This window comes from Pagrus major, chromosome 1 (assembly GCF_040436345.1).
Source record: "Pagrus major chromosome 1, Pma_NU_1.0".
NCBI lineage: Eukaryota > Metazoa > Chordata > Actinopteri > Spariformes > Sparidae > Pagrus > Pagrus major.
This window is the reverse complement of record NC_133215.1, coordinates 31001899-31073792: the sequence shown is the minus strand read 5'-3', so window position 1 is coordinate 31073792 and position 71894 is coordinate 31001899. Positions and strand designations below refer to the sequence as shown.

The following is a 71894-nucleotide window of genomic DNA, read 5'->3' as shown; positions in this document are numbered from 1 at the left end:
CACCAGTTATCATATTCAAACAATGTGTAGTGGATAGAAATGTGCAAATATTTACATTTTCCTTTGCAGATATTCTGTATATCTGTGCTACATTTGGCCTCAAAATCTGCATACAGAATTGCAGTCCTCACATGGTCCATTGAGCCTTTGTCAAAAACCAAGGTGAATCGTGCTTTCATCATTGAAAGAATATTCAACAGTGTGTTCATTTCTGAGCTGCAGAGAGACCAAATCCATTGTACAGGCTTTCATTTCCTCACTTTATTTATGTAACTGTCTCCTCACTGGAATAAATCAGAGAAAGTTCACAAACTCCAAAATGTGCAAAATGCAACAGGTGGACTTGTAACAAAAATGTAAAAAGCCACCATATTACACCCCTCTAATGTCTTTACATTGGCTACCAGTTTATTCCAAAAATCAAACTGAAGAATTTTCTTAGTACTCTCTTCTCTTCATAGTCTGGCCCCAGACTGTATCTCTGAATCACTGTGCCTGTTGGCTAGTCCGATGTTATGATATTGCTGTTATTCTGGAACAACATACCTGACAAACTCAGACAAAATCAGCTTCTTCTTTTAGAGACATAATATGTAATGTTTTTGCCTTAAAATGTCTAAAAGTAACGTTTGTTATATATTTTCATTGAGCTGTGTACTTCTCTTATCCCAAATGTTTAAACAATGTTAAAATCCAGAGACTTTATTCTTTATAAACTTGATTCAAGGTAACGGTGCTTTCATTTAGTCGCCTGTCTCTATAACTTCTGGGAGAGAGTCAGAGAGTGAGGAAGGAAGTCTGCGAATGTGTCTAAACCTAACGTAAATAAAACTTAAATCAAATTACAAATTACTTAATCTGTGAGTCTGAGTCATGTAGATTTTCAGTGGCAGTGTTGGTTGTTTAACGAAGAGGACGACATCTCCATGATCCCTCGCTACTGAAGTCCTTTTGTTTCTTTTTGATAAAGAGACCTCATAGTAGCAGAAATTACTTATGTGCGTTAAATGGCTTCTGAAAATGTGTTTTTTTCGAAAAGCCTTTTTACACCTGTAATTTGTCTGCATATGTGTTTTTCCTAGTATACTATTATTTACAGTAAGACAAATATTCTGACAAGCTGTAAAAATGTACTAAGACACAAACCACTTTCTTTGCTTGACTCTATCTCATACAGTATCTTCCTGTCAGGCTGTTATAATCCTCTTGAACCAGCAGTGATGCTCACATTTTCACCTGACACTTCTTCTGACCTGTGACCTCATGTCTGGTTTGCAGGGCAACTCGCTGCTCTTCCTGCCAAATGTTCTGAAGGTGTATCTGGAGAACGGGCAGACCAAGGCCTTTAAATTTGAACCAAACACCACAGTCAAGGTACTACGCAATGATGCAGTTGACCACATTAATATCCATTCCTATTTATCACCAACTTCATGTTGTCTTCATACTGGACACATAACAATTGTAATGGAGTTTGGGGGTGCTGAGATGATGTTGAGGTTCATGAAGTGTTTATGTGATGAAGGTACTCTCTGTGATTCTTAATCAAGTCGAAAAAATAAAGCCAATTTTCATGCTAATTTCCTTATCGATCAAAAATTTGTCAGGGAGACAACTCCATAATGTGAATTAATGTGATGCAGGGTCAAACCTGCAATAAGCTCGTTATTTAATATCCATATTGGGTTCAATTTATTGGCTAATTTTAAAACTACAGCTAATGTGATTACGTCACTTCCTCAGTTTTAGTCAATATTAGATTTCCTGTACATCAGCTCTCTAAATTAGCCAACTACTCAGCCTTTCCCTTCCTTCGTTGAGACCTACAAACCTCAGCTCAGCTCACCTCAGCAACCTTGTTCCCTGATGTTATAAAATATTGTCTCTCAAGATGTAATTTTCTCTGTGCATCAGGACATTGTGATGACACTGAAGGAAAAACTTTCTCTGAGCCAGATTGAACATTTCTCCCTGGTGCTGGAGCAGCAGCACAGCATTAGTAAACTACTGCTGCTACATGATGAGGAGAAGATACAGCAGGTACACACACACACACACTAATAACAATTATTGTACATGTCTCCTAAATTGTATATCTATGCACCGTTTGGAAGTGGGTTTAACCTGTGATAGCACTAAAGTTTTAAAAATCTATACTTGATACAATGTGTGTGTGTGTGTGTGTGTGTGTGTGTGTGTGTGTGTGTGTGTGTGTGTGTGTGTGTGTGTGTGTGTGCAGGTGGTGCAGAAGAAAGAGGCCCACGACTACAGATGTCTGTTTCGTGTTTGTTTCATGCCCAAAACCCTCCAGACCATGCTGCAGGAGGATCCCACTGCCTTTGTGTACCTCTACCAGCAGGTGAACTGATGAACCTCAGACCCACAGATCAACTCCTGCTGCTGGAGTTAACTCCTCATGTTACTAATCATTTTTGTTACTTGTAAAAATCTTGGGATTTCCATTTTATCCATAGCCTAATCTTTCAAATTTTGTTTTCTAATTTTAATGTTTTGGAAAAATAATGTAATCAGCTGCTTTGCAAACTCTCTAGCAACGTCAACAGTAGAAGGGGTTCTTATCAAGTCTCTTTACAAATGAGGGGATTCTGAATCAAATTAAGGAGCAACATTTTTTAACAAGTACAGCTGGTGCTGCCCATTTCTTAATGATGTAAATTAGAAGACTGAAAGCTTGAAAGCTTGTTTTGAACTTAAGTTTCTCATCAAACCCCAGCCTAGTTTTATTCCTGCCCTGTAGTTCCTTCATTCAAATAAGGAGACTAGAGACCATCTTGTGATGGGATCCCACCAGCCGCGACCCCAACTCAACATGTTCCTGTTCCGATTTACGACTACTCAGTAATCATTACTACAGTATTACATTAGTACCCAGTACTCATGGATAGGAGCATGCCCATCTTCAAACCTGGCTTTACATTTTGATCTCAACTGTACACCTGATAAGTTTAGTGGCTGCATCTTGCACGGTAGTTATGCTATCACTCTGACAAAAATCTGTCCACAGACAGACATATGAACACCTGGCAAAACACTCAAAATCACTTCAGTGTTAGTTCCTGCTACAATAGGTGTCTCAAGGACCACATTTTGCCATGATGACACACACTCGTACACATTGACAAAATGAAAACATTACAGAAGCTGTTGTGACACAATCAGGACTTTTGTCTCTTAACAAGCAAAACGTGAATGGTAAATACACCATGTTGCGTGCATGAAAGAAAAACTTTCTGCTCAGTGTTGACTTTTTTGCTCATCCATATGAAGGAAAGCCAGAACATCTTCCAACAGTAAGTTCTTGTTACTTTATAAACTAAGTTGCCTCCTGTTGTTATGTGTATTTGTGTTCAGTTCATTAGCAAAAAAATAAGTGCTGCAAATGAGACATTCAAGTCGTTTAAAACCATAAACTCGCCTGAAATTTGTACAAATCATAACAAACAAACTCCAGACTCCATTTCTCCAATGAAATGTTTACAGATTTGTATTTTTTTTCATCATCTATACTGTTTTTCATTGTGTGTGTGTGTGTGTGTGTGTGTGTGTGTGTGTGTGTGTGTGTGTGTGTGTGTGTGTGTGTGTGTGTGTGTGTGTGTGTGTGTGTGTGTGTGACTGCGTGTTAGGGGGTGAATGATGTGCTGCAAGAGCGCTTTGCAATAGAGATGAGGTGTAACACCGCCTTGAGACTGGCTGCACTGCACATCCAGGAGAGATTGGCAAGTTTTGGACAATCACCAAAGACCAACTTGAAGATCATCACGTGAGACATATGCACACATTTTGAATGATCTTTATATCCACTGAATTAAACTATGATAAAAACAAGAAAAAACAAACAGTCCCACAGTTACACAAGTTGTGCAATACAACTGCAGTCTTGTAGTCCTTTAAATGAGCGTCAAGGATGCATTTCACGATTTGAAAGCCATTCTGCAATCTGCAAGGAAAATTGGTTTGGGATCAAGGGAATACTATTCTATTCATGTGTACTGTAAATTCACACATCGTAAATACAGTAAAGCTCTCTAACAGTGTTGTGCACACAAACAGACCCTCTCAGTGTGGGTTTCTGTGTTTGCTCCAGGAAGACGTGGGGAATAGAGAACTTTGTGTCATCCACTTTGTTGAGGAACATGCGAGAGAAAGATCTGAGGAAGGCCATCGCCTACCACATGAAGAAGAGCCAATCACAGCACGATCCCAAGCAGAAGGGCCTGTCAGTCGACCAGGCACGGATCAACTACCTGGAGGAACTGAGTGATCTTAAGTCATTTGGAGGGAAATCCTTCAGTGCCACCATGATGGTAGGATTTTTAAGACTGCTAACTGTACATTTATATTCATTCTTTACTGAGATTTGGTTGATTGAAGTTTCAATATTTTGTCTGTTAAATGGCCCCTCCCCTGCACCCCACCCTTCAGCTCCAGGACAGGGAGTCGATGGTGACGTTGTTGGTGGGGGCGCGCTACGGCGTGAGTCAGGTGGTCAACCACAAACTGAGCATCCTGTCCACCCTCACAGAGTTCACCAGCATCACACGCATCGAGCTGCTGCCTGAGTCCGACAAGGTCAGCCTGGTCAAAATATACCTGCAGGACATCAAGGTAAGACCAGGAAAACACACACACATCACACACCTGGAGCACCCAATAATGTAATAATTTCCTGAAAATGCATGCACTGAAAAAAAAACTGAAGAAGCATCAAAAAACGCTAAATTCCATAAATCTATTAAATATGTAAATGAAGACTATCTTGAAAAAATCATAACACATACATATGCACATACAAAGTTTACAGTAGGTGTGTGTAGCACCAAATAATGTACAGTATTTATATTTCCAACCAGATGGACAATGTAATAAAATCCAATTGTGTAATAATAACTTGACCCATAATGTACTTTATATGTTCTGACTGATTTTGTAATACCATTTTTATTGACTATGTAATATCTTTCCAGTATATCTTTTGTTTTGTATTTTCAAAACTGATGATGTAATAATTAAGTTGTTAACAGAAGAAGATGCATTAAACTTAAGTCCCTATCAATAGGAAATTAACCCATCCATACCCATGCTGAGGGTTCGTTTTTCAAGGATCGCCCATTAGTCCAGACGTCATCATAGATGAGACTGTAAAGCTGTAGAAGATGGCTAATGATACCCAAGCAAGCAATGGCAAGCAAACAGAAATGTGTTTTTTTATTTTCTATTGGAGTCAACAGTGATTCTTATTGAACAAAGTCTCTCCTTTGCCTCACCTGATCATCTTTATGACATGATTGAGCAAACATTTACGACTGTTTATGTATGTTTATGTCAGGTGCCATGTTGTGTGTATAAGTTTTATGAATATTTATGTATATTGCCTCAAAGGTGCAACATGTAAAAACTGGCCATCTGTTGAATTCTTACTCAAAACAAACAAGGGTAGCACATCACCAGAGCAACCGCTAACTGCTGCTAACTCGAGCGCCCGTTAGCTAGTTACCTCAGTTAGCAATGCATCGAGTTGTCTGGCCTGGGAGCTCAGCGCACCAATGAGGTGTTTGTGTTTAAGCCACTAGCACAGGAGCTTTGGACTGAGACAGGCCTGGGTTAGCTGGTTAGCACACTAACTTTGCAACACAATACATAAACCTCATAACATCAAAACTGTTTTTTCTTCACATTCTGTTATTTTTAGTGTAATTTTTGAGTGTCTCCAACTGAAATTGTTATATTTTGCACCTTTAAAATGAAGCAGTACCTATAGTTGTTTTGTTGGGTGTGGTTGTTGTCATGAGGCAGTGTTTTATTGAAAATCAGTGGCACAGACAGTGAAGAGGAAGGTTTAGGGAAATGGTGGTCTTCCAAGGAGGTAGTCCATCACCCAGTCGATAAAACCAGTATCTGTATGGGGCTCAAAGTCTGCACGTTAACCGAGTAGTCATTATTTTATTTCAAATCCGATATATAAGCCCATAACATTCTTCTTCTTAACACAAAATGAGGACATTTTATTACCTTACTGGCCAAGTTAATACCTATTGAGTTTTATTACATTTCTGATCAAGTTGAATGCAGTTTACATTAAAGGTACAATAAATAATAATTAAAAGGTATTATTCATTTTCAGGAAATGTTTACTGTACATTATTGGCTGCTACACACACCTAACATACAGGGCAAAGACAGAATACTGTAAACCTCGTCAAAAAGCACTTTAACTGTGAAGTAACTAAATCAGCATTGCAAACACTGCTACACAGCAGGGTTATGTTAGGTTGCGTACTAATTTTCATTATTTGTTCACTCTTTGTTGGCAGTTTTTTTCTCCATTTACAATGTGTTATGATTTATTTTACATATTTCATAGAGTTACGTAATTTAGCAATTTTGATGCTCCTGCAGTTTTGACACAAGAGATTTGAGGTCTGGAAGCTTCTGAACTCAACTGCTGACTGCTAGACCTTTTTAATAGCTTAAGAATACTGCTAAATAGAATTCAACGTAACATGACCCACGACTGTAGCTGTGTTTTTAAATGTGATTAATGACTTAAAAAGTCTTTCTGACCTGTTTGCATTATTTTGTGTACCCCCTCCTGTATACAATGTGCAGATGTCAGCTTGAAAAGAAGAACTGCCTTTTCATCAATATTATGAGCCCTGTGGATACAAAATTACTGTAGCTTAAGTGTTTTTCCACTGTCTTACCATTACCTGTCTTTCCTTGTCTCATCCCATACCATCTTGTTTCCTCTCTCATACGAAGCCCATCACGTTGCTATTGGAGTCTGTCGCAGCCAAAGATATGTCCTGCCTAATAGCAGGGTACTGTCGACTGTTTGTTGACCCCAACCTCAACATCTTTCCCTGGATTGATGACTCCAAGAAGCATCGAGTGTCTGCTGAGGAAGGTGTAGAAACATTTACAGCAATGTACAGTCATAAAATAGTCCATACATCAATAAAGGCACACACCAGTTTGTTGTGAATATTAAATTACTTTTGTCTTGTTTTCATGTCGGTGTATGTTCACAGGTTATGTGTCACGGTGTGGCAGCGACTCAGACAACTCCTCAGACCTGGACATGGATCCGCCGGGAGCCAAGGTATCTCATGACGACAAGCCTTGCCCTCGTGTCAGATCTTCATCAGACCCAGACGGTAGGAAAAGAAAAGACAAAGACAGAAGGAGAAACAAAGATGCCAAAGAAAAAGGAGACAAACCCTGGGGAGATAAGAAGCAAAAAGAAGAAAAGGATGCTGACACTGAAAAGGAAAAGTGTCCGCTCGGTAAGAAAAGAGAGGGTAACAATGAAGACGTAGAGCACAAGGAAGATACAGCGAGTGCTCAGGATGGTCAGCGAACACAGATTGAGATAACAAACAAAAACTCAGGGGGACAAAAGGAAAAAGAGGGAGAAGAAGGTAAAAAAAGAGGTGGAGAAGAGGTGCGAGCAGCAGATGAGCAACCATCCATATCAGAGGCATCAGATTCTTGTCAGTCTGACTCTCGTGTCCTCACCAGCCCCTCCAGCGACTCCCTTGACGCTCTGGAGGAAGACGACTTACTTTCATGTTCTTCTTCCTCCATTCACCCCAGTGCTCTATCACAAACCCATACCAACATCCACCCTTCCCTGCAGCTTCATCACTACTCTCATCGGAGCATTCAGCCCCACCTCCTCGCCCCTCCAGCTGCTCACTCCCATCCCTTTATCCACCTTGCAAATCATGAGAGAGGAGGAGGGGGCTGCAGGAGGTCAGGTGACGGAGCTGATCCCCAACTCCTCACACCCATCTCCCCCTCTCAAAGCCTTGAACATGTCCTAAAGTGTCCAGGTAACCCCTGCTCTGATGACAACTCCCTGTGCTTTGCTGAGCTCTCCCGCCTCGTGGACTTCCTGCCGAGCCCTCCGGAGGCCAGCGAGGAAGATGAAGATGAAGAAGAGGAGTTGAGGAGGAGGAGGGGGAAGATGTTGAAAGAAATGGATGAGTCGGTGAGAAGAGCGGGTGAAGGTGGAAGTGTAAGTGGGGAGGGTGGCTTTAAAGAACATCCACTATCCCCGTCCTCCCCCTCCTCCAACACGGAGTTTGTGTTCAACTTCGACCAAAGCGACGCTCGCTGCTACTACAAACTCTGCTCCAGCATCACCCCCGACAGTGCTCGCAGCCTTCCCCAACCCCTTTCACCTAATGAGGGACAAAATGGGGAGGAGGTAAAGGGAGAGCTGGCGAAGGCGGTTAACCTGGAGCCTGTCCCCATCCTTCAGCCACCGCCCGGCTTTGGAGACAGCAGCTCTGATGAGGAGTTCTACGACGCCAGAGATCGCTTCACCTCACCTGAAGACCCAACCTCGGGGGCGTTGCCAAGAGGTGATGTGGTTTTTATTGTGGGGCTCATCACATACATTTTAAAGCCCTCTAAAGTGATGAAAGCACAGGCTGTTAATTCTACCTTTGCTGCCATCTAGTGATTAAAGTTATTACTCGACACAAGGGATCCAACGTTATAGAGCAATGTTATGTAACTAGCAGGAAAGAAGGAGACCACGTTTCTGACCACACCTACTCTAGCAGTGATGCTCAGTGTGGTCCACTAACTATTAAGTCAGTCCAGTGCTGTAAAGTAACCAAAAGCATATAAACAAGCATTGTGCTTATGTACAATTTCAAGATACTTTTACTTCACTGGAGTATTTCCAATTTGTAATACTTTAATACTACCTCCGCTACATGTTAGAAGAATGTATTGTGCTTTTTACTTCACAGCATTAATTTTGACAGCTATAGTTTACCAGATACTTTCCAGATAAAATACAGTTCAATAAAGATTAAACCAGTTGTTCTCAACCTTTGTTAGACACTTCCCAGATGGTTTCATTTAAATAATTGTCCAAGATCTCACAAATGAGAGAAAAGTACCAAAATGAATATAATTAGTTTCAGCTTTAGTTTCTCTTCTCTCGTGCCCCATTAATCATCTCACAACTGGATTGAACTTAACTGTATCTAAGGTATATTAAAGTAGATGTACCTCCACCAGCTACAAATGTAAAATGCTACAGACATATTTATGTCACAATATTAATTATCTACTAATGTACACATAAATGACAGGAGATATTTTTTATTTTACTTGTAATACTTTGCTGCTGAGAGTAGTAGTATATATACTTTAACATCTACTTTAACTATTTTAGTGACCTATCCCCAAATAACACCCTGAGTGTCTACAGTGACACACAGCTCACTGTTTGATAAATTAAGTAGTTCATTAAATCACAAAAAGATTCTTTTAATTACAGTTCCACTCACATTTGACATACGGTAAACCTCCAAGCAGAAATAAAGTAAAATGAAACTAGAGTTTTGTTTGTCATTTAGTTAATTTGGTTTACCCACAGTATGTCTATTCCCTGCTTCTGTGTACTGTTTGCAAAACTCAAGAGGAACTTGTTTGTTTTATTTTGAAACATAAAAAGTACATTTTTATATACATTCTGTTTGGCTGAGACTTTTTTTTATTATCTTGCAGATATTTGCACAGAGATGAAACTGGACTTCCTCAGCACACTCAGCCTCAGTGACATCAGAGTCTCTGTGACTGATGCAGACAAAGATGCAATAGCAGAAGAAGACAGAAAAGGAGACGACGAGGAAGGAGGAGGTATAGAAACATTGTTCCAGCTCAGAAAACGATCGCGAAAGCGCCGTTCCTTCATGGAAACTGATTACACCTCGAGGGTGTCATATCCAGAGCCAGATCCAGAATCAAGGCAGGACCTGTTCTCTAATACACTCCATAAGAAACTTTTGGCAGAAGCCAATGATGCACAGATGCTGAGTTCAGATCCTGAACCTTCTGAGCAAACCCAGAATCCCAGTCCTACTGTCTCCTCTCTGACTCACTCTGAAGGGGAACCTGCTCAGCTCGAGTCAAAGCCCATCCTGTCCAAACACCGCTTGCGTGGACCTGGCTCTCCTTGTGGTTTTGGGTCTCGTGAGCAGACTAGAGACACACAGCCTTCCTCCAGGACAAGGAAACAGGACATGGAGATGGAACCAGATGCAATGGAATCCAAATCGGTAACAGATCTGGTGAAGGCAGCATCTCCTACAATCACTGTTGTCCGCTGCCGGGTGGATCCAGATGGGAAGGAGTGTGCTGATCGAAGGGGAGATGGAAAGGAGGAAGGGGAGGGACAGGAGGAGAGCAGTGAGGAGGGAGAGGAGGAGACAACAGGTGTGTCGGGGAATGGGCCGTTCACTAGTCATATGTTCTTGCCAGAAATCACTGAGGAGCGGGATGAGGATAAGAAAGAGGGGGTAAGAGGGTCCTCGCCCGGTTCAAAGAGACCACTCATCGGCGCTGAGGGGCAGCCAGAGGCCAACACACTGCCTACATGTTTGATAGATGTGAATAAAAAGGGTAGTAATGGCCTTTTAGGAGCCCATCTGATTACCATAGAGCAAAATTCATATGTAGCGGAACACATCCTTGAAGGTGTCTGTGAAAAGTCAAATCCTCCATCATACTCACCACCACCTGCTCCACCCTCATCCCCTCTACCTCCACTACCAGTTGTCCACAAATCAGAAAGTGACTGTTTGGTGAGGGAAGAAGTGGGAAGGGAAAACACAGGAACCTCAACCCAAATATCTTTATCCAATTCTGAGGAGATGCCACTTTGTCAACAAAATCACACAAACAAATCACAGTTACGTTTAGATGTCACAACCGGTGTCTCTGAGGATGAAGCCACCGGTGTTGTAAGTGATGAAGTAAGTGACAGCACCAATTCGGACAATGTTTTTGATGATGATGAGGTGAGTAATTCCTTAAATCTTAATTCAAGTGACAAGAAATATGACTGGAGCATAACTACAAAGCATAGCATCAGTGCTAATTCAACTCCAGCAGGTAAAGGTGATTGTCAAATGACTACTCATACCAACACTGAAGCTCAGACAAGAATTCATCCAGTTAACTCTGATTATACTCGTGCTATAAACTCCATAACTGCAAAGCTTGGAGCTGCAACAAGTGTCACGTCTCCCACATTTAATTCAGGTACCAGACTGAAAAGTGATTCAGATCAAAATGTAGACAAACCACAAAGTGATTCATCCATGCAACGTGCTGAAGCTAAAGATAGTTTAGCTAGTCCTAGTCTAGCAAAAGCTAACACAGCCACAGTCCACAATCTCTCCAAAGACCCTCCCTCTCCAACTCACTTCCTCTTCCAGACATGTTCTCCTACCATTATGGGTCGCTTATCTGCCACCACACTTAGGGAGAAGATCCAAAAGTTGCCCTTGTATTTATCAAGATCCCAGGAAAATCTCAACCAAGCTGTGGTAGGGAATGTAGCCCAGAGTCCTGCCGCGGACAGCAGTCCCTTGCAAGACAATGTCGAGATCACAATCACAGACGTTAATGACGTCACACAAACAATAGACCTTGAAACAGGCACGACTGCAGAATACGTGGAGTCAGATGATTCGGATGCAACCCTTACAGGATCAGAGGTGGATGGGGAGTTTTTTGTAGAAACAACCTCAGCGAAGAGTTTACATTCAGTGCCAGAGGTGAAGGAAGTAAGTTCTCCGTTGCCTGTCCAAACTGAGCCCAAATCCCAACACCACAATCAGCTTCTGTACACGTTTCCTATCAAGAACACGCCAGGACCAATCACAGAGCCTCCAGTCTCCATTGTGAACAGCCTTCAAAGAGACACTTCAGACCAAAAGATAGACACTCCTGGCCCTATAAAAGATTCTTCACCTTCTGTTCCCCCTCCGATAGTGGTGACAACACAGAATCTAAATGGGCCAGGACTTTCTTTTCCCAGTCAGTCACAGAAAGTAAGACGGACCAGCAGCGACAGGCCTTTGATAGGTCTTTGTAGGTCTTCTGGGCAGAATTCAGACTCAGCGAAATCCCTTTCCTCAGGCTGCAGGGTGTTTACCATCTGTGAGGATCCATCCCAGACAAAGACCCTAACTGAGGTGGCGACTACCCCACCCTTGAAGCCTGATTTCGGCTGCAGTTCTGTGCTAGCGTCTGGATGTGAGTCAGTTATGGAAGGGATGCAGATTCCACTGGATGCTTGCGGTTGCCCAGCAGTCTATACCAACTGCTTCAGCGGCGGGGACAGCTTTGATGAGGAGCTGACAGTCTACGAGTTCTCCTGTCGCACACAGAGCAGCGGATTGACTCAGACTTCTGGAGCAGGTCTTCCTCTCATGACCTCTGCCCCTGTTCCCTCCTTTCTCTCCACCTCCTCCACCCACTCTCCGTCCTTCCCACGCTCCATCCTTTTTTCTTCCTCTACCTCTGAACTTAGCCCTCTCCTCTCACCACTGTCTGAAGCCTCGGACAGTTTCCTATCTCAAACGCACAAGGACACCATCAGTCGGCTAGGCCAGCAGTGCTACCCAGAACCCCCCACAGGTTTCCAAGTACTGCGTGTCGACGTGGATCAGCTCCTTTCCATTTTGGAAAGTAGTGGTGCTGACCGATCAGGCCATGGAGGTCGCCACCCAAGGGACACCTGCCCTGCTCACTTTACAGAGAACAAGCGGGTGCTGCAGATAGAGGCACGACGGCTGATGTCAGGCTGCCAGAAGGTGGTGGGGATTGGACAGAGCCCTGAGGAAATGCTTCACTCCCTGGCTGACAGTTTCCGGACCCTGGTGGAGTTGGCTGGTATATGCCTCTGGTTCTCTGGGTGCGACAGATGTGACCGGAGGAATGCCGAGGCAGTTGCAGGTCTGGCAGATGTGGCCCGCTCATTCAGGGACTTCTGCCTGGCAGCGGAGCGAGCCAGCAGCAAGCGCAGCTGCCAGGACCTGAGCACCAAGCTGTTAGCCAAACAATGCACAGCACTCACCGCCTCTGTCTTCTGCCTCACTCAGCTGTTCCGCACCCTCACTGCACTCTGAGTGGATTACAACCTATGAAGTGTTAGACCTTCAAGCAACCTATGGTGTTTGACCTCACATAGGTGAGGTCACCAGTGAGCCCACAGCTGCTGCAGATGTGGACAGTGTGACCCAGAACAGCCATGTTTAGGATGGGCAGTAGAGTGTGAGGTGAGGTTACCTCAGAAATACACTGGTGTCACTGAACTCCATGACCCCTCAAATGATCACAACAAACTCAACATCATAGAGCCAGTTTGAGATTGGTGAGGTGCATGTGGTTACTGACTATTTGCTGTGCACGTCCTGGAGCCCACAAACAAACAGTCAGCCAACAATCGACCGACTTTAAGTGGTGCAAGCTGCAAGAGCAGAACCTGCTTGCATTCCAGTATTGAGGAACTGCTGTACTTGAATGTATTCTATGTTAACTTCTATGTTTATTTATTTATCAATAATTTAATTAGTGAGTTACTACAGTGAGCAAGTAAGGAATGTAAAGACAAGGAAGGAAGATATTTGGAAATGTTTACAGACAAAGCTTTAGTCAGAGGAATAGTGGTGTGTGAGAGCAGTGGGCCTTTTACACGCATACATAAGCACACAACCTCAAATACACAGAGTGAATCAGTATTTGATTGCATTAATACACAGGCCTTTTGTGTGACTGACTGAACATGTGAAGATAAGGAACACTGAAGTTTACTGATGCTTGTATATCTTTACATTGGCCAGGCTGTCAGTGCGGACTTCTTTGAATGTTACTGTTTACAAAAACCAAAAACTCGAGTGAGAAATGATTTCATCAAATCATAGAAATCAAGCCTGAAGCTGTGTTTGCCATTTTATAATTCTAGTAGCAGAATGCTGATGTATGCGCATTATGTGACTTTATGAAACAGTTTGGATGAGGCACATTCAGTTTGTTGTCATTTTGCACAGACATTTGGTATGATTTGTTTAAGTGTAATACATTTGTTAACACTCTCTTTCTCCACCTCCAGTTAAAACACTGATCCCTCCGGAGCATGGTTATGTGGCTGTCAACCACCAGTCTTTTACATATATTTACTAATTTTTATATTTACTACCAACATGTTCATTGAGAACAGGAATCTCCATTCATCATGTTATATAGTTAGTTTAAAGAATCTTAATTTTCCAGCAATCCACAGGCTTTTCAACATCATAAAAACCTACACACCTCTCTCTGAGCTCTGGGGACAGTCAGGAAGGACTTAGTCTACCATGTCCCTTACACTAAGTGCATTATTACTACAGATCTCCCATATATTTGTATGACCACAAACAGTGGCAAACCAGTGAGTCGAAACGGGCACAGATAGCCCAAGCAGTTCAGTGTGTATCACTGTTTGCTATCTGTATGCTTTTCAGCTTATGATTAACACGTTGAGTGGGAGGTTCTCAGAACATCTGTCGAACTCACCCAATCATTGGTTGACAGCCCATCGTTGGAGTTCCTTGAACTCAACACATTTGTCACAAAATCATGTCAAACACTGATTTACGCTAAAGTTATAATTGTGGATAAGCTGTCGTATTACAGCATTTTCACTTGGAATGTTTCTAAAAATAAAAAGGACTGATCCACACTGGACCTGCATGTTCACTGGAGAAATTAAAGTTATCAGAAATAATTTCACCACTGCAGTGCTGGGAACACAATTTAATGCAAACAGTGTTTCTATATATATATTTATAATTTCAGTTGAAACACTTTATTTGTTAACTCGTCCTGTTTTGTTCCCCGTGGTTGCAAAAGAATATAATTTCCTGTATTTTATTCCCAATATGCAGCTGAGAAGAACTGAATTACATTAACCTTGATCTCCATGAGAAAATTGCCCCAAACAAATATTGGAAAACTTTTTTTTAACTCATCATCTGTGCTCACAAAGCATGCTGTAATAAGCCATAAAATGCATTGTTGTTTTATCAGGGATTTTATCTGTGAATGACTGAATGATGACGTCTGCTCTTGCTTTGTAATGCTTAACTCCCACCATTAAAAACAATGTCAAGATTTTCTTTTTATGACTCCTTTGTTGCTCATCCACTTGTACCTTCTCTCCTCAGTCACCTTGACAGCCACGTCAACAGGTTAATTTATAAACCCTTTTTTATTTCCCAGCACAGGCAGAAAGTATTTTAGTCTCAGACAGAACTAGGGAAAAAGAATGTGATTTAGCAAGTATTGTATTTAGAAAAGTGGTATTCGCCAAACCAGAATTAGCCTAGCACTCCAAATATGAATGAGACTATTTACACAGAATTGTATTTTTACTGAAACATTATCTGTATATTAACTGACTGAGAAAAGTCAATTAGACACTAACTTATACGCTGTTCTACCCAGTATTTCTTCTATAAAATGATGCATGCAACCTATAACGTTTTGTGGATGGTGTGGATGATTAAAGTCAGACTCCTAACTATCATTTTAAAAACATTTATAATGTTGATAAGTAGTAATTATCTTGTATACGGTATAAAATATATATAAAATGCTGGGCTTGATCCAGTAGAACAAAGCTTCTCACACAGGGAGAACCCCACTGAAGTTGGTGCATATGTAATAAGATCAATTATTAAAACACCCATCCCATCACATTTCTCCAACTTATGTGACACTGCAGTGAAAAATCATAATTCTCTTCACTCTTGGCACTATGAATAAATCTCAAGCAGGTAAGGAGGGATCAATTTGTCTTAAAAAGTGCATTAAATTATTGTGCCACTAGAGGGCAGGAACATTTTAAAACAAGCAGCAATGGTGGTGTGTCCTGTGTAAATGCCCTAACCAGAAAAGATTTGTTTCTTTATGCAAACAACTTAGCTGGGCAAATTCATCTGCCAATGAATATCATGTGATATAAATGAAAGCTCCAGAAAAGCTTATAAATAGACCTTGAAATTGTCAAAGTCATGGATGGCTGATGGATTTGAACACAGAACCTCTCTGTGAGGCTGCACTGCTCACCACTAAGCCATTGGGCCTCCAACTGTAGCTGATGTTGCATGTGCAGGCAATGACTATATGGGTGGGTATAACCAGCAGGCGATATGAGGCAGGGAGGCTGTCATCAACCTTGATAGTAGTGAGTGCAAGCACCCAGCCCTCCAGCTATAAGTGAACCAATTGCTAAGTACACTGGTGACAGTGTTGTGCACCAAATATATTATTTTAAATTAAGTATAAAATACACCTCTGTGAGGACTTGAATGCAACACAATTTCGGAAGTCCAAAAACACAATTTATAGACACAGATAGATGCTGGTTTCTCTTGACAGTTATTGAATGCTGTCCCAGAGCATCTCCCACTGTACAGACACCGGAAGTTCTCTCTGTTCCTGACGACACACGTCAGACCCATACGTCACATCCGGTTTCAGTTCGATGCGTGAGGGGAAGTTTGTTGATGTATTGCCGCCCACAGCTGCAGTGAACTATCGGGTCTGGTGAACACCTCCTATAACTGCAAATAACGTTTATCAGACGCCAAACATAGTGAAGCTGTTGAGAGACATGTAGATAGACATGTAGAGATAAGACCAGGCTGTCTGTTTAAAGCGCGTCCTCTTCGAACATGGACGGTCCTGCACCAGTTGGAGCGGCTCCTCCTGTCCAGAGCTCCTGCCCGAAGCGCTTCAGCGGCTGTGTCCGGTCAGACTACCGGAATGAGTTAGTACAGCTGGTGAAACTAGCAGGACCAGTGGTAAGACTAAAGAGAGCACCTTTCCTGTTGTCCAGGGCTGAAAGGAACGAATTACAAATGCCACAGACCGCAGACAGCCGTTACCACAGCCTCTTATTGCGGTTGTTATAGCGACTTCACTACACTGTCAGAAAATAGTCACACACAACAAGCAGGCGGGTACTGGTGTGACGTGTGGATGTTGAAGGGGTTTGCATTAGGTCATTAAACAACACAGTATCAGTCAGAGCCAGGCACTGAACAGCACATAAGATGTGACTGCAGCATCTGGAGAAAGCTCTGGGCTGTCAGTGATCTGTGCACTTTATTTATTTATCAAATCCTGAAGCTAGATTACATTTATCATGTGTTCATTTCAAACAATGACAGGCATCGCTTTCCCTTTCCTTTAGGCATTTATGTACTTATTAGATTGTCACCTTGTTGAATAATACAAGTAGACACAAATCTTTTACCAATTGAATGCCTCATGAAAATGCTATTATTGATGTATTTCAAACTCTGAGGTTAATAAGGATAAAGGATAATACAAGTTGAGTTATTTATTTTTTCCCTTTTTAATGTGTACTTCTGTCATTAACCTTCATTCAGATATTACACATACCCATTTCTGAGGAAAATAAACTAATCTTAACATAATGCTAGTGAAAGAGGATGCTGTGTTTTCATTCAGGCAAACATGAAAATCACAAACCGTTGTAGCTAACATTGTCAGCGTATCCTTAACCAGAATTTATGTAAGGATAACTATGTCAGCCAAGCTGTTTATGGTGAGTGAGAAGTAAAAGTGATGAGCTGATGTTAAGATGTCTTCTGTTTCTGGTGTACCCATAAAACTTGAAGAAATGTGGAGGACAGAAACTGACTAAATCAAAATTAAATAAATAGACTACTGAATAAATGAATATGCCAATAGATGCACAAAAACTAAAATCAAAAATACATGTGGCATTTATTTGTCAAATGCAACATAAATGTATTTGTATTTGCTTTAATTTGCTTCTGTTTTCTTTTTGCATTAATTCTCCTATTTATTTATTCTCCCATTGAATTTTCCATCGTATGTGTTTTTGTTTATTGATCTATTTCTTTGTGTTATTTTTGCCCTTTGTATTTTTCGCCAAATTCACCATGTATTTTCTCATTTTCTTTTCACATTCCTGCATGCATTTCTGTTCCGTTATGAAAATGAGGGGGCTGTCCTTCAAAGTATGTCATTGGGTTAACTTTTCACAAATTGGTTGACTGTCACTCACCAGAAAGAAATACTTCAAAAATACATTAATTTAAAAATGAGCTGATTAAAATCTAAATTAAATGGGAGAGTAAATAAATTATTAATACATAGTTACATAAATACAGAAGCAAGTTAAAGCAAATATCAATTGATGTCACACAAAAATTAATCAATGCCTCCATTAATTTTTTATATTATTTTTGGTGCATTTAATGGCACATTTATTTATGGAGTCAGTTATTTATTTGTTTTTGATTTTGACGGTTTTAATCCTCCATAGGGATCCACAGGATCTAGACAGGAGTTAATACTGCACAAAGCATGTGAGGTTACAGAAAACATCACCAGCCTGATTGATTTCTCTATCAGAAGTCCAGATGCTATTATAATGGTAGTGTTTCTTACATATTACACAGAGGAATCCAAAAGAAGGCCTCAATGCATCACACAATTACAAATCCACATGAGCAGGATGTAGCAGGGAATCTAACATAGTAATCATGTCGGCATAAACTGATTGCTTCAGTCAGATGAGATTAAAAATTCAACACAAATACATCAGAGCAGCTTTAGTACATTCAAACTAACATGTTACCAGATAAAAATTTGAACCGAATGCCGACTGGATATTAGATTAAATCTGCTTAAGGCCAGCTCCAGGTTTTAGGCTTTGACGCACTGTGGTTTAAAGTTTCTTTGACAACTTACTTTCAATTACTCTGTCGATACAACATGTCTGATTTTTGTTTTTTCCACTGTTCTTTCCAGATTATTTCCCAGTTGATGGCCTTCATGATCAGTATCGTCAGCATGATGTTCTGTGGTCACTTGGGGAAAACAGAACTAGCAGGGGTATCTTTGGCAGCTGCGGTGAGGAGACATGCTTTTGAGCCCAATCTTTGTTTATACTGGCATCCCAGACTATTTGCTGTTATTGCCCACTCTAATCTTGCCTATAATTTTTTTTTATTAATTTGGTCATGTTTCTGTCAATTGCAGGTGGTTAATGTCACCGGTATTTCCATTGGCATCGGTTTGTCATCAACTTGTGATACCCTCATGTCTCAGGTATTTCTCGCCAGATGTTCTTCTATCCCCTTAGAAACAGCTCAGCGCTGAGCTTTTGTATCAAGTTTGTTTTCTTGCCCTATTCAAACCTTTGCTTAGTAGTGTGATCACTGTTGTTTAACTCTGTTTATTTATCTACCTGTTTCATGCAGACGTATGGGAGCGGTAATTTGAAGCGTGTGGGTGTCTTTCTTCAGAGGGGGATTCTGATTCTGCTGCTGGCCTGTTTCCCCTGCTGGGCAGTCCTCATCAACACTGAACCAATCCTACTTGCCGTCAGACAGAGCCCAGAGGTTGCCAGGTCAGTCCCAATGATGAAGTAAATTTGTATAGAGGTGGTGTCTCTCTATGTAGCAGTTGTCTCAGGCCATGTCCATATGTATATATATATATATATATTTTTTTTTTTTTTTTTTTTCAAAACAGATATTTTCCCCCTCGGTTTTAAAAACAAATTCTGTCCACATGACTTTCATTTGACAAAATATCTCTGTATACACAAGAACGCAAATGATTCCAAACACTCAAACAAGCATGCTGGGTAGTGGACAATAAAGTCGATACCAACAACACAGCAAACACCAGAGAAGACCACCATGAGCATGCAAAGTGAGCGTAGTCTATTTAAGGGACCAATGTGTAGGATTTAGTGGCAACCAACTGAACATACCTCGCCTCGACTTCCCTTACAATTGCTACTAAAAATGCAAAAAAACAAAAAAAAAAAACACGAAAGGCCCTCTCCAGAGCCAGTGTTTGGTTTGTCTGTTCTGGGCTACTGTAGAAACATGGTGGTGCAACACGGTGGACTCTGTAGATATAAAAGGCTCATTCTAAGGTAATGACAATACACTTCTTAGTTTCAGGTGATTAGACACAAATTAAAACATAAATTATGGATAATAAATTGTATTTCTGCCAATAGATCCCCTTTAAATAAAATGATCCATAACCTAATATATCCACGATCCAAAACCATAGAAAACCACTAAGTTATGTTACCTTTGTGGTTGATGCTCATTACAGAATACAACAGTGGGAATGCGCCTATGCGCTCCTACACGCTCCATTTTACATCTCCCCACAGATAATCAAAAACAGTTTTGAGAAATGTGCACTGTAGAAGGTGCTTTTAAACAATCTCCTTTTTAGTGACCTCAAATGTGATTCACATGTCATGTTGATTACTCTAATATCTTCATATGTTACATACATGATATATAGTCTTATGATTGAATTCTAAATGTTTTTTAAAATACACATTGTTTGTCTTTGTAAGTCTCTCCCAGCTGTATGTGAAAATCTTCATGCCTGCTCTGCCGGTGAGTTTGGTGCCCTTTGTGTTCCTGTGAATCAAGGTACTAATGAAGCATTTCAGACAACTCGGAACTTGAGTAGTTGAGCAGTTGTCTAACATCACAGCACCCATGTGGATGGGGCTGGATGTATTTGTAGGCTACAGTATTTGTGTTAGGCAAGTGAATGTTCAGGCACAGGTGGCTCGTAAGCAAAAACACACTGCAACCACAAAACTTCTGCTATGGGGCCACTGGAGCGGACTGTGAGGGGCCACACAAACAACATTTGGACAAACTGTGTTGTCATTGAAGGGAAGTACATTTTGGAATGACCTAGCACTTGCAATAAGGCAGCGCCTTACATATCCCTCATGTAAAACTCATCTTAAGGAAAAACCAGAGCTGTGATCACTTTTAAATGGACATGTTGTATAATGTTTTCAGTTTATTTTTGTATTGTGTATCGTATATCTGTATATTGTTATTTGTAATTTTATTGTTTTTGTTATCTTCCAGGGTACTACGGACATAAATAAGCTTTCATGCTAAATCCAACATGTTTACATTGTGTATTTTTATACTGATTAGACTGATCATTACTAACTTGCTCTGTCTCATAACAGATAAACAAAAAAAAATACCAATCTGAAAAAGTCGAGTCTGGAATTTCCAGCTTTAGACCACTAAGCGTTCAATAACCTTCACCGCACGGCTCACCGTTTTGTGTGACATCATAAAACTGCTTCTTCATGAAGTCAGGGTAGATGGATGCACCCCAGGTTTACAAGCAGGAATTCCATATGTCAGTGGCGTTCCTTTGTACTTTTCCTAGTAGGAGGTCGGGAGTTTTCTAATTCCGAGTTGTCTTGAATGCAGCATAAGTGCTGCAGGGCTGAGAAAAGTGGGAACAGGTGTGAGAAAGAAATGAGAAGGTGGACAGTTCAAGGATCAGAGCAGACCGTTTCCTTTTTGGGAAGGGGGGCTTAAAGACACTAAAACGGAGCGTTCAGACAGAGGGTGAGGAGATGTGATGGGGAGTTAAAGGAAAGTACATGGACTGGGGGAAGTGAGCAGGGGATGGAGGGAGGGACAGAGAGCATTGCAGAGGGTTGAGGATAAGAGAGTGTGACTGAAGGCAGACTTTGTGACAGTGATGATTGTGAAGAACTCTTGCGCACTGTCTCGCTTTCCTTTGTGTAAATAAATATTTCAGCAGTAAGCGAGACATTGTGCAGGCTTTGTTCTTGTTATCAAGATGCACCTTCCTCTGATGCATCTGTCACACATTCAGGTGTGCAGAGATTTAAAAAAATAAATATTTTTAGAATATTAGAGCTTACAGTATGACTACTATAATGATATACATTTTGGTAATGTATTGTTTTGTAACAAATTAAATACCCTACAATTCAAGCCTTTAAAGGTCCCATATTGTAGAAAGTGAGATTTCCTGTCTTTTTTTATTACAAAGCAGGCTTAGGTGCTAGATAAATACTGTAAAAGTATCAAAACACTCAATCAGCTGAGAAACAGTCCGTATTCAGAAACTGCCTCCAAACAAGCAGCCAGGACTTCTGTCAGGTTGTGATGTAAGAACTTCACAGTTATCCCCTGCCTGCTCAGGCCTGCGAGAACTGACCAATCAGACTGGACTTTTTGGGAGGAGGGCCTTAAAGAGACAGGCACTAAAACAGAGCATTAAGACAGAGGGTGAATAAAGATGCTGCAGCTCATCAAAGCATGTAACATCTTCTAGTAGACACCTAAAATTAACATATGAAGCTGAAAATGAGCATAGTGCAAGACCTTTAAATTTAATATAGCCATAAGGCAGGTCTGCTCAATGATTTGCAACATTGCCCATGATGGCCTAATACAACAAGAGATATGTGCGGGGTAGCTAGCTTGAAATAAACACATTTTTGTTCTCTCACAGTATCTATTGTCATATAACCAACCCTATGTTCAACAGATGTTAGACTTCATCATTACTCTCCAGCTCACATTCACTCATTGCTGTGCCAAATGAGCACTATTTAAATTTGACGTGTGTCTGTCTTCTGCAGGCAGCTTTTATGTACCAGCTAGAAGGAAAATATCTTCAAAATCAGGTGATCAACGCTACTTCATGAAATTGAATAATGGCTGAAGCACTGAAGCTATTAAAATCAACATTAAAACCATTAACCATTAAGTTGTGCTGTGGTTTACAGGGAATTATGTGGCCACAGGTCATAACTGGAGGGATCGGAAATGTCCTCAATGTGGTGATCAACTACATCTTCCTCTTTCCTCTGGAGCTGGGGGTTGCGTGAGTTCTTTTTGTTATCATAATCATGTGTTATAGATTAGTTGTTGATTGATCAATAACAGTCAATCTTTAGGTCTCTCACACAAGCATTATCAGAGCGTTTTAATGTCTGCTGATTATTATAACATGACTTTGACCCTGTTCTTGCACTCCCAGCTTCCCAACACCAAGTACGTTCATACATACATACATTTCTTTTTAAACATGCCAGACAGTTTGATCAGGCTTTTGTGTCTGTCTGGTTGGACTTACAAATATCACCCTTAAAATTACACTAATGCTGAAACGACTAGTTGATAAATATTCTTACCTGGCCTAAAAAAAAAATCATGCACACATATCTTCCAAATGAATTGCTGTAACATCTTAGGAACAACAGGTTGAATAGATAGTAATTGCAATACATGCCATGATCGGGACTTGCAGTTTAGCTGTTAGGAGCAAGTAGGTGAAAACAAGTTGGACATAATTACAAGCTGCTTGTTCAAATTAATAAATTAATAAATAAACTAGCAGGCTCTAAATGTTATAGCAGCAGCACATTATGCTTATTTGACACACTGGGGAAACAGGTCTGAAAAGCCAACATGGTATCTTTCCACGTTTCACCTAAAGCCAGCTAAGTTTCTAATATTTTTTATTTACATACATGTACAAGCAAAAATAATATTTATATTACTTTGCACTGTGCAGCATATTGTTATTACTTTGTCGATAAGGTAGTATTTAGGGTTGTTATTGAATAGGACTACAATGTAAAGGGGTTTCAGTTATTCTTGTCAATTACTGTAATATTATCTAATAACAATCTGACGAACCATACAAAATATATATATGAGGCATTCTTTACTGTAATATCAGCTAACAGCTAACAGCAAAATGTGGATATTTCTCAACAAATTAGTCATTCCTACATTTTGTTTTTCTGCCCTCACTCCAAAACCTGCCGGTTCTCCATGATGCCACTTCAGTGGATCTGCTGCAGCCAATGCTATCTCGCAGTATCTGCTGGCTTTGCTTCTATATTTTTACATCTACTGGAGGGGTCTGCACAAGGCCACATGGGGAGGTCAGTTCTCATCTGGTTAACGTTTAAAAATGTTTTCTTTTGTCTTTATTGTAGACAGTGCTGCAATAACTCTGTTGTTCTGTCCAATACTTTCATCCTGTTTCATCATTCTCATCTCTTACAGCGCAGTAATTGATTATCTTTTGTTATGTTGTTGTACATTTACACTCTATAACAACACACCTCTGACCCACAGGTTGGTCTCTCGATTGTCTGCAGGAGTGGGGTCTCTTTGTCAAACTTGCCATTCCCAGCATGCTCATGATTTGTCTATCATGGTGGATATTTGAAATCGGTGGATTCCTGGCTGGTGTGATAAGTGAGGTTGAGCTGGGAGCTCAGTCCATAGTCTACCAGCTGTGCATCATAGCTTACATGGTAACTTCTTGCTACGATGGCCACTGGCTGTAGCTTCATATTTACCATACAGTGGTGTAACTCCTCTTATCTATTTATCAGCAACAAAGCAAATGCATGTATTTCCCAGAATGTTCCTTTAATGTAAGCATTTGTTTCAAATATCACTTAACATAATGTATTTAAACAGTAATTATCTACATCATGCAATGTCATGTATTCCTTTCCCACAGTTCCCTCTAGGATTCTCTGCTGCTGCCAGCGTACGGGTTGGGAATGCTCTTGGTGCAGGAAACATAGAGCAGGCCAAGCTCTCATGCAAAGTCCCCATCGTTTGTGCATGTAAGAACCAAAGCATACAGCTCATGTTGCTTTCATTAGAACTAGAAAGTCATGAAAATGGTAAGAACACATATTTCATTTTAGCCAGTGGTCATAGTAGAAATATATTAGCTAATATATATATATATATATATATATATATTTTAAGAGTATATTTGATACATTAGACCACGTGTCTCATCAACACAAAAAAAACCTTAACACTACAAACAGAGAAATACAGTATATGAAAAGATGTGCTCTTGTGTCCAATTTTTTGTCTTTGCAATTTCAACATGTGTTCTAAGAAATCTTACATTGCTCAACTTTATTAACAACAGGCGCTGTTTTTTTGTGTCTTTGTTCCCACACAGTCATTGTTGCCTGTTTTGTTGGCGGCAGTCTCAGCATCGCCAGAAATGTCATTGGTTACATTTTCACCTCAGATCAGTGAGTAGGGTCTTTGATGCAATATCCTTCACTACCTTGCACCTACAGAAACAAACAATGTCTCATTCACCAAACTTTTAATCTTACATTTCAGGCGTGATTGTCAGTATAAATTTTTTGTATCTAACAAGAATCTCTCTTTGTATATTTTTTTAGTGACATTCTTCAGAGAGTTGCTGATGTCATGCTTTTGTTTGGTTTCATGCACGTTGGTGATGCCACGGCGGTGAGAAACAATGCAAAATTAACTTTTTGACACATGTAATCCATTAGGCCTTAGTTATTTGACTGAACGTGTACTTGGTATCATCAGGGTGTCGCTGCAGGAGTTCTCAGAGGAGCAGGGAAACAGTTGATCGGTGCTCTGTGTAATCTGGTGGCTGTCTACTTCATCGGCTTCCCCATCGGTGTGTCCCTGATGTTTGCAGCAAACATGGGGGTTGTAGGTAAAACCAAAATTCTAATGTGGACTACTATGTTTTTTGCTTTTAGTTTGACATCTATCGTTCAGAAAGGCCATTTAATCTCTTCGTCCCTTTCTGTGCAGGACTGTGGACAGGACTTACCATCTGTGTGTCACTGCAGGCGATTGTTTTTATCACAGTTTTGAGCAAACTTGATTGGAAAAAGGCAGCTGAAGAGGTTGGTAGCTACATCACCTTTTTATTAAAATGTATCTGAAGATACAACACACTGTAAGCAACCTTTTTATGTGTTCCTGATCAGGCTTTTGTAAGAGCAGGAGTCAAGAACAAGATCACAGAAAAAAATCAGATGGTAGAGTTTGAACACAGAGGTGAATTCCTTCACTTTCTAATTCTTCTGTAATCACGTCAAACATTCCTTCTTGGGAGGAGTCTTGTGTGACAGATTTGTGTTCATACTTAACATCCCTTCTCATTCTGTGCCTCAAACCTCCAGACTTGAATCAGAGCCCTACTGTGGTCAGTACTATTCTCTCCAACTCTGTGAGTGCTGACGAGGAGAACACAGACCTGGACGTGCATGACTCAGACCACAGTCCACTACTGTCCACTGCCACCAGAGTGGGCGATGTTCTGTCAGTAAAACAACTGGTTTTACGGCGTGGTGTGATGTTGCTAATCATGATCTTCATCCTCATCGCTGGGATTGTAACCAGCAACGTTCTGGTTAAACAGTTCAAGTGATTCATCCTAAAAGTGGACATTGAGTGTCAAAGGGCTGCTCATCATGTAGAATCCACTTAGAGTCAGCTTTGCAGTCTCCAGCACTGTGCTGCTTCCAGTTACCCTCAGCCCGATGTATTAGCTGGCTGGTCTGTCCCTCACATTCTTACTTTCTGCTGCAATACAAATGATGGAGAGCCAAGCAACTTGTGATGGGTCATAGAACCAAAGAGTGAACCAAATATTTTTCATAACTAACAGACCAATGCAAGTAAAGTATGGGGTAAAATGCAAGCAAATACTGGACTTACAGCATGGAATGTACATGTTGCTCTGGATGCTTGATGTGTCAGTGACATAAGTCACATTTTTGCCATCATATTGGCCAAAGGGAACTTGATAAGTTTGTGATTTAAAGCATAGCAGTACTTATACTGTGTTTTTGTTACTTAATGCTGTTTATTGTACAATCTGTTCAGATATTCTCTGTTTGCTTTAAAAGAGAAATCCATCGATTTAGAGTAGCACACATAATTGTCAGACTTCCAATGGACAGGCTGCTAGCAGCAGTTGAGCAGCAGGCTACAGAAGCCTGGCAAGCTGACTTTTTTCTACCTCAAAGCTACCAGATGTTTCTTTAAATTTACACACTGCTGCCTGTAGTATTCCTATAATATTTATTTGATTGTTCAGTAGCATATGTGCTGCTGAAACACACCCCCAGACAAGCCACATCTTTAACAAAATAGGGAAGACGTGTCATAGTTTGAGTTTTTGTTTTTTTCATTTCCTGGTTTATTTTGAAGTTCTGTGTCGAGATTTGCTCTTCATTTTCTCCCTTTGTCTGTTTTCCTGCCCTTTTCACTCCTCACCTGTGTTCTATTAAATCAATCACCCCTTGTGTAGTTAAGTCCTTGTCTTCTCCTCACTCTTTGTCAGTTCGTCTGTTCTGTTTTGCCCTTGTTTTCCTGTGTCTCCCTGTCCAATCTTCCCGTCCCGTGTTTCCGGTTTGTGGTTCCTTTGGGTGCCCTTTGTTTAACCTCGACAGTGCAAACTGACCTACTGTCGAGCTTAAACAAAGGGGACCCAAACACAGAGCCACAGGCAGGCAAGTAAAGCTTCAAATCCAAATCCAAAATCCAAAATTGTAGCAACAAAGGCAGATGACTAAACAGGAGAAATCTAAGAAACAAAAGCAAGTACAAACCAAAAGGGCAAAGTACAAACCAGAAATGACATGCGGAATCATGAACCAAATACTGGAAACACACAACAGGAAGATGTGACAGGGAGACACAGGAAGACAAGGGCAAAACAGAACAGTCGAACTGACAAAGAGCGAGCGGAAGACAAGGACTTATATACACAAGGGGTGATTGACTAATAGAACACAGGTGAGGAGACAGAAGGGTGGGAAAACAGACAAAGGCAGGAAATGAGAAGCAAAACCAAAAACTCAAACTATGACATGACATGACTACAGATAAAATTTTTACTATGGGTGTCCTTTGGGAAGTGTAAGCAGGTGTGTGTTGGTCGGTGGTGTAGGGCTAGGAGCTGCTCCCACTGGGCCACCCCCCCTCTTAAGAATGAACAAATCACTGACTGGATATATTTCAAAAAAGTTGGGACACTGTGAAACGTGCCTAAAACAGAACATTTGTGGAAACTGTGTTGACCAACAGCAGTTTTACAAGGTGTTCTCAAGCCCATAATATCCTCACGGTTAAATGGTGAACCTCTCCCCAGCCTTGCTTGTGAACGACTGAGCCTTTGGAGGATGTCTTTTTTCATACCATGATATGATAATGTTATGGTGATATGTGATATGATATGATATGATATGTTACTAATGAACCTGTTTACCTGTGGAATGTTCCAAACAGGTGTTTCTGGAGCATTCCACAACTTTACTAGGCTTTTGATGCCTCAGTCCCAACTTAATGGAAACGTGTTGCTTGCATCAAATTCAGAGTAGGAATCTTTTTTTTTTTTTAAATCAATTAAGCTGATGTAATGAAATATATTGTCTTTGTACTGTCTTCAAATTAGTATATGTCAAAAAGGATTAGGAAATTATCACATTATGTTTTATGTCAGTTTTACACAGCGTCCAAAGGTTTTCAGAAGTGGAGTTAGAATGTGAATTCAAAGATGTTTAAATTTTAGGATTAATATTTTTGAGATGGTGTGATTTTTCCTATGCTAAGCAAATATACACTGCTCAGAAAAATTAAGGGAACACTTTAATCACACATCAGATCTTGATGAAGAATTATTCAAGTTGAAAATCTTTATTGATGTACTTTGTATAACAAACAACAAACAAAATGACGTAACAACAATCAATGGAAACCAGAATCATCAACCCACTGAGGGCTAGATTCAAAATCACACTGAAAATCAAGTAAAAAAGTGAAATCACAGGCTGATCCAAATTGCGTGAATTTTATCACAGCAACTCATAATGCGACTCAGTAGTGTGTATGGGGCCCCCGTGCCTGTATGCACTTGAGATGCTCTTGAGACTGCTGGCTGGACGGCACAGCAAACCTTGCAACCGCACGTATGGATGTGCCATCCTGGAGGAGCTGATTGGGCTGCAGGTACCGCCTCATGCTACCAGTAGTGACAAGGACACTAGCAGAACACAAAACTAGAGAAGAATCAGGCAGGAAGGATAAGGAGAGAGCAACTGTCTGTGGCCATCTCATGTAAAACCATTCCGTTTTTGGGGGGTTGTCTTGTTTTTGTCTCACTTTCATTTGCACCAAAGCAAGTGAAATTGATTCACAATCACTTGTGCTTCCTAAATGGACAGATTGATAAGTTTAACTGACTGGGTGTTACACTGTGACAATTAAGTGTTCCCTTAATGTTTTTTTGAGCAGTGTATAACGCTGGGGTTCAACTTGAAGGTCAGATGAACACAATTCAGACTGAAATGCGTGGTGTTCCCCAGGGTTCAATGCTCAAACCACTTTTATTCAATGTGTATTTGTTCCACCTTACTGCTGTTTAGAATAAGAAGATTTTCCTATCTATACTGAAACAATAGTTTTTGTTCCCAAAGAAAAAAGACAGTCAGAGCTCAGACCTGGGATTTGTATTTATGACATGGTGTTGCACTCAGAAACTGTGGGGGATGCCAAATCGCACTAAATGCCAATTTCAACATAATGTTGCTTGAAAACTTTTTTTAAATAAAATCTGAACATCTCACTCTTTCTTTGTTTTTTGTATAATCTGCCATGTTATTTAATTTCAATTAATACTGTTTTGTTTGTTTCTATTTGCTTTAGTCTTGGTGTCTATTGAAATGTTTAATTTCTCTGTGTGTATGATGACAGTAATCACTTCATTCTGCAATAGCTGATTTTTGGTTGTACCGGGCAGCTTGTGCAAGGCATTTAAGCTGGGACATCTTCAACTCTGAGCTTCTCTGTCAAACATTTTTTCATAAAAAGAGCTCTGAAAAGTCTGGTTTGAATAAGCCTAATAAACAGATTTACACATTACTTCACAATAAAGAAAAATGTGATGTGAACACAGCAGCATTCCTAGGTCAAACAGTAACACATGATAAACATATAATGCAAAGGATCAAATATCATACAGAACTGGACAAAACCACAAAGCCAAAGCCCAGTAGTGATGACCTCTGTGCCATTTAACTCCACTATTGGCTCAGGTTGTTTCCCTTGTATGCCATCTTTGGTTCAATGATTGTTGAAAATAAACCTGCTGATGCAAGACACTAAGTCTGAAGTGTCACATTGGAAGGACCTTAGACTGGTTATGTATTATAATGAGTATTTTCATGCTATTTCAGGTCTGTTGGTTGGATTATGTTCCTTGGTCTGTAAGTGACATAACAGTCCCCATGTGGTAGAAATATTGTTTAGACTGCTGTCTGTGTTGTCCTTTACATGAAAGTATTTTTTGTATGTCTGTATATATATTTTTATTATTTACATGATATTGAAAAGAGAGAACAAATGGTGACAATGACTGTGCCACTGTTGAAGCCATGGGTCTGCAACATAGATAAACCTGAAATAGCCTCACTAGGACCAGGGAAGTTGGTGAGTTCCCATGATAAGCTTTGTCAAACTGATTTAAACCTCATTAATTTCGATAGAGTGCTTGATAGGTCTTCGAATAAGCCCTCCCCTCTTAGCAAGACAGCCAAATCCACAGTTTCTTTCATGAGGGACCAAAATTTGACTGATGCCTGGAGACAGATGCCTCCACGGGACAGGGATTATTCATTTTATTCGCACCCACATGACACACACACACCCGCATAGATAATTATTTGGTATCTGCTCAACTATTTCGTGACTTAGTAGAGTCAATCACAAAGGCCAGTGGGATTTACCGACACTAATACCTGTGCTACAGTTGCTACCCATGCTGACCAGCCACTGTATGTATCTCTAGTGTATGAAGCTCTTGTGTCAAGTTTATCAATACCCCATGAGGACATATCCAGATTTAGATTGGAAGAAGACCTGGGAATAAATCTGGATTGGGAACTGTGGGTGACTTGTGATGATGTGATGGTGTAATCTCTACTTTAAACTCCAGATATGAATTTAATATTATATTCTGCATGAGCTCTGTGTCACCCCATATAAGCTGCACAAATACAACTCCAACATATCACCCCTTTGTTATAGATGAGGCTTAGATGAGGGAACATTTCTACATTCCACCTGGCATTGACCTTAACTTAAGGGGTTTCGGCAGGGAGTATGCTACGCTATTGAACAATCATGGAGTTGTCTTTTCACTGGATTCAGAGATTTCCTGGCTATCTTAACTAACTCCAACCTTAAGAATAGCCATACTAAAGGGCTTACAAGATATGGCAGCCCTTATTGGATTACCTGGATAATGTCCCATTGCACCAGACTGATTGAATATTTGCGAATGCCATTGATATTTAATATGAGCGCTAAAGTATAATCAAATGTGGTAGTACATGAGAGGCATGGCCTAGGGCTATGGCACACACATGAGGCAGACACACAGGCACACACACATTGTATGACTGAAGCATGCTGGAGATATGCAGTGGTGGAAAAGGGATTCAGATCGTTTTCTTTAGTAAAAGTAAGTGTTTAAAAAAGAGTCTGCTACTCTGCTACAAGTACTGCAAGGGCTGTAAGTGTTGGCATTGAAGTATAAAATGAATACCACAAGAAGAGCTCTTTATACAGAATGGTCATTTCAGAGTTATACTAATTATATTACTGGATTATGATTAGAAATGCATGAATGTGAATACTTTAACTGTTGCAGTTGGTAAAATTAAGGAAAACTTTAATTACATTTGATAATGTTTCATACTTTATCATTTTTTAAAAGCATTTTGTATTATCTTATAGCTTTCATATCTTAAGTTCTGGGTTTTATGGCATGTCCTATTGTTTTTTTTTATTATAAAGCACTTTGAAACTTTGTTTTTTAAAGGCACTGTATGAATAAAGTTTATTATTATATAACAAAGTAGTAACTAAAGCTATTAAAAAGATGTAATGGAGTAAAATGTAGGAAAGTAGAATTATCATCGAACTGAAGTACTGACGTACAGTACTACAAATACCTCAATTTGTGCTTGTACTGGCCTCATGTCATTGTACACTACACACAGTATTATGACATAATGGCAGATGTGTGTATTGCACTGCGGGCAATTTATCATGAGGCAAGTTCAAGTTAACTGAAGCTGGTAATGTGCACGTGAATGCAACCTTAAGTCTACCCAATGGCAGCGACGCCCCAAAACTCCAGCACGAGCTGGTTGGCTCCTGGGGTGGTCGGAACGCACGTGCGTCAGCCCTCCTGTGGTTGTGAGACATAACGTGTTCGGTCACTTCGTCCAGCACTGACACTCAGCAGTGAGCAGCCTGTCTGTGGAGGACACTGAAGTTTCTTCAGTCATGGACGGTCCTGATAAAAACCCAGTTAAATACTCAGAAGGAGTGAAAGAAGATTTAAAAGCGGGTGAGGCGGCTTCTTCTGTCCAAGGCTCCGGTGAAGGCTGCGGCTCCTGCCGGGAGAGGACGAGGCGCCTCATCCCGCCGGAGTACCGGAATGAGCTCGTGCAACTTCTGAAACTGGCGGGCCCGGTGGTAAGACGCTCACCACAGTCTCCAAGTGTCCTCTGCACCGGCTTTTATTATGTATCTGTACTTTACAGTGCTTACCGAGGCACTAGCTGTTCACGTTTCACCCACTCTCTGTTAATGTAATAACGCAGCGTCACCTTATGTCCCTTTAATTTTAGTTCGTGTTGTGCTTGTGTAAGAAATAATTGCAATTATCAGAACACCAGAAACATTCAACACTGAAACCTGAATACCACTGTCTAAATAACTGGGGACTGCACTGTATCTATACTTATTTCACTATTATTAAATAGAGTGAAGTATATTAAGTATATTACTGTTACTTGTTTTTTAGGCTAACTCATCTGTTCTTATCATGCTTCTGACTTCATTTATTTGACTTGCTAGCATCATGTATCTTATGATAATATTTTCAGTTCGATATATGAAGTTAGGCTGCATTATGTTCGCATTTTTACATTAATAATAATTAGGTGGTTATTTTAATAGTGTATCAAATTGTTGCACATCTCGGTTAAAATCACTTCTCAAGAAGCACAACACAATGTTTCCTGCCATGTTTGTATCATATATTTTATACAGCAAGTATATGTATGTATGTATGTTAAACGTTTTTGAAATTTCATGGTAACTTGGTGGTGATTACCAAGCAATATGTTTGAAATGTCTTTGAAATGCATTGAAAATGACCCCGACATTGTTTAATAATGTCATTGTGCTATTTTTCAATAAGCAGTTAATAAATAGCTGGTGATTGCACTCCCCCTCAGCGGGCTACTGAATTGAAGTGAGTTGTAGCAGCTTATTTCCAGCTAGTTTCTGCCCAACTTCTTTAGGTCAGTAAATTAATTGTACATTCTTTAACCATTTACATTTTAACCAATACAACAATGAACAATCAGGCTCTCTGTCTGTCTGTCTGTCTGTCTGTCTCTGTCTTTCTCTGTCACGCTTTCTCTGTCAAAAATGACATTAAAGAATTGTTGGATAGATCTGCTGAAAAACTAGACGATGGGGAAAATGTACATGGCAAAAAAAATGTAGTTCACTTTACTGACCTCACTTTAATTGGGTGGCCTGCTGAGGGGAAGTTGGACAAACTAATTGGAAGTTTCCTAAAAATAAATGAAAGAAATGACCAGCTATTTACTAACTGCTTATTGGAAAATAGCTGAGTATTAATTTTATTTTAAAGGGGCACTATGTAGTTTTGGAGAAGTCATTTTGATCAGAAGAGAAAGCTCTTCATTGACTGATTTTTTTTTTATGCATAAACAAACTAAACAAACTCTTTGTTTTCATGACTGAATAAACAAACATGAGGGACAAAAGGACAACACAATTTCATACTGTTACTTTGTGTATATATGGCGGACCCTGCCACCTTTCTAGCTTCAAACAGTGTTCTGGGGGCCTTATTTTCCTCTGAGAACAGCTTGTTTACTCACTTATGGAAAAAAATGAATATTTCTGAGTTTGTATTATTACCTCATTAATACTGTAAATATTACATTTCTGAGTTTGAATTTTTTCTCCAAAACTACATAGTGCCCTTTTAAATAATGTTGGTAGTTATAGTGGTAATTTGGACGTTACTTCAAAGACATTTCAAATATGTTACATGGTAACTACCACCCAGTTGCCATGAAATTTGCAGACCCGTAAAATAAAGGACACAAATATTTTTGTATGAATGTATCTAACATTTGTATAAACAAGAGGATAAGTAAAGGGTATTGTGTTTGTTTTTGTACTCCAGGTCATTTCCCAGTTGATGATCTTTATGATCAGTTTCGTCAGCACTGTGTTCTGTGGCCACCTGGGAAAAACTGAACTTGCAGGAGTAGCATTATCAATTGCGGTGAGGAGACTTGCTCAGTCCTATCTGTGTTTGGACTGGTATCACAGCCTACCAGTGCAAAATAGGATTTCACACATTTTGAATATTCTGTCTTCTGAGATATATGTGTTTTCCCTGACAATGTTTCTTTTTATTGCAGGTGGTTAATGTCACTGGTATTTCCATTGGCACTGGTTTGTCATTAACTTGTGATACCCTCATATCTCAGGTAATATTCTCACAGAGGTTCTTTCACTTTATGCATGTAACCAAGACAAATACAACAGCTGCTGCTGGGTTCCCAGGTTGTCCTGGGGTCTCCTTTCAAACAACTCAACAATGAGCTTTTGTATCAAGTTAGTTTACTTTGACTCATCATACCTTGGTTGTTGGTGTGATTAGTGTTTTCCAACTCTGCTTCTTTATCTGTGTACCTGTTTCATGCAGACATATGGGAGCGGTAACCTGAAGCGTGTGGGAGTGATTCTCCAGAGGGGGATTCTGATTCTGCTGCTGGCCTGTTTCCCCTGCTGGGCCATTCTCATCAACACTGAACCCCTCCTTCTCGCCGTCAGACAGAGCCCCGAGGTGGCCAGGTCGGTCATAATTAATCCCCAAAACAACAAAGACTTTAAGCAATTCATTTACTAGTCTTGCATAGCCAGACCTATCTCCACAGTGCATTGGAGGAAAGGTCTGGCTGCACCAATTCTCATTCTGGGATAGGGGAAAAATGCTCTGGCTTGTGTGCATGCTTTAAACTTGATTCAGGATATGGCGACGGTGCCCCTGCCAATACTGCCGTGGGAAACTTGGTTTGCATGTGGGTAGGTGAGCCCTGGCAGTAGAATGACTAAATCCCCGTAAAAGAAAAGGTAACAGCTGCTAGGGTTAGCTTACCTTCATGCCATTAGCAAACAGAAAAATCCCAATTAAACCTGTTAAGATCAGGCTTTTGTGTGCAATGGGAATGTGTAAACTCTGCATTTACACCCAGGTCAATTGACTCTGCAGTAGAGATGGGTTTTTATCACCTCGGCTCGGCTTTGATCCAAATGCAAGAACCAGGTGAACACGCTAAATTCCGCCACGCAAAGTGATGACGTGTTATTAACATCCAGTGGTGGCGCGTAAATAAGGAAGGAATTTTGGATGCGGTCTATTCAAGGATGTTTTATGACTGGACAGTGTTGGAGGTGGAGCCCTGTTCATTCCTATGCTCGGTAGTGTTTTGAAGGCAAGAAAGCTCGACTTCCCAGCTATGAAAATACCTGCATCGCTGACTCTGTTACTCTGTCTTCTGTTAGAACTGTTTCCGATGAAGTCATGATGTGAAACGTGACATCAGTGACATAAAACGTAACGCTTCAGATACAAATCACAGACAGACTGCCTTGTCTGCGGAAAGTGGGAATGGGGTCAACAGGCGATTTTTAGCGGGTGTACCCGCGTTTAAAAAACCTGTGTAGACTCACTAATTTTAAGTGTGTAGGTTGAAAGCTTGGATTTCACGTAGCAGTGGGGATTTTGAAAACAATACACATTGAAAGCAGAGGAAGGGGGGTTAAGGGGCCCAATGACAGGATTTATACAAACAGTCTACAATCAGTAAGTCAGACTACTTATTTACTGATAGTGATGGACATTTTGTCTTTTCTAGACTGGCTATCTTCTTAGATGCGCAGACATTTAGAACTGGAATGAATGCAATAAGTTAGCACCATGAACTATCAATACACAGTCAAATGTGCAAACTGGGGTGAGCATTCTTGTTGAAACATTCCTATGGATGCATTCATATGGAAGCCCATTCATGTGAAACAATGTTTTGACCTGTCAGAAGGCCCTGCAGCAGGGGCAACTCGGATGATAATTCAGGCTGGCAATCTAATGTCAATCCAGGCCTCTCTCCACACTCAATCCATTCACAGCAGGCCCCATTTTTTGTTGTGGCCTATTGTAATTAAGTTTGCTATTCATACCAGGAACTATATACATAGTAGGCAGTGATTTCACGTGACAAGACATCAGGCAGATAATTAATTTCCCAACTAGTTCAGCTTCGTTAAAGCTTAACACTCATTTGACACTAGCTGCACACATGATTTCTGCCATGGTGCGAAAATGGCTTTTACTTCAATAGTAACTATAAGCTACTAAAGATGCATTTGTAGAATTACTGTGAAGAACAGTGACATTATGTACTAGGTAACATCTGTGGTGATTTAGAACACATTTAAACACAGTTAACTATGCTGGAAAACTCAGCCCACCTAAAGCCAATATGAATATCTTTAACCTTTTATAAAGGTTAGTCAGGCAATAATTATTCCTACATCTTTTTTGTGCACCTTTGGGGTGTTTGTTTTGCACCTGGTGACTCGTCAGAGCTCTGACAAGACATGAATTCATAATCATGACACGTATACAGGTCTTAATTTCCAGATTATTCCCATGCACATGCATCTTCTGCTTTCAACAACATGATTACGTTTTTATTAGAGAATCAACTTGGGAAAGGTAGTCTTGTTATGAGGTGCTGAGGGTGGCCATCCTATGTTTTCTTTCTTTTTTAAACACCAACCATGTACCCTACTCGTGAAAATGTCTTTAATTGTACAGTATGTAGCGGCACTTGAGCTAACATACCTTTAAACTGCTTTTTTTTTTTAAACTCTTTATTTATAAGTCATTTTCATCTTTTAGTACAGAACAAAAGACAAATACAAAACATTGAACAATTACCCATATTCAAGGTCCGGGGGTGATCAATAAGTCCACAAGGCAAAATATCATATCCAGTACGTGTATACAGTCTCATTCATTTGCTAAGTAGTCTTCCCATTTCTGCCACCGTTTTTCACCTAGATCTTTTTGGAGTCTGATTGAATATGTCATTTGCTCTAGTACATGTAGTTGTTTTACAATATCAACAAAAGATTCTGTAGTGGGAGCATTCTTCTGGAGCCAACATTTTGTGATGGCCTTCTTACTTGAAGCCAGCAAGACCCTAAGTAGGTACTGATCAGCTCCACTCAACCCATCTGGCATATTCCCAAGATAGAGAGTTGTGAACAATACATTCATATTAAAACATAGAACCTTTGAAATAATTTTTGTCACTTCACTCCAAAAAAACTGAATGGAGGGGCAAGACCAAAAAATATGGGCATGATCAGCAAGAACCTCTCCACATTCTCTCCAGCAGGTAATTTGTGTACCAGTCTGTTTGGACTTCTGTTTGGGAGTTATAAAAAAACGAATTAAACTTTTCCAGCAAAAATCTCTCCAGGTCCAGGAGTTGGTGGAGGATGATTGTGTTTTCCAGGCCTTTGACCACATGTCCTCTGTTATTACAGTATTTAACTCCTTCTCCCACCGTTGTCTTATATAGTCCGTTGAATCCTTCTTCAGAGAGGTGATGCTATGGTATAACTTGCTTATAAGTCCTTTAATATTCCCAGAGTTGTATGCATCCATAAATATATGAATAAACACTGGTGGCTCTGCTGGGTTACATCCTTTTAGCTTTTTACAAAAATAATCACGGACCTGTAAGTACCTGTAGAAGTCTTGCCCACCTAGTCCATACATTTGACACAAATTGTTAAAGCTGATAAGTTCCCATTTTTTAACAATTTTGCATACAGCAGTAACACCATAATAGGTCCATTGTTTATATCCATGATCTAATAATGCTGGTGTGAATTCGGGGTCATACGCTGGCCATCTAAGTAGTTTTATCTGTTTCTGGAGTTCAAATTTTTTAACCACCTCACCCCATACCTTCAATGAACAGTTCACCCATTGGCTCTCTGTATGTAGTATTTTTTCCTCCATCCCCACACAACCAAGCAGCGAATGAATTGGTGTATCTGTTAAAGATAACTCCATGGTTTTCCATTTCGCTTCATAAGAGGGATTACACCAATATACAAGAGGCCTCAGTTGGGCTGCTAAATAATAGTCCCTTAAAGATGGGAGGGCCCTGCCACCCCTCTCCTCCGGAAGCTGAAGGGTGGAAAATTTTACCCTTGGTCTCTGTTTATTCCAAATGAATCGTGAAATATGTTTGTTCCACTCTCTAAATTGTTTCAGAGGAATTTCCACTGGCAATGATAAAAAAAGATATAATAACCTAGGGAGAATATTCATTTTTATTGATCTAATTCTGCTTCCAAAGTCAAGAGGCAACAGGCTCCACCCATCGAGGTCATCATATATTTTTTTGTTAATACTGTTATAGTTAATATTGAATAACTGTGACATGTCTTTAGGCAAATTTACTCCCAGATATTTAATAAAGGGTGTGTTCCAATTAAAACTATACATTACGTTGATTTCTTCAGTAGGTGTGTAATTAAATGTCATAACCTGTGTTTTATGTATATTTAGGGCATATCCTGAATATCCCCCATATGTTTCTAGCATTTTCATTAACAGGGGCAGGCCTGAATTAGGATTTTTTATTGTGATCAACACATCGTCCGCGTACAGACTTATTTTATATTCCTCTCCTCCCATGGAGATACCCTCTAATTCTGTCTCCTGACGTATTGCTTGGGCTAAGGGTTCGATGAATAAATTAAATAGGCTGGGACTGAGGGGGCAGCCCTGCCTGCAACCACGCTGTAAAGTTATAGAATCAGACAGACTGCCATTAACTTTGATTCTTGCCGTGGGGGAGGTGTAAAGTGCCTGGATACAGTGTATAAAATCCTTACAAAAATTGAATCTTTTCATAACTAAATACAGATATTCCCACCCGACTGAATCAAAAGCTTTTTCAGCGTCTAAGCTGAGAATGATGGCACTAATTTGGTCTTTGTTAATCTGTTCGATGGTATGTAAGGCTCTTCTTATGTTGTCCTGTGTCTGTCTATTCTTTATGAATCCTGTTTGGTCCTCGTCTATTAGTAAGGGCATTACAGGTTCCATTCTTTTTGCAAGGATGGTGGCATACAATTTATAGTCTGAATTTAAAACACTAATGGGTCTGTACCCTTTACAGTCCGCTCTATCCTTACCTTCTTTGGGGATCACAGATATGAAGGCCTCTCTCCAGGAGGGGGGGAGGGAGCCTCCTTTTAAAATATAATTAAAGCTGGACTCCAAATAGGGGAGCAGGTGATCTTTCATTGACTTATACCATTCTGGAGGAAAGCCATCCGTGCCAGGTGATTTGTTAGTGTTCAAACTTGAGATAGCTTTACTTATTTCCTCCTTTGTTATTGGCGAGATGAGTTTATCATTAGCTTCTTTACCTAGTGTGGGAAGGTCTAAGGAGTTCAAAAATTCAGCAGCTGAGTGGTTATTAACCTGTTCTGACTGAGAGTATAAAAATGTATAATATCTTTCAAATGCTTTTTGTATGCCATCCAAATTGTTAGTAATTTTATTTGTAGTAGGATCCCTGATCCTGTGGATAGTGTTTTCTGCCTGTTGTTTTTTGAGCCTCCAAGCCAATAATTTTGCAGCCCTAGGGCCAGCCTCATAATATCTTTGTTTCATGAATCTTATATTTTTCTCCACCTCCTCACTTAATATTTTATCTATTTCCTGTTTAGTATGTCTAATTTGTTGTATAATCGAGGGTTCTTTATTTGTTATGTGTATATGTTCCAAATCTCTCAGTTTTTCCTGTAGACCAGCTAATTTTTGGGTCTTCATTTTTTTTAGTGCAGCTGTCCTGGCTATAATCTTCCCCCTGAGAACAGCTTTAGCGGCGTCCCATAATATGCTGGGGTTTACCTCTCCATTATTATTGTCCTGCATATATAGTGCCAAGTCCTTCTCCATTGAATCTCTAAAGGTATGGTCATTTAGCAAACCAGTGTTAAGTCGCCACAGAGTTTTTCGCTGTCTTCCATCTAAATGTAAAGTTAGAAAAATCCCTGAGTGGTCTGAAAGATCCCTCTGACCTATTCTGCAATATTTCAACCTATGTAGATCTTTGTTATACATGAAAAAATAGTCAATCCTTGAATGGACTGTGTGTCTTGCAGAATAAAAAGTATAACCTGGAGTAGATCCATTCAGAGCCCGCCACACATCAATAAGTCCCAAATCTTTAAGTACTTTGTTTATGCGTTTTTCAGTTAAATTCCTTTTTCTTGTTCTATTGGTTGTATCTAAAGAAGGGTTCAGAAGCATATTGAAATCTCCTGCACAGATAAGAGTCCCATACGTTTGTGAAGTAATTAGTTCAAATATCTTTCTGAAAAAGGTTATATTGCTTCCCGGGGGAGCATAGACATTAAATAATGTTACTTCTTTTTGGTCTATTTTTCCTTTCACCAAAACAAATCTACCTTCTCTATCATTAATTTGGGATATTAATTCGAATTTGACCGCATTTGAGATCAATATAGCTACTCCCCTTCTTTTTCCTTTCTTATATGATGAAAAGAAAGTATTTCTATACCCCATCTTTTTAAGTTTTTCATGTTCAGCACCTGAAAGGTGCGTTTCCTGCAAAAATGCCACATTTACTTTTTCCCTTTTTATTTTAACAATCATTTTGCTTCTTTTGACGGGGTTATTCAGTCCATTTACATTCAGGGACAGTATATTATAGTGTTGATAATGCGTCATTCTTGCAATTGAAACATTCTTGTATCACCCCGGACCAATGGTAATAAACAACAGTATAAAACAGATGAACATCGAGAACGTAGTAGAACACTGAACTGAACCTCCATCAGAAAAGCTGTCATGTCGCTTTTGACAGTGAGGGAGCGGCCACAAGGTGGGGCCCTCAGTAGAAAGAAAGAAAAAAGAAAAGAGAGTTTGGTGGCTCTGTCTATTGCCCATAGGCACCAGCCTGTATTTTAACTAAGCATTGTAATAATAAAATAAAATAGTGGGGAGATTATCATTAAATGTCTCACTCATCCCTTGCTGTGGCTCCCGGTTCCGTTCTGCGATACTCCTTCAGTTTCTCTCGAATCTGCTGCTGGAATCGTTGCTTTTCTCCACCGGGTCGGGCCTCCGTTGTCTCCCAGGGGAGAAGCCGAGCCAACGTCTCCTCCGAGATGTCTTTGCTCCTGGTCCTGCCGGGGATCTCGCCCACCGTGTATCCTCTCCTCCGCAGGTCTTCTGCTGCTTGTGCGGCGCTGTTATAGGTTACAGGGCCCGTGTCAAAAAAGGCTCGCAGTCTTGTTAGCGGGGTCTGGAAGCGTACGCCGTTCTCTCGTAGTATTTTCTTGATGGGTATATATTCCTTCCTTTTGTTCTGTACCTCAGTTGCATAATCATGATCAAAATACACCCGTTTGTTTTGGACACGGAGCTCTTTTTTCCAGGCGGCGTGAAGAATCTTTTCTTTGACTGAGAACTGGAGGAAACGAACCACCATGGAGCGTGGAGGGGCACTCGGTGGTGGTTTTGGTGCCAGGGCGCGGTGCGCGCGCTCAATCCCCGGTCCACGGTCGAGTTCGCTCCCCAGCTCCGTCTTGATGAAGTTTTCAATAAAAGTCACAGCAGACGTGCCCTCGGCGTCCTCCGGGATGCCATAAATCCTGATATTATTGCGCCGAGAGCGCCCTTCCAGATCAGTCACTTTTTCCTGTAGCGCCCGCTGTTTAGTGAGCAGCTGGGTGAGAGTATCTTTGACTCCGATGTCCCATCTTTCCATGTCGAGCATGTTTTCCTCCATCTGGCCCACGCGTTCCACTGCTCCCTCAATTTGGCCTGTCACGTCCTGTATTTTCCGGTTTACTTCTGATACAAATTCGTCCATTTGTTTTTTAATATCTTCCCTGAAGCACGTGCGGAAGTCAGAGAGGTCTTTTTTCAATTCGGCTTGTAGCGCTGCCATTCCCGTAGTGAAGGCTTCACTCACCGCCGTGCGTATTGAATCCAAATTTTCGGTCTCTCTGCCGCCTCCATCTTGATTTGGAGTTTCGCTAGCTTCAGCCTCCGTCTCAGATTCTCTTTCTGAGTTACTGCGCAGGCCGTACCTTTCTTTCTTGGCTTTGTCCACGTTCATCGTCGAAGCGGAGTGTAATTTGTTTGTTTATGTGTGGTTCTACAGAGTAAAGATTATTGAATTTGAGGCTGATGCCCGGAGCTCAGTCACTATGCTGCCATGCCGTGTAGCGCGCCACCGGAAGTCCCCTTTAAACTGCTTTTAAAGGATAGGTTCACCCCAAAATAAAAAACTTTGTCATTATCTATTCCAAGTCGTTGCAAGTCGTATAAATGATGGAAACCTGACATATTGTAATAATTTAACCGCCTATTGATTGATCAAGAACTGAAAGGCATTGGGTAGAGAAAATCCAGAGGGACATCAGGCCATATTTTAAGGTAAAACAACATATTTGATAACCCATTAGCCTCCTTCAGGCAATGGCTAACTTTAGCATTCAATCACTTCCGAGATAACATTTCTGTATGATAGTGCTACACAATAGGACAGGAAAGGCATAAATTAATTTTAATACTAAAATATCAACACGCATCTTGGACACACTCATTTAAGCCTGGAAGTCAAACACACTGGTTGTAATCCAACAATAATGTTAGCTAGGAAGTGGTTGATTGCTAATGTTAGCTAATCAAATATGTTATCAAATATGTTGTTTTACCTTGAAAAGTTGCCTGATTTCACTCCAGATTTCCACTATTCACCATCTGGAGCAATCAAGAAGTGCTGAAATGATGACAATTTGAGTTTGGAGTTAGAGACTTTATATCAGTGACCAGGTGGTGGAGTAGTGGCTTCAGGGCACAAAGACCTCAGTCTCACTTGTCTCAGTTTTTGTACTGAGACACAGAATTTTCCCCAAATTCTTTCTCATTTACTTTCTCTCGATTCTCTTTTTAAAGATGACTTTTAATTTTTTTTAACCTGCTTCTTTAAATCAATGTAAAATAAATATTATTATTTCGTCAACATTTTAATGGTGATTTTACTATGCTACTAATATCTAATAACCATAAATGACAATAAAGTAAACAAACATCCTTTTTGATTGCTGAATGGTGATCGGTATCGGCTGACACTGCTTCCAGCAATTGGTGATCAACCACCAAATATCCTTATCGGAGCATCCTTAAATGTGAATATTTCCTGGTTTCTTTACTCCTCTATGACAGTAAACTGAATTTCTTTCAGTTGTGGACAAAACAAGACATTTGCAGATGTCATCTTGTGCTTTGGGAAACACTGAGCGACAGTTTTCACCATTCTTTGACGTAGACCAAACTACTAATCCAATAATCAGCCGATTAATCGACAATAAAAATAATCCTTAGGTGCAGATCTTTACATTATATGTACATATATGTACATACTTATGTTTCAAACCATATAATTTCTCATGCATATTTGTTTGTTGTGTTTTGTTGTGTCTCTGCATGCAGTATTTCCCAGCTGTATGTGAAGATCTTCATGCCTGCTCTTCCGGTGAGTTCTACACCCTGTGTTTGAAGATATTAATATAATACAGACTTTGAAGAGGTTTTCAATTCATGCTTGATCATTACTTTGGTGCTCAAATTTGCATACAGTGACACTGATTCTTTATCCTTCTGCAGGCTGCTTTTATGTATCAGCTGCAAGGGAGGTATCTTCAAAATCAGGTCCAACAATTCAAACACACTGATATCGAAGGTACTGGATAGACCATAGTTATTTAGATTAATATTAATACCAGGTTGTGCTGTTATTTACAGGGAATTATATGGCCTCAGGTTATAACTGGAGCGATTGGAAACATCTGCAACGCGATCATCAACTATGTCTTCCTACATATTCTGGATATGGGCGTTGCGTGAGTTTTCCAACATCATTTTGTAGTAAAGCTTTGTTTAATTATAACACTAAATTATATCAGGAGAATAATGACAAATTTATACATGTTATGTCATTGAATTGAAGTACAGTTGAGGTGTATAGAATATGTTATATATATTACACTGAGTGACCAAATGTTTGTCAATCAATCTGTCTGTCCTAGTTTCACAAATGAATTGTTTATTTTGTTATTGTAATGGATGGCATTGTACAGAAGCATCTGTTTATCTTCTGTATCATTATTCAGTTACATCTTTTATTAGAATCTGAATGGCCATCTGGGCACCAGATGTAGATGAAGTGTAGTTCATCTAGCATTTAGCTAACAATCCACATTTTTCTTCTTTCAGTGGATCTGCAGCAGCCAATGCTATCTCACAGTATTTTCTGGCTGTGGTCTTATACATTTACATCTGCTGGAGGGGTCTGCATAAGGCCACATGGGGAGGTCAGTTGTTTCCTCATTTTTATTGAGATAATTGACCACAACATGAAATCGAAATGTTAAATGTGTTTTCTTCAGGTGTTGATGGCATTGATTCTCTCATGCTGACCAGTAATTTCATCCTCTTAACTCATTCAAGTCATTGTTTTTCCCAACTTCATACCTGTGAATCCTGTGAACTTCCCAATGTGTAATGTTTGACAAAATTAGTTACACCCTATTACTGTGTAATGTAGTGTAGAGGAAAGGTTACAGCGATGACGCACCAAATGAATTAGTATTTGCTTGAATTTGTCAGAATACTGTTGAATGAGCAATGATTTGCCAGCATTACAGTAATTCTATCCTTTTTGTGACGAAGGTTTGCACAATTATAGAATAATGAGTGAACCTTTTTAACCTCACCTCTGTTAAACCTGAAGCACACATTATGACTACTATTCTGATTGAATAATTTGAAATAATCAAGTCACATTGATAGATTTTGTCAATCATGAATCTCACATCAACTTACGTCATGTCACTCACACAGGAATTAACTCGAGTTTAACCTACAGGTTAACTTACAAACCTCTGACCCACAGGTTGGACGCTGGACTGTCTGCAGGAGTGGGGATCCTTCGTCAAGCTGGCCATCCCCAGTATGCTCATGCTCTGTCTGGAGTGGTGGATGTTTGAGCTGGGAGGATTCCTGGCTGGAATAATCAGTGAGGCAGAGCTGGGAGCCCAGTCTATAACATATGAGCTGGCCGTTATAGCTTACATGGTAATGCCTCTCAGTGCTTTTCCTACCATGAATCACATATAAGTAAATGCCAACCCTTTGATTATGTGTTGGCCAATGGTCCAATGAAATGAAAGTTAAGGAAATGCAGCTTTAACACACTTTCGTTATCTATTTTTTCCCACAGTTCCCTCTAGGATTCTCTGCTGCTGCCAGCGTACGGGTTGGGAATGCTCTTGGTGCAGGAAACATAGAGCAGGCCAAGCTGTCCTGCAAAGTCCCCATCGTTTGTGCATGTAAGAACCAAAGCATACAGTGCATGTGGCCTGAAACACTTATTCACTTGGGCTTGGTAACAATAGTTGTTAATGGCCATTTGTAATGAGCAGTAATTGAATGTAACAAAGTACATTTATTCAAGTACCATACTGAAGTACAATTTTGATGTACTTGTACTTGTTTCTACATTTTGGAGGCAAATGTTGTACTTTTTACTCCACTATATTCATTTGTTATCTTAGGCCTCGTACTCAGATACACAGGGATTTCCTAAAACAAAGCTTTTTTTATGCGTTTTGGCCTTCCGTACACACGTTTCAGGTAACTGAAAACGAAGCCTCTGGAATACTCCTGCCAGGCTGAAGATATTTAGAAACACATTTTCACGTCTGGACGGGCAGAAACAATAGATTTTTGGAAAAATGGATCAGTGTTTGTAGGACACTCGGAGTTTTATGATATTGGAGTACTTAAATGTTTTGCTGACAAATTATCGAAGAATACAAAAATACTTACTGTATATAGGTGTGTACGGGGCCTTGGTTACTAGTTCCTTTGTAGACTACACGCTGCATCAGAGCCAAAGTTGCACATTTTTGCTCTGTGGAATTTCTGTGTTGTGCTGGAAGTCTGTTGTTAGTTTATATTAGCAGACTCCATTTGTAGGCTAATGATAGCTAACATTGCTCTCTGTTAGTGGAGGGGAGCGAGGCACTGAGACAAAGTACTCAAGAACGTGCATAAAGTCACGTTTGGGTTGTCGTGGAAAATCCAACCTTCACAAAGAAATCCACAGTCAAGCGGCATTAAACAACTAATACAAATTTTGATGAATGAATGAATTGACATGAATCTCTGAGAGAGAGATTTGTTGTAATCTTTCAGATTGATACAAATTACCTTTTACAATTGAAACATCCATACCTTTACTCCAATTACTTCTATTCACATGTTCCCGAGTGACTTTGAACATTTTCAAAACACACTTCATTCAGTATTCAGTGTATTAACAACTGTTTTTTGTTTCTTATTCTCATGGCAGTCATAATAGCATTTTTTGTCGGCGGCAGTCTCACCCTCTCCAGAAATGTCATTGGTTACATTTTCACGTCAGAGCAGTGAGTAAAGTCTTTGTCACAATATCCGTCACTTCTTGCTCTAAGTGAATTGTTCAGTTATTATGTGTATCTTTAGTTGCAATACATGTGCAATAGCAGGGCCAGTTCCATATTGTTGTGCAGACTGTTATAAATTAACTAAGGTCATCATCTTCATGCCAACTCACAAACACTGAACTCTTGTTTGTTATGCAACACTGAACACTGCTAAAACAGCTATTCATCCCAATTTTTGCAGAGTCTGCCATACAGTAGCTGTTGCCCATTTGTTCCTTTTCAGTTAACTAACACAAATGTAATTCATTTCAAACTATTACATTAGGGTGATACTATTTCCCAGTTTTAAGTTACATGTGACATTCCTTAGCCATGATGGTGTTTAAAAAAACAAACTTAACCTTAAGGTTGAAGATATTTTTATATACAGTTATCTCACTAAAGAAATCATAATTCCTCTCCTGTCTGTCTCCTTATCAGAACATATGTTAGTATCCATCAAGTCTTTCTCTCTGTGTTTCAGAGACATTTTACAGAGGGTTTCTGACGTCATGATCATATTTTTTTTCATGCATCTTGCTGATGCCGTTGCGGTGAGAAACAGTTTCATGCAAGTAATCAGGATTTCAGACTGGCAGATATAGAATATGATTTGACTGAATGTCTGTTTGATGTCGTCAGGGTGTGGTTGGAGGTGTCCTACGAGGAACAGGAAAACAGCTGGTTGGTGCTCTGTGTAACCTGGTGGGATACTACTTGATTGGCTTTCCTATTGGTGTTTCCCTAATGTTTGCAGCAAATATGGGCATTGAAGGTAAGAACAGACCATTTATGCAGTATTATCTCCTGTTTGTCACATAACTTTCAGGAAAGTCATTAAAAGTCTGCTCTCATTTCTGTGAAAGGACTATGGACCGGATTTACCATCTGTGTGTTGATGCAGTCCATTTTCTTTATCGTATTTGTGTACAAACTCGATTGGACGAAGGTTGCTGAAGAGGTGTGTACATTCATCCCTTGATGAATCAAAGTGCTACTTCCAACTTTGTCTTGAGATATATTTGAAGTTGAAACCTTCTATTAACAACTGTCTCTCTGATCAGGCTCTTGTGAGAGCAGGAGTCAAGAGCAAAGAAGAAAAAGAGATGGTCAGGATGGAAAATACAGGTAAGGCCCGCCGCACTAACTGAAAGATCCTGTTGTGACAGTATTATTTTTATACTAAAGGTTCTTCTTTCAAACCTCCAGACTCGAATCAGAACCAGGCTCAGTTTAGCACTACTGCATCCAGTTGTGAGAGTGCTGTGGAGGACCACACATACCAGGAGGTGCAAATTGCAGACCAGAATAAATCCACGGCCACAACGGTGGGAGATGTTCTGTCAATAACACAGCTGATCATACGACGTGGCCTCGCCTTGCTGATAATGGTCATTATCCTCGTCGCTGGAATCTTAGCTAGTGACTTCCTTACCAAGCTGATGAAATGAGTCCTTAGATAATGTAAAGCTGGGATTCAGACTGATGGTTGTCAGGATTGATAAAGTTCCATTAAATAATATTTAATATATAACACTAAATCACCTTGTGGTGTGATAGGGTTACTTGTGCTGTCGATCCCACTGAGGATCAACGGTTGATTCTGCAGCTTTGTGCAGCTTTTCACAACCCTGTCATATATAACTGGACTCAATGACAGAGCTGAATTAACTACAGTGATGAAGGTGGCGTATCTAGGAAGCCAAAGAGACTCCAACGTATTCCGATTAGTTAGTGGACGAAGCCAGGGCCGAAATGCGAGTATTTGGGCCTTAAAAAAAAAAGAGTCCGTTTCTTGGATGCTCATGTTGTTCTTTTGTTGTTCAAGTATATAGGATTTTGTGGCATCTAGTGGTGAGGCTGCAGATTAGAACCAAATGAATGCCTTTTGCCAAACCCTCTGTTACGGTGGCTGTTGAAAACGTGAAAGGCCGTCTCTAGAGCCAGTGTTTGGTTTGTCCGTTCTGGACTACTGTAGAAACATGACATTGAAGAGGACCAGCTCCCTCTGTAGATATTTCTTTACCTTATTCTAAGGTAAAGAAATCACGATTACTAGTTTCAACTTAATATTATTATTATTATTATTATTATTATTACGAATATTCCATTTCTGCCAGAATCCCACATATTGGACCTTTAAATGTTTGAGTAATATCCTGCAGGTGTTTAGCTGAGTGATTGCCGTACAGTAACACATTTGATGAAAGTTGATGCAGTTCTTTATGTCACTGCTTTTTACTATGATTTTGTTTTGGACTCAACTTGTGACCCCTCCAGGGTGAAAATTGCTTTGTGCAACTTTAATAAAGAATCTGTTCATGTTTGTCTCACTGTTAAAACACTATTCAGTAGCTCAGGTAGAGTTAAAAAAAGAGAGAGAGAGAGAGAGAAATTCCAGGATGTTTTGATTTTAGAAGAACATTTTGAGATGTTTACACACTGTGCCCTGGGTTCAAATATACTGTATATGTAAATTAATGTGAAGTATAAACACTCTAAGGTGAGACTCTTTATCGGTGTTAGTCAAGGTAAATAATGACATCACATGCCCCACAGTGGGACAGCTCAGACTCTTTGTAACAGAATAAGGAGCACTAATGTCAAATACATTAGTGCTCCTTATTTTGACACCAATGGCTTGTTGTTGGAAGACCAAAACATAAGAATTCTGATATTTATTTAGATTTATTCAGGTTCCATTTAGAGATTGTGCTCTTGTACCTTAGTCACTTGTTGTGGATATTGTTGTAACATATACGCTATATAAATGTGGCAAAGATGTAGATGTCCCTGAATGAGTCTGTGGTCTAGTATGCACATGTATTTCATTTAGTGTCCTCTAAATGTGTTGATCTTTTTCTTTTTTATGCCTTTGTGGACATTGCTGAATGTTTTGCTGCTAAATTCCAAAGACCACAATCAAAGTGAAATTCAGTGAGATAAAAGAAGTTGTGTAAGCAATACATTTAAAGTCTTTTCTATAATAAGTAGTTTTTTCACGTCATATGTCAATATGAATAAATAGTTGAATGATTGATAGAATTAGGTTGTATGTATTTGTGTATAGCAGTACCCCACACTATATAATTCAAGGCTGTGTTTCACAGTACAGATGAGACTGTATCATATTTTGGATCATGTCCGCTAACTATTACAATCCAGGAGTGGACGCAGTCCTTGAACATCCCACTGAAACTCAAAGTACCATTGCTTAATCTCAATATTGCTCAAATTGAAGTAAAACGATGAGTGCTGATTACTGCTGAAGTAAAGTACATAGGTTGCCATTTTGAAAGTGATGAACATGGTGACAGTTTGTCCAAGGCTGTGACAATGATTTAATGATGATTATGTAGATGATTTTATGAAGAGGAGGGAAAAAATACTTCAAAGTAAATTAAGTAAAATGACCCCATAATAGTAAAACTGAGACAAGCTCTCCACTGATGTAACACATCAAGCTGAGGTTATTCATCACAATAAGCATTTCTTGGTCTGTGGAAAAAGTTTGTATAATGTGTTCTTTGGCTTTGTGAGCTTTTCAGAGACTAAATGAATAATCCAGATTATTTCATTTTACTGGAGACGTCTTTTTTCAGCCTGTGTTATAAACTGGGAGTTTGGAATTTGGTAATGAAGGAACATGTAAGTAATGAAACCATGCAAGCTCAGGGTGACACCACTAGTCAGACTTGAGTCCAGAGGTTTTTTGTGTTGAAAGTCCATTCTTTGTTAGAAATTAACTCTACAACCTGGGAGCCACTTAACACCTTGGGCAAAAAAATAATAATAAGAAGAAGTTAAAATAAAAATATTTTTTGTAAGTAAGAAAAAAATAAAGTTAGTTAGTGGTTGTATTACTTTTTAAGACTGTTTATATAATATTTTATCTGCCAAATGTGTGTTCTAAATATGACTATTGTTATTATAAATGTTAAAAGGAAATTTGACTGTGTCCAGAATTATTGTTTTCATGAAGTAGCCTACTTATGGAAGATTTTTTTTTTTTGTCTTACCTCAAAGTTACAGGAAAATGCTTATTCGATTCCTGTGGTATGAACTTGGATTATGTAATAGTAGTAGTTTAGTAGCTAGTTTAATTAGTAGTCCAGGAAGTACTGAGTCCAGAAGTATCAGTTTCATGAAGTACTTTTTTTTTTCTTTTTTTTTTTTACTTCAGCTCAAAGTTAGAAGAAAAATGCATGTTCTGATGAACGCTGACTGGATTATTAAAAAAACTATGCAGTAAAAGTACTTCACAGTTTTGCAAGTAGTATAAGGAGTGGTAATTCATGTATCCTTAGTGTGTGGAAAGTATTTCTGTGACATCTGTCCAATCAGACTGAAGAGTCTTCTCACAGACTGCAGCGTTACAATTACCGTAAATGGTACAGGGATTGCGCATTCGAAATATAGGTGCGGCTCATTTGACCAGGCAATCGCGAATGTCGGTTGGCTTGACCGCAGTGAGAAACTGGACGTTTCAAGAGAATGACGCTGTTGCACAAACAAAACAAAACATACTTATGTATTATAATACACCACATTCAGCTAAAGTGATACACATGAAATTATAATTATTTAGTTATCATGTACTTCTGGCAGTCTCCTGCTAACATGACCCTCCGCAAGTGAGAGGAGCCTGCACGCACGCGCCTGGGCCTGACCTGGATTTGAACTGTAGCTTAAATTAAACCGCCATGTTTGGATGTTACTTGTTTGGAGATGAGCGTTTTCATTGTCTCATGGTGGTAAGGGTCGTGTTTCTACGAGCCATAGTATGTCCTGCCTCAACATCTTCTTGACCAATGTAGCTACAGGTAACCAAGCTACTGAAGAGCAGAGAGAGGTAGAACTGCATCAATGTTTGGGGAGTCAAAGTGATGTAAGCTAATGTTTACTACTGGAACCAATTCTGCTTAGTGCCTTTACATTTACTGAATATAACTTAAAGTCCTCACCATTTTCAATTCATAGTCATTGCTTATTAGTGCTGTAAAGACTGTTATTTAGCTAGTAGTAACATTAGCTAGGCTAATTTAGTTAGCTGCTAGCTAACATTTATTTCAGTGTTTCAAGCTGTTTGCTAACTTATTGTCAATTTTAATTTAATTAGCTTTATTGAAATGAAAAGACAGTGCTTTTATTTCCACAGCCATTTTGACAATGAATAGAATAGAATAGAATAGAATAGAATAGAATAGATAGAATAGATATACTTTATTGATCCCAAGCTGGGAAATTAAGGTGTAGCAGCAGCATTACACACAGAGACGAATGACAACACAAACCCTAACCCTAACCCTAACAACCTAGACATATTAACATAGCAATATAAAATGTAAAATAAAAAGAACAACCTAGACATATTAACATAGCAATATAAAATGTAATATAAAAAATGTATATATATAAAATGTATATGTAAATGTATATATATAAAAAGGTATATAGTAATAGTAATAGTAATTAATGATAATGGTAATAGGCAATAGTTATATATAACTAATAATTATAACAGTTACAACAAGAAGAAATGTAAAGCTAACATGTATGTCTGTGTGTATGCATTTGTGAGACCATGAACTGCTTTCCAGAGAAACCGTGAGCCATCACAACCTTTAAACACAGTTCTCTTTATTTAGTGTGAATGCTGTAGGCAATTTATGAATGTTATTATTCTTCTTCTGTACGTTTTTCGTCCAGCTTCCCCTCCTACAAATTTTGAGCTACGGAAACCATTCAACTATCAAAATGTTCAGCTTTTTAAGGATATCCCTACTTTTACTTTTGTATTTCTATCTATTATATTTTTTGAAATATTCAGCTTTTTCTGCAAAATTTTAGCTATTCATTCTTATGGGGAATTTTTCAAATTTCGTTCTGCTACTGCTTCAGCATACGTTTAGCTAGAGAACCATTCAGCTATGAAAATGTTCAGCTTTTTAAGCCCATCCAGTCTTTCTTACTCTTCAGCTTTTTCAAATATTCAGCTTTTTTTTTTTTTTGTAAAAAAAAAAAAAAAAAAAAAAGATTTACAATGGAAGTAAATGGAGAAATCTTCAAAGTCTACTTTAGGATTCCCCTCCCTAGTTGTCGGGCACCACATTTTCTCCACACAATGGTTTGGAAACAGTTTGCTCCATCTAACAAATTTCCTAGTTAAGTTGAGTTAATTTTAGAATTTATGGTCTGGGGGCAAGGAGGGCATGGGCTGGGTCGCGCTGGTGATGGAGTAGGGGAGACAGACTGGACTGGGGGAGAGGTGGGGGGTCGGCAGGATTGGAGGAGGGAAAGGGGGGCTAGGTGGGGTATGGCACAACTTTGCTTGGGGGGAGCAGTATGCAGAGTGGAGGTGTAGCCGCTCCTGTTGACTGTCCTCTTCAGCGTTCCTTTCAGTAAGGTCAACTTTTATTTGTTTATTACAATGTCTCTCTCTCTTTCTAAAGCAACCTTACTTCTTCTATTTGGTCAGCTGGGTTTTTCTCATGGTTCTCAGCTGTATCCTGCTGGATCAGCGCTCCTCTAGGCTGTCAGGCTGTTGCTTGTTCACGTGTTCTCTGAGTTGCACCAGGTCAGTCTCCAGCCAGGTGAATTGTTTCATTCAATCGCCACGAATAATGTTTGTTTGTAGCTTTGGTGTTTTTACACAGTAATACATCTTAACGGACCGGAAAGGACTGGAGCCCCAGGCAGCTCAGGTGAACCTGGTAAATGCAATCTCTTTCTTTACCTGTCAGTGAGCTGGTCAGTGCTGCAGTGCGACCCCAGAGACCCCAGGGGCACTCTCAGGGCTCTGCAATCCTGTGCCGTGTTTCTGACAAAAACAAAATAAACTGGTGTATTCGTGCTATATGATAAAATGTAGATCAAGTGATTGCTTTTCCCTTTTGTTCATGGTTATTCTCTGCATTTTCCTAGCCAGCTCCTAGCTACCTTATTGGGTTTTTGTTAGCTAGCCTGGGGATTTGCTTTGCAAAAGAAGTTTTGTCCTGGTTTAGATGGGTTCTTTTGTTTTTTTGTCCAGACTTTTGTAAGAAGGTGTTTTGGTGGTTGATGAAAATTGTAAAAAAAAGTATGTATGGTGACAGGCAATTTCACTAAAATTAGGCTTAATTAATGTAATGACATTGTGGCTGAGCAGTATTTATTGCTTAATCTGAAGAAATTAGCTTGCTAAATGTTGTAAATATTTGTTCCTCATTATGTAACTGCTATGCCGTATTAGTCAAATATTAGCCACCAACCAGCCTAAGATAATGTTTGGGTCTTAAATGGTTGAAAAAGTATATGCAGTTTTGTGACTTTTGATTCAAGCCAATGTAGTGGTGTGTATTATAGTGCATATGGGGGTTGTGTAGTGTTGGGCCTGCATGTAGAGCTGCAGTTAAAAGTCAAAAAGTTTGATTATTAATTGATCTGCCTATTGTTTTTTAATTAGTTGGTTTTTTTTAGATTTATTGTTTATTATGCAAATAGTGAACATGTTCAAATTCAAAAAATGCGCAATTTACAATGATGTAAAACAGAAAAAAGAAAAGAAAAACCTTGCATTGGAGAAGCTGGAACCAGATTCATTTACAAGTCTACAAGTTGACTAGTCATTTTAGCTGTACGATTCAACGCAGCTCACACCGACAGAGTTGTTCTCTCATGCTGTTGGCTCTATTATGTGTTTTCAGTGCACCTTGTAGTGCAAGATTTTTTTCCATTTTCTAATTAGATCCACTGACATTAGCCACAGTACATATTTTTCGTGCTAATGGGAAGGCATTCAGTGCATAAAGGTATGACAGCCAGAATACTCCTCCTCTCTTTCACTATCAATATCTGCTCCTGCATCTAGTATTCCTGTTTTGATCTCAAATGGCCACCGCAAACATCACATGTCTAATTCCTGTACAAATTATAAAGCTAAAACTTTAATAATTGTACAACCTACCATCCATTGCTCTAAGGTGCATTCTGCCAGTAAGCTCTATGGTGACTCAGAGCAAAATATTTTCAACTCACATGCTTTTAAATGCAGAAAGGGCTTTGGTTTTATACATTTAAATATCAGAAGTCTGTGTAATCAATCTAAATTAGATGTATTGAAAATTCTCATATCACAGACTGATCCAGATATCTTGGTTCTGACAGAAACCTGGCTCAAGCAGAGCATTCGTGAGTCAGATTCTCTGCTTAACTATAACCTGTGCAGAATAGACAGAGCTGGAAGAGGGGGCGTTGTGGCTGTTAATGTGAAATTCGGTTTATCTGTCACTGTTTTAAATGCTGTCACTATACCTCATTCCTTTGAATTTATTGCTCTGAAAATTAACTTATCTTGTAATATTGCAATCATTGTTGTGGGTGTATACAGACCTCCCTCAGCTATCTCCAGTGCAACTGATAATTTAGCAGACTTACTTGCTCAGTACTGTAACTCAGAAATGCTGGTTCTAGGTGATTTTAATCTAAACTGGTTAACAAATGATTCAAACGGTCTAAAAGAGATATGTGTCAATCTCAATCTGTCACAGCTCATCGTTGAGCCAACCAGACCTAATTTGAAGGGTCCCTCAAAGTCAATGTTGATAGATCTGATTCTGTGTAGTAAGAGGGAGAAAATGACTGCCTCTGGAGTTTTTGCACTTGGTCCAAGTGACCACTGCCCTGTAGCCTGCATTAGAAGTGCTGGATTGGCAAAATCAAAGTCACAAATTTTTATCAAAAGAAATTTAAAACATTTTAATGAACAGGCTTTTTTAACTCACATTACTAACAGTAATATACATACATACTGAAATACTGGATGTAGAACAGGCTCTTAAACATTTCACCAACTCTTTAGTTACCATTATTGATAAACATGCACCCTTCAAAAAACTCAGGGTTAAAGATAGATCAAACCCCTGGTTCAGCTCATCATATCAATGATGCTCAATGCAAGGGACGAAGCCAGGGATCTAGCAAGGCGTACTGGTGAGGAAGCCCACTGGTTAACTTTTAGACAACTTAGAAATAAATGCATATCTTCATTGAGAATGAAGATCAGAGAATCAAAATCAATTTGACATGTTGTACTCAGGCTCTGCTTTCAACAGTCAGCTGCTGCCTCGTGAGCCCTCCTCAAACAGTACCTCTGTGTTTACACTGCAGAACTTCACTTCCTCTGTTGTTAAGGAGGCACTTCAAGGTGTAGATATAAGGAAAGTGGGGAGGATAAACTTGACCCGTATTTTTTAAAGCTCTGTGCTCCATTTATTTCTGATAAAATTACTTATCTTTTTAATCTGTCCATTTCTTCCAGGGTTATCCCTATGATCTGGAAAACTGCACGTTGTCCCACTGCATAAAGGTGGTGATAAAGCTGATCTTAACAACTGTCGACCAATTTTTAAACTGCCCTGTCTTGCTAAAGTCATGGAATCATTAGTCAATAATCAGCTCAAATCATTTCTCTCAATATATCCTGTTTGGAGTCCTCACCAGTCTGGTTTCAGAGCTAAGCATAGTACTGTTACTGCTATCACCTCAGTTACTAATGATATTATATGTGATGTTGATAAAGGGAAATACTATGCTGCCCTCTTTGTGGATCTAACAAAAGCTTTTGATACTGTCGACCATGCTTTGTTTACAAAGAGGTTAGGTGATGTTGGTTTTTATTGTAATTCCTGTAATTGGACTACCTGTCACATAGACAGCATGTGTGACTAGGAAATCATCGTTCCATGTTTTTACCATTGTCTAAAGGGGTTCCGCAAGGTTCAATACTGGGTCCTGTCTTATTCACGAGCTATATTAACAATATTACATCCTCTATAACAAATTGTAATGCCCATCTTTATGCTGATGATACAGTCCTGTACTGCTGATCTGTTTTGTAGGACTAGATGTTAATATCCCTAATTGCATACTTGAACCAAGCTGCTAAGAGACTCTGTGGGATGGCCAAGTGAGAGATGGCATCCTCCGGTTTATCTAGTGGGCGCCCTCTTTTACCAGTGTTTCGCTGATAGGCCCATGACACCTCCAGAGGGTTCAGAGGTGAATCCTGGCATCCCAGACTCACCCCCTAGGTGCCATCTGCTCACTTGAGGGCCCAGGTGACGTCCTTTCTTCTCATCCACACCCACTGACTCCCCTTTTCCGCAGCTCTGGAGAGGCCTTGGACTGCCTGCCGATGGGGCTTCCCTCGCACTCCCATCTCCCGTTGTAGCTTCGATGTAGATGAGGCTACAAACCCTCTGCAGCCTACTTCCACTGGTCGGACCTTTGCTGTTCAGCCTCGATCTTGCGCATCAGCTGCGAGCTTGGCGTATCTCAGCTTTTTTCGCTCGAAGGCCTCCTGCGCTGCATCCTCCCAAGGCACTGTGACCTCGATGATGTAGACGAGCTGGAGTGAGGCCGACCATAGTACGTGGTCTGGTCTGAGGTTGGTTGACGCGATCTCAGCTGGGAAGCAGAGCCTCTGGCCTAAGTCTGCCAACAGCTTCCAGTCGCGTGCCCCACCTAGCCGTCCAGCGTCTGGTTAGGCTGTGCTAATAATTGCACATAAAGCCATTACAATTCTCCAGCAAGCTTTTGACAAACTGCAAGATTCTCTTTTTAACCTGAAATTTGTCCTCAATGCAAACAAAACCAAATTCATGATATTATCAAGAGCCAGAGATATCGCAGACATTGGTATGCATGTTACCACTCTAACAGGACGCAGTATTGAAAGGGTTTCTGATTACAAATATTTGGGTATCTGGTTGGATCAAAAACTCAGATTTAAATTTCATATTAACACACTTGTTAGCAAACTAAGACAAAAAAAATGTTATTTATGCAGAAACAGAACTACTTTCCCCATGTTCTGTAGGAAACGGATCATTGAAGCTGTCTTTTTATCTGTCCTGGATTATGGGGATGTTATCTATAGACATGCCTTTGTCTCCTCTCTTACTCCACTAGACTGGGTTTATCACTCCGCCCTCTGATTCATTACTGGTGACTGTTATTCCACTCATCATTGTCTTCTATATGAAAATGTTGGATGGGCACCTTTAACAGGCAGACGGTCTAGCCATTGGTTTCTGTTTCTTTTTAAAGCCTTGAAGGGCAATATGTCACCATATATCAGCTCTTTATTAAACTTGTCACAGAGTCACTATTCAACACGCTCTAATGATCGTATAATGCTCCAAGTTCCCCAGGTGACACTATATTTGGGAAAAACTGCTTTCAGTTTCAATGCTCCATACACATGGAACATTTCACAACGTACATTTAAACTTGATACACTTATACAGTACTTATAGGTCAGTTTAAGACTTTGATTTCAAACTACTCAGCATTTGAATGTTACTGTTTTTAACTACATGCTGTCCTGTATGGTTGTTTGTCATTTATCTTTTATGCACCTCTGTTTTATTTGTTTTGTCACGTTTGTTTGCAGTTTCTTAACATTTTCAGCACTTTTTTCTGTTTTATTTGTATTCTGTCATGTTGCTTCTTATCTGTTATCCCTTTTATGTACCCATTCTGTGGACTTACTCTGTGATTATGTTTGTTGTTTCTGTTTGTTATCACATTTTTGCACCTTTTCTGTTTTTTCATTTGTGCTCTAGACATCATTGAAAGTGAGGGCTTGCCCTCAATGATTTATTGAGATTTAAATCAAGGTTGAATGAATGAAAAGAGTTGTGGTTCTAGCTCTTTATCCGCTGTCCTCATTCACTGCCCCTGATTCATGTGTTGAGTAGCTACTGTCTGCTGCAACAGAAATACACATAAGCTCATGTAGTTAACAGGAGGAATCTGAGTAAAATGAGTAGTTACATTGAGATGTTCTTATTGTACTACCCATGCGAGTATGTGTACGTGTGTATAGGGATATAAGCCAAATGTTAGAGGGAATCTTATCTGATCTGCATATTGTCAGCAACAGGAGCAAGTAAGGTGAGCAGGGAGAGAGGGGAAGACAAATCAAAACTGACATTAACCAGGGAGGAGTAAATCTTGGCTTTTGACATGTAGCCTTTATCTCTTCCTTATTTATCTTTGCTTATGTACACACTTTTGAGGTCAACTGTGGATCACTTCAAACACCTGGTTTTCAGGTTACCGACTGTGACCTTTGTCTTTAAACATTCTCGGTTTATGCACAGTATTTGTATTTGTTATCCAATCATTCCATCTGTCTGTCAGTGTGCTCCATAGTGGTTGAACACCATGGCTGTGAACATCCCCGGTGTGGTTGCAGCGGTGCTGTTCTACATCCTGATTCTGGGGACAGGGCTATGGGCCGCCCGAAAGTCAAGGAAGGCTGAGAGAAAGAGTCATGGTGACAGGACTGACGTGGTGCTCCTTGGAGACAGGAATATAAGCTTGCTGGTTGGGATTTTCACCATGACTGGTATGTGGTTCTGTTGGGCTCAGAAACTTAGTTATTTGTTTGTTTGTTTTTTTTACCTCACCATTTTTTGTCACTTTTGTTTTCTAGTAGAACTCGCTTATCACAGTTTTTTGAGATAACAAAGCTAATAGGTTAATTATCTTTTGATCTTAAAAAAAGGATGTCTTCTTAAAACAATAGTGGAAACAGAAAGTTAATTTCTCAATGATTAGGATAATAGTCTCCATATCAAATGTCATCTAGACAATGAGAAAATGACATGAAGTCAGCAACATGCACAGATTTGTGATCTTGGAGCAGCTGATCGAGCGAGAGGATCGATTGCTACAGTATACAATTTACTCTAAAAACATTTTAAACACAATACATCCGTATTTAATTTCTAGACTAGTAAAATATAACAGCCAAATAGGCCCTTTGCCAGATTCACAGCAGTCCACTAGGTTTAAACTAATAATAGGCTGCTTCAAAATAACAGCCAAGTTTCAAGGCCAAATTTTGTCATGTTGTTGCTTTCATTGCAATTTGTTTGGAAAAGCACTGCAGCACATGACGTAAGGCATTTTAAATTGCTTTGAGTCAATCGGCTTAAAGAGCCAATATCATCATAAAGAAAGAGTTAAATCGTAACACAGTCAAAACTTTCTTGTTTAATGTGTTTTCATACCTGCAAACTAGTCACCTTTCAGCTACAATCGCCATTTTTTTGGTCAATTAGGTCATTTACGTGAATCGTGCAGAACCGGGGAGTTTTTCAAAGGGGGGGGGGGGGGGCGATCGTCCGGCCGGCGGTGGAGTGATAGAGTCTTGCCTCACCGGAGTGACTGCGTTTGATGTTGTTCAGGCTGGAATAAACCTTATTGGACAAAACCTATTTTGTACTTTTTTGGAATTCTCTCTGGGCCAATTGGAATCTTGATTTCAGCTCTGACGACTTCAACTTTCAACCATGAAAAGTTTGAAAACCCGCCAACCGAAATAATGCCCATAACTCAGCAGCGACAGCCCGACACCTACAGGAAAAAAAAACCCACAGAGAAGCACCCGTCTCAGTGTTTCCCATTAATTACAGAGACCATGGCGGCCCGCCATAGTCTCATAACGAACCGAAAATATTTTTATGCTGCTCACAATAACATAACGTTGTGTTTTGCGCCGTTGATTCAGCGAAGTATCTCTAACTCCGGTCAGCCGGTACTGTAACGTTTCCGGTGCAGGCGTGATGCTGCGGATTTGTCGGGTTCGTCTGCAGGTGAGTTAGTGTGAAATGATTCAGGTGTGTTTTCACTCCGCTGTCAACACCAGCTACAGCTGCATGCTCGTTAAACAGGGTTAGCGTTAGCTTAGCTTTAGCTACTAGCCGCTAACGTTACTCCCTATAGGCATCCACGTTAACCAGAGCTGCGACTTCAGTTTGTCATATTTCACCGATAAGGAGAGAAATCACTGAAAGATAGAGCAACAAGTCCTGAGTGCAGCTGCTGTATTTCATTCAATCTGTGGAAAATAGCTCAGTCCGTAGGGACTTGGCTTGGGGACTTGAAGGTTGCTGGTTCAAGTCCCACTCGGACCAAAAAAAAATATGATGTGGACTCGTGATGGAGAATGCTAGTTCACATCCTGGGCATTGCAGAGGTGCCCTTGAGCAAGGCACCGGCCCCTAACACTGCTCGTTGGGCGCCGTGCATGTGGCAGCCCCTTCACTGCTCTATACATTGTGTGTATGTAATGTGAGTGATAAAAACAATTTCCCCTTGCGGGATTACAATTAAATTGATGTCATATTTTGTCTGATCAAAATCCAAATATATTCAGTTTACTATGACACAAAAAAGCTTAAAATCATCCGATTTGAGAAGCTACAACAAATACATTTTGGCATTTTTCCTTATTTGGTTATCAAAATAGTTGCTGATTGATTTTCTGTCAGTTGACTAATCGATTAATCATTTCAGCTCATCCTGTTTTCAGCAGAAGTAAGTAGTGAACACAAAACAATGTCAGAAAATAGTAGTTTACAAGAGCAAAAAGTTATTCATAGATCTAGCCTCTTAATTTATCTCTCAAAGTGCACCAGATTGATGCAATTAACTTTACAATATAGAAACATTTTATTCAGGGGGAGCATGCACCCGGACCCCCCTAGAGGGTCCAAGGTCCCACCATAGTCTCACAAAATCCTGTGGGAAACACTGTGATGTTATGCAAGTAATTTGATAATAATAATAATAATAATAATAATAATAATAATAATAATAACAGTAATAATAACTAATAAAATAATAATAATATATCTTGTTTATAATGCACTTTATATTAGAACATCTGAAAGTAAGAATGTCTAGTGTTGTCATTATTTCCTGACACTGTAAAAAATTAATGAAATAACCAAAATCGAAACTGAAAACTGATTATTTTCAAAAACCGAATCAAAACCAAACCGAACTCAAAAAACCCTAATCGCCCATCACTACCAGTTGGACTGAGCTGCCTTAACAAGACAGAGGAGATGGGCTAACTTATCCTGTTGTTTTTTTTGCTCTCTCTTTAACTGGGAATCTGGGATATGTCTGGGATTGTAATTGGGATGGATGGATATACTATGTGCCTAGCAAGAGCCATGTATCTACTTGCACACAGAAATTCTAGTGTCAAAACGCTCCAAAAAGCGTCATTTGCATATTAAAATCACTAAAATTTTCTCCCGTGGGGGGATGCCCCCGGACCCCCCTACCTTTGCTTGGTTTCGGACCTTGTCACCTTTTTCACTCTCAGGAGTTTGCAGGTCTGATTTTAATGTAGATGTAAAAAAGAGGGGTTGTTATCGCAGAAACTGTCAAACAAATTACCTGTTGTTTCATTTCCGGTTCTGGTGGTAGTGCTTATAGGCCAGGCTGGTTCCCTGGAAAGGAGACATTTGGGGGCCTGTCTTAGGTGTCAACAGTCTTAATACCCATCAGCTCAGAAACAGTCTTAGGCTGGGGACTAGCAGGCTCTGGAGCTGACGGGAGGCTAGCAAACACTGGAGCTGACAGGAGGCTAGCAAACACTGGAGCTGACAAGAGGCTCGCTAGCTGGTGGCTAGCATACACTGGTGCTGACCTATATGGGAATCACTGAAATGTAATTTGTCCAGTAAAGTCTTTTCAACCATAGACACTCCAGATTTGAGTTCTGCTGTGCCTGGAGCTTCCCACAACCAGGCTTAAAGAACCAGCTTCATTTTGAATATGGTTATGGCCTTTAGCATCTCAACACAGTCCTTACTATCCTTAACCCGAAAAAACACATTGACATTGTCAACTGATTGTCCAAATATTCAGGAGCTGAGTGCCGGTGTCTGCTCGATCCATCCTGTTACCTTTGGCTAAAATTGGTGAGAACCTAAATGCAAAAAAACACCAAGGAGGGAAGTAGCATTGGGAACTAAAAACGAAATCTAAAAAGTAAAATCCAACAAACCAAGAAGTGTAAATACCAACAATACAAAGACCAAAAACAAAAGCTAAACAAAGTAGAACCAAAAGCAAAGTTCCAACCAGTAAAAACACGAGGGACAAAAAACCAGGAACATACCACGGGGAGACACAGGAAGACACTGGAACAGGCTGAGGTGAAACACAGGAGAATAACACAGGGCAAACTGACAAAGACAGCAGGGAGAACACATGCTAATATACACCCCATGGCTGATTACAAAGAAGACACAGGTGGACACAGAAAAAGGGCGGGAATACACACAATAGGAGGAAACTTAAAAATAAAACAGGAAGTCCCAGGAACATAAACTGAAACATGACAAGCATGGTTGAATTTCAGTCTGCATGAAGATTATTTCAGCCTCCCATTGTTGAAACAGATCAGCTGACGTTGCCGTAGTGAGAGCAACAAGTTAGCAGACTGCTGAGTGAGATGCTCACTCTTTGTCTGTTGATGCATCTTTTCTCTGAAATCCAGAATAATCCCTCAATGCTGATTGAGAGCGGAGTAAATATCCTCATCTTTTTTTGGCTGCTTGCCATTACCTTACCTGATTCGATGGATTGTTACGCCACTATTCATAGCATCTAAGATAAACTTATTCTTATAAAATACACAAAGCACTACAATCCAATTAAAAGAGTTGTGTCTCATTTGTCCAGTGTTTCAAAACAATTCAGCATTGATTTGGTGTTACTGGAAGCTATTGAAAAAAAAATACTGAATTTTCCCCAAAAATACTATTATAATGGAAAAGAAAGTTGTCCTTATTGTCCAAAGTAATAATAATTTCTGGAGAGTAGTAAGAAGGTGCTGTGAGATCCGGAGTGACTGTCAAATATCCAACCTCAAACTAACTTCACTGCGGTCTTGAAAACCTATGTATTTAGTCAATGCAGAGTTTTTTAGTGTCCTAATGCAGAGGCATGTAGCTTTAAATATCTTCTATGCTTTCATAATAAAATGCAGTGTACATGTTGTATAATGAAGGAAAAAATGTTGATTAAAATAAGTATTAGGTTAAACATAGTTAGGACAGTGATACGTAAAATCCTGATTCTGGTAGAACCTGCACTTAAATACAGAAAAAAGACAAATGTGGTGAATGTAGAAGAGTGCTGATATGCTGTAATCTTGAGTAGCCATACATAATTATGTGTAATAGCTGCAACCTTTTTCCGGTGTGTTCTTAGTGCAACCATACACACAATTTTCAGTGTGTATGGCCAGTGTTAGTAATCACCTCACAATAGGCGGCTGAAAGATTGGCCGTCCATAAGCCTTACCCCTAGCCTAAGGAAGCCTTGCCTATTCACATGCCTCTTAGATACATATACAGGGACAAATCCACTTTATGTATATACAATTACAGTCTCCATAAATTATAGATCTTAATTAAAATAGGTAAACATTATTTCAAAAGTTAGGAAGACCTTGGCATACCAATGACACCTGCTAGTCCATTAAAAATTGCCATAAATTTGTTCGTGAAAATACCTACCCTTAGCAATGACTCATCAGAAATTACACATGGTACCCCGAAGAAATATGAGCTTATGTGCTTCAAACTGGAAAACACAAATCACAATAGTCTTCTCTGCCAAAATCATTCATCATGTCCTCAATGCTTGGCTAAGTTGTGAAGAGGTGGGTTCATTGATGATACGCTTGCTGTTTGGTTATGTAAGATAAGGTATCCCATTCTTTTTTTTTAAATCACTTAAAGAGGATTACTGTTAGTGATGTTATATTTTGGACTGGTTGTGTTCCTGTTTGTGGTGTTTTTGTTGCTTGTGTTTTTCAGAGGTGCTGTGGAGAGGCTGGTCAGGGTTCCCCTGTGCTGGAGCTGCTTTGGGCTAATCAGCACCTGCTAATATACCCTGATATTCTGCCTGCCTGCTGCCAGATGATTTCATCATTTTGACGTGGCACATGGTCGCGTTCTCTAGCGAGCATATTTCTATATTCATGATTCGACCAAACCCAAGTGCTTCAATAAATATCTTTCAAACTGCTCCCTGCTCTGGGGTCAGCTTCTGGGTCCTAAACATCTACCTACACATCGTAACAAGTGATTAAAAAAAGCACAAAATGAAATAATTATTGATAAAAAAAAATTCAATTTCATGACATAAATATTTTAAGATGTATATGTTCATATTAATTGTATTACTCCACAGTATATTAGCTGGTCCTGGGACAACCCCCTTGTGGACAGGGACCTCGGCTGTTGTAACTCGAATCTTCTGGAGCCACTCTTACACTGTAGGGGCCAGTGACCCTAATGCTCCCATTAGAACTGGGAACCCTTTGGGATTCACCCTCCACATCTGGTCCCATTGCTCCTTCAGCCGTATCTCATTCATGGGTCTTCATCTACTTGTTACTGTCAGCTTTGATGCTCTTGGTGGGCGAAAACATACCAGAATTCAGCATTTAAATGTAACAGAGTAAGAAGTAAAATATTTGCCTCAAAAATGTTGCGGAGAAGAAGTTTAAAGATATTAAAAATATTTAAGGAAAGTACAAGCAACTCAAAGTAATACTTAACTACATGAGTAGATGTACTTAATTACATTTCACCACTGGACTTGTGGCAGTAATAGAAGGGTATACTGTACGTAAGGATACAAACAGGAAAGACGGGAATACTGCAGTGTAACAAACCCACAGTGAAACGTGGTGGTGGAAATATTCAAAAACTAGGGTGTTTTGTCTTACCTGGTGTTACACTGGATTACTCAAATACAACACAGTAATAGTAGTTCATGGTATTTGTGTATGTGGCATGAGAAGTACTGAGTCCAGCAGTAAAAGTGTCTACTTAAAGAAGTTTTTTTTTTTTCATCAAAATCAGCCAAAAAAGGCATATTCTTTCATAAACAACTTTAAAATGAGATTTCTTAAAAACTACAGAGTAAAAATAGTTCAGAATGTACGGATATGCATGTAGTCTTATTAACTACCTATAGAAATAATTTGAATCCTTCATCAGAAGGGTTTTTCAAATGGGATTACATAAAAAGTGCACAGCAAAAGTACTTAATAGTAGTTGTGCATGTAGTGTAAATTGGCACAGTAAAAATGCTTGATTTTCAGTCTGTATGTAATCAGAGTTAGCATGAACTCAAATGTATTAGTCATTGTCGGGTACTATTTCTTCAATGGTTGTCCAGCAATCCAAAATCCAAGAATTAAGTCATTTTACTTTAATGTGATTTTTTCTTCAAGTGACACGGCTCACTGTCATGGTTTTGGTTTTTCAGTTTAGATGTTTGGGTTTTTTTTTGTAGTTGCTAGTTTGGGATAAACAAAAGCTGACATTTCTGTAACCCAACAGGAAAATTACTTCACCAACCTAACCTTTGGGAAAGAGTTGTTATTAATGAGATTTTAAAACATCAAACATGAATTTTAGATATATTAAATGTTTATACTTTGATACGCATCATGAAAGGAAGTTATTGTAAGCAAACATTTTGATACTCACATTTGCAACTATGTACATAATAAAAGTGTGTGTCTGTCTCTGTGTTTGTGTCATTGTTATGCAGCTACGTGGGTCGGGGGTGGCTTCATCCTGGGTATCGCTGAGGCAGTTTACACTCCTAAACTGGGCTTAATATGGGCTCTGATGCCCATACAATACTCATTATCCTTCATAATAGGTAAGACAAATCATACATTATAGAGGCAGTAGGCTGTGTTGATCTTAACCATTTCAGACATGTTCAGATCTGTTTTATTAACAGTTTATTAAACAGCTGCAGTTAAATGTTTTATAGTTTAAACAGTCAGGAATTTGTTCAGGTGTGCTTGATTTCTGGATGTCAGCAGCTTACAGAGCACAGTGCCAACAGCATCCAGTAGAGTTTTTGATACATTAATCAGAGAGTAAATGCAGTATAACGGTTTGCATCTCATCCTCTGCATTAGGTGGTCTTTTCTTTGCCAAGCCAATGAGGGACAAGAAGTATGTCACCATGATGGACCCATTCCAGATTAAGTATGGCAAAGTACTGAGTGGTGCTCTAGTGCTGCCATCTCTGCTGGGGGATGTGCTGTGGGTGTCCTGCACTCTGCTTGGCTTAGGTAAATATGCATGCCTACCAGGTAAAACCACATTTTTTCTATTTGGTTGATGCAATTAAAGCATTTTAATTTCTGTATTTTTCTGGCAGGAGTAACTATGACTGTGATACTGGATGTGCCCTATGTCTACTCTGTCTGGATCTCAGCAGCTGTAGCCATTATCTACACTTTGTTAGGAGGCCTTTATTCAGTCGCCTACACTGATGTCATCCAGCTCTCTCTAGCTTTCCTCAGTTTGGTAAGTTACAGTAAACCATGTTCATTTTAATGTTGCAATGTAGTATAAAGCCAAAGATAAGCGTTATCATCCTATCAAAGTTCAGACTTCACACCTTTTAAACCTTTAAATGGAAAGTGATAAATCCACTGAAAATCAAGTCTGTTCCAAAACCATCTACAAGAAGCAGCAGTGTTAGGTGTGGGCTGTAAACACAATTAATTGAATGTAAAGTCAGTCAGTATTTTAACACTGACAAATAAATTACCTTTCTTTGCTAAGGTCTTCAATATGATTTATTTGCAGTGGTTGTGTGTCCCCTTCCTGCTCCTCAACCCCATATCTACAAACATTGCCCAGACTGCTTTCAACCACACGTTCCAAGTACCGTGGGTCGGCACTCTGGAGATGGACAGAATCTGGAACTGGGTTGACGACTTCTTGATGATTGTGAGCTGAATATTCATACTTTTCCTGTTTCCATCCATAAAGTCAGAACTCAGTCACATGTTGGTGGAGCGGACAAACTGCCATCAATGCACTTCAATTCTTCAATTTCATGTAAACAAGACAGCCTGTTTATGTAATTTAGAAAGGAGACTAAAGAAACCCAATCTCTCCAGCTAGATGAGAATTTCTTGTCATCTTAGATGCCAGATCAAATTCCTATCAGCTTTTTATGATATGACCAGATCTAAATACAGGGAACGTATTTCTGTCAATGCACTGCGGCTTAATGAAAAGATTAAAATTAAAAAAAATTAAAAGTAGCTATGCATCCTTCCATTTCAAATAATTAAATTCAGAGTCATAATCAAACTGACCCCATTCTCACAAGATTAACATTACAGGCGGAGGCAAGGAATAAAATATTCACTGTGCTCATCAAAGATTCAAGTCTTTGTTATGGATGACTTTTTAACTATCTTAAAATTGTAGCATGTGGTCTGGTTGTGCAGGACTAGTCAAAGGAGAATATTATTGCCTATCTGTAGCTCACATTACAACTTACTACTTTTGATTAGCTTTTTCAGGGTCCTGCTATCATGATAGCTTAATATTTTTCCTCTATCTATCATCTACCAAACTTTTTCTATTTCCTCCATATCCACACAAAAGTCACTATTCACCTGATTAAAAAAACAAACAAACAGATATTCCTGTGAATAAAAAACTCAGATATCCACTTTAAAGTATTAGGACGACGCCCCAGACAGAATTACAGTCATTATTACTCTGGAGGGAGTGTAAATTACCCACATCCGTGTGCTACGGATGGGATTAAAATCACTGACTATTGCAGGTTAAGTTAGAGAGAAATAGTTCCAGTGCAGAGTTTTTAAAATTAAAACCACTCTACGTTTTTAACTCCAAGGCCAAAAGTGACATTTGCTCTGACTCCCAATGACAATGTTGGATACTTTCAAGAGAGCAAGAATTCCATATGAAGTTACAGGTCAGCAGAGTGGATCAATGATTAGAATCTTCCACAAGTAACGTCTCTTTTCTGAATGAATGTTTTCTCTGTGGACTGCTGTTTAGTGATATGCAACTAAGGTGAAGTAGAGATCTCAATTTAGAGCGCTGTCCTTGCTTTTGCCAAGTGCATCCTGAGATGCAGTATATCGATTGAACAGGAGTGAGTGTAGTAAATGAGTTATAGAGGATAAATATTTGTATTTCCCTGAGCAGTGATAGAAATCTGCACCAGCTTGTTTCCTCCTGAATTTATTCACTGAAAGTCTGTCTTCAGTCTTGAGGAGAAATAATCAGTAATTCAGCACATTTCCTTCTTCCTCATAATTTCTTGGTCCTCATCACGCATCTTTCCCTGTGCTCTTTTTCTCAGGCTCTCGGTAGTATAGCATTTCAGAGCTTCCACCAGAGGACGCTGTCTGCCTCCTCACCACGAACAGCGCAGTTAACCTGCTATGCTGCTGCCATCATCATTGCCATACTGGGTATCCCTCCTGTCTTGGTTGGGGCTGTCGCCGCCTCCACAGGTAAGAATTGGTTTAGAGATGATAGAACATATTATAGACCCTTACATTGTGGCCAGTTGCTTTTTATTGCCAGTTGTTCTGTAATATGTAATACGAGTAAAAGCGCTGAAAACAGCATAAAATTATATCTTTGTGATGAATACTGTTTCTACTTACATTGTCCTTTTGTTTCTTTCGCCTATTTTCTATGTCTTTTAAAAGGTGATTGAATGCAAAGTGGTTTCATGCTCCACTTTTGTTTGGTTGTTGCAGCCTGTGGCTGTAGCATAAAGTAAAAACTGAAAAGAGGGCTGTAACTAACAGTTATTTTTATTGTCAAATAATAATGCTGATTATTTGTATGATATTTGTATGATTGTAAACAATCAATAAGTCTATAAAAGGTCTAACAAAAAACGTGAAAAATACTCATCACAATTTCAAAAAGCCAAAAGTAAGATCTTAAAATTGCTTCCTCTGTCCAAACAACAGTTAAAAAAACCCAGACTCTTCCTTTGCTATCATAAATGATAAAGAAAAGCAGCAAATCGTTACATTTAAGAAGCTGGAACCAACAATTGTTTGACATTTTGTTTGCATTCATTGATTTCTTGAAATAGTTCCAAATGAATTTTCCTATTATCGACTAATTGATTCATGACTAATTGTTGCAGCTCTCGAAAAAATGATGATGTTTAACTTGAGGCTGAGCAAATCAATACTGTTTTGTTAATGGCTCTAGTGTGATGTTTGAAAGAGGTCACTTGCAATGAGGAACCCACAGCTTTGTAGTTCCCCTTCTTTGAGCATTCTGTTATGGTTCACTTTCAACGCTCTTTTCACACCTATTTCTCATTGGAGCAGGCAGCTGACTTCAGTGTAACAGCTCAGCACAGAATCACCTCAGATAGCAAGAATTCTGCCTATTCAATGACAGAATAAAGCCCATGTTTTTGTATCAGTGCTGTATGGCTCTAAAAAATAATAATTATAATAATAAAAGTACTGAACTGTTATTTCTTTTGCCCAGACTGGAACCAGACTGTGTACGGTTCTCCATCTCCTTATGAACGTGGGGAGAATACTTTAATCCTGCCCCTGGCCTTACAAAACCTCACTCCATCTTACGTCTCGATCATTGGAATCGGAGCTGTGGCCGCTGCTGTCATGTCATCTACGGACTCGGGCCTGTTGTCTGCAACGTCTGTTTTCTCTTCAAACATCTACAAGAACATCCTGCGTCAACAGGTAAGGAGTGGTAGATGTCAATGGTGGCAGCTCAGTGGCACAACGTGTCTCGAGGGTTGAGAGACAGGATGTCCTGTCCTTTCCCACTCTTTACAAACTGTAAAAAAGCACAATTAAATTAAAACAATGCATTTTGGAAAAAAGACAGGTATATTAAACCCCCTTTGTATTATAGGCATCAGACTATGAAATGCAATGGGTGATCCGCATCACAGTGGTGGTGGTGGGTGTGGTTGGGACAACTATAACCTTCTACACCAACAGCACCCTGATCCTCTGGCTTCTCGGAGCAGACGTCACCTACAGCCTGATATTTCCCCATCTGGTCTCCGTGCTCTTCTTTGAAGTGACAAATGGTTACGGTGCGCTGGCAGGTTACATCATAGGGCTGCCTTTGAGGATTTTGTTGGGAGAGAACGCTATAGGTCTTCCTGTTGTTCTGCATCTTCCTGGTTGTACATTGGAAGATGGTGTCTTTGTCCAAAAGTCCCCTGTCAGGACAGTCACCATGGTCTGCACTTTGGTAGCCATCCTAGTTTTTTCCTCGCTGGCTGTGTTCATGTTCAACCACAGCCTGTTGCCTGAGGGGTGGGACGTTTTCAAAGTAAAGCGTAATGTATCTGTTGCACCAGCAGATGCCGTCACACAGAATCCTGAAAGTGATGCTGAGCATGACGAGAACGGACAAGGAGTTGCCTTACAGCCAATGTTGCAGACTGAGTCGTAACCCTTTGTCTTTCCTTTTGTGACATTGCCTGCATCAATTAATTTAAGATCTTAATAAGTGTGTGTATATATATATATAGAAATCACAAGTAGAATATGACTTTATTTTAAGCTCTTTTACATTCTCTCTCAAAATTATTCAAGATAAAAAACAGGTATCCCACTTTCAAAAGTTAAAAGGTGACTAAAAGGTGACTGAATGAATATTATAGTATTCTAACATGTTATTCATTAGATTAGAAACCCCTACTGGCATCTCACATGCAGATAGTAAGCTGGATTTTGAGGTATCAGACTGTGAGATATCTGTTGCAACCCAAAAACAGTGGAGATGTAATATTTGATTTCTGCTCTTAAAGCACTGAGCATTTTTTAAAGCTCACTCGACAGAAGAATCAGTGTCTTTTGCTCTGAGTCATTCACTTTGATCAGTTTTATTGTAACCAAGAAATGAACATTGCTTGATCAAATGTAAATTTTAGCTGCACAAACAAAGTTGCATTCACCTCCTTTTTCTTTTTTGTTTTTTGTTGTTTTCTGTGATTTGGATGAAGCGGCCTATTTGGATATGTTTAACTTACGAATCAAAATCAGTACATTCTCATCTTAATGGCATGACCGACACATGGATGCTATTTATTTGAAAGGTGAATAAAATCTATTCTACAAATAAATTCTGTGTTGTTGCTTGTCTAGAAAAGTGGTTGTTGGGCTTTAAAAAGTTTTAAATTGAGGCATGTTATACAAAGGCTCTGTCTTCTTTTCACTCTGTAATGACACTTTGGGGCTGTGAATGCTTGCAACAAACTAGTTTATACAAAGTGTCGTCTGACTGTATCAAAGGACAAAAGATAATCTTTTAACTGGAGATAATAACACATGCTTTTTCTATCTTTTCTCGTAGGTTTTACTGTTGGTGCACACAGTTATAAACACAAAAACTGAGAAACGTAATCAGAAAAATGAGAAAGAGCTGTAGAGGGAACTTCAAACCCTGCCTACTTCTTACCCTCACACACCTGGCCCATGACCGAGTCGGCAGGTCTGCCTGTTTGATTGTCAGTTCTAGAAAGTTCCAAAAAATTGTTAAAACAAAGGTTTCAGACATAATCAGACAAAGCATCCCAAACTTCACCTGACATGGACCAGATTCTCATCCAAAAAGTGAGTCAAGATTCACTGAAACACAGGCGCTCATGTTTTAAAGGCCATGTCTTTTTGTCTTTTATTTTAGTGGCAGCTTCATTTAGGACAGATGTCTTATATCCCCTTTGTTGAAAGTTGCCTCATATCACTCAGATTTTCATCCAACCAACAAGATTAATCCTTAAAGGTATAAACAAGGATTGACAAGCACTCCCTGTAGCTTGCTTAAGACCCCAGTGCTGTAAGGTATTTCTTGACCTATTCTGTCCAAATTTCCTATTTCCAAACGAACG

The 71894-nt window shown here is 39.6% G+C and overlaps 4 protein-coding genes across 4 annotated transcripts in view; all 4 read left to right on the top strand.

The window, feature by feature from the left end:
- frmpd1a (FERM and PDZ domain containing 1a) overlaps window positions 1–12959 on the top strand; it is a 24667-nt gene extending 11708 nt beyond the window's left edge. The window contains exons 6-15 of the mRNA XM_073472428.1: window positions 1279–1374; window positions 1915–2040; window positions 2240–2359; window positions 3645–3781; window positions 4106–4325; window positions 4444–4626; window positions 6781–6925; window positions 7050–8387; window positions 9550–9830; window positions 9891–12959. Coding sequence (XP_073328529.1) covers window positions 1279–1374; window positions 1915–2040; window positions 2240–2359; window positions 3645–3781; window positions 4106–4325; window positions 4444–4626; window positions 6781–6925; window positions 7050–8387; window positions 9550–9830; window positions 9891–12959 — 5715 coding nt within the window. The remainder of the gene's footprint in view (window positions 1–1278; window positions 1375–1914; window positions 2041–2239; window positions 2360–3644; window positions 3782–4105; window positions 4326–4443; window positions 4627–6780; window positions 6926–7049; window positions 8388–9549; window positions 9831–9890) is intronic.
- Window positions 12960–16385: 3426 nt separating this feature from the next.
- Window positions 16386–29157, top strand: LOC141003080 (multidrug and toxin extrusion protein 1-like). The gene is made up of 16 exons (XM_073474398.1): window positions 16386–16676; window positions 18682–18783; window positions 18913–18981; window positions 19134–19282; window positions 20261–20303; window positions 22346–22390; window positions 22493–22590; window positions 23562–23659; window positions 23856–24037; window positions 24250–24358; window positions 24712–24787; window positions 24944–25013; window positions 25101–25233; window positions 25335–25429; window positions 25514–25583; window positions 25709–29157. Exons 1-16 carry the CDS (start codon window positions 16548–16550, stop codon window positions 25954–25956), a joined length of 1716 nt encoding a protein of 571 aa, XP_073330499.1. The 5' UTR covers window positions 16386–16547; the 3' UTR covers window positions 25957–29157.
- A 2663-nt stretch (window positions 29158–31820) lies between these two features.
- On the top strand, window positions 31821–49353 carry LOC141003064 (multidrug and toxin extrusion protein 1-like). Its single transcript, XM_073474397.1, has 16 exons — window positions 31821–32075; window positions 33832–33933; window positions 34073–34141; window positions 34360–34508; window positions 43282–43324; window positions 43456–43500; window positions 43594–43691; window positions 44065–44162; window positions 44744–44925; window positions 45071–45179; window positions 46205–46280; window positions 46801–46870; window positions 46959–47091; window positions 47183–47277; window positions 47381–47444; window positions 47526–49353. The coding sequence occupies exons 1-16, from the start codon at window positions 31884–31886 to the stop codon at window positions 47765–47767; spliced, it is 1767 nt and encodes a 588-aa protein (XP_073330498.1). The 5' UTR covers window positions 31821–31883; the 3' UTR covers window positions 47768–49353.
- Window positions 49354–58463: 9110 nt separating this feature from the next.
- LOC141003048 (high-affinity choline transporter 1-like) lies at window positions 58464–71129 on the top strand. Its single transcript, XM_073474396.1, has 8 exons — window positions 58464–58710; window positions 65745–65858; window positions 66127–66282; window positions 66372–66520; window positions 66806–66949; window positions 68349–68502; window positions 69512–69729; window positions 69905–71129. The coding sequence occupies exons 1-8, from the start codon at window positions 58527–58529 to the stop codon at window positions 70454–70456; spliced, it is 1671 nt and encodes a 556-aa protein (XP_073330497.1). The 5' UTR covers window positions 58464–58526; the 3' UTR covers window positions 70457–71129.
- The last annotated feature ends 765 nt before the right edge of the window (window positions 71130–71894 follow it).

Coding starts and splice junctions, on each gene's coding strand:
- LOC141003064 (XM_073474397.1), top strand. CDS start 31,884: ATGGACGGTCCTGATAAAAACCCAGTTAAATACTCAGAAGGAGTGAAA. Junction 33,934..34,072: donor GAGTAGCATTATCAATTGCG/GTGAGGAGACTT, acceptor TTTTTATTGCAG/GTGGTTAATGTCACTGGTAT. Junction 47,092..47,182: donor AGCAAATATGGGCATTGAAG/GTAAGAACAGAC, acceptor TTTCTGTGAAAG/GACTATGGACCGGATTTACC.
- LOC141003080 (XM_073474398.1), top strand. CDS start 16,548: ATGGACGGTCCTGCACCAGTTGGAGCGGCTCCTCCTGTCCAGAGCTCC. Junction 22,591..23,561: donor CCTCTGGAGCTGGGGGTTGC/GTGAGTTCTTTT, acceptor ATGCCACTTCAG/TGGATCTGCTGCAGCCAATG. Junction 25,014..25,100: donor ACGTTGGTGATGCCACGGCG/GTGAGAAACAAT, acceptor TGGTATCATCAG/GGTGTCGCTGCAGGAGTTCT.
- LOC141003048 (XM_073474396.1), top strand. CDS start 58,527: ATGGCTGTGAACATCCCCGGTGTGGTTGCAGCGGTGCTGTTCTACATC. Junction 66,950..68,348: donor TTGACGACTTCTTGATGATT/GTGAGCTGAATA, acceptor TCTTTTTCTCAG/GCTCTCGGTAGTATAGCATT. Junction 68,503..69,511: donor GGCTGTCGCCGCCTCCACAG/GTAAGAATTGGT, acceptor TCTTTTGCCCAG/ACTGGAACCAGACTGTGTAC.